General features: G+C 34.7%; 4 protein-coding genes, 1 long non-coding RNA gene and 1 pseudogene across 7 annotated transcripts; 3 read left to right on the top strand and 3 right to left on the bottom strand.

The window, feature by feature from the left end:
- Positions 1-2084: 2084 nt before the first annotated feature.
- On the bottom strand, positions 2085-3976 carry LOC144546609 (GDSL esterase/lipase At3g43570-like). The gene is made up of 4 exons (XM_078295150.1): positions 3856-3976; positions 2974-3104; positions 2645-2875; positions 2085-2213 (listed from the first exon to the last, which is right to left on the bottom strand). Exons 1-4 carry the CDS (start codon positions 3974-3976, stop codon positions 2085-2087), a joined length of 612 nt encoding a protein of 203 aa, XP_078151276.1.
- A 4073-nt stretch (positions 3977-8049) lies between these two features.
- On the top strand, positions 8050-10314 carry LOC144546871 (small ribosomal subunit protein RACK1-like). Its single transcript, XM_078295457.1, has 5 exons — positions 8050-8292; positions 8771-8995; positions 9354-9667; positions 9744-9849; positions 9989-10314. Exons 1-5 carry the CDS (start codon positions 8050-8052, stop codon positions 10139-10141), a joined length of 1041 nt encoding a protein of 346 aa, XP_078151583.1. The 3' UTR covers positions 10142-10314.
- A 12974-nt stretch (positions 10315-23288) lies between these two features.
- LOC144546560 (uncharacterized) lies at positions 23289-28003 on the top strand. Its single transcript, XM_078295093.1, has 11 exons — positions 23289-23439; positions 23533-23691; positions 24307-24362; positions 24813-24878; positions 24974-25081; positions 25279-25345; positions 25644-25728; positions 26230-26390; positions 26651-26752; positions 26966-27188; positions 27734-28003. The coding sequence occupies exons 1-11, from the start codon at positions 23401-23403 to the stop codon at positions 27868-27870; spliced, it is 1203 nt and encodes a 400-aa protein (XP_078151219.1). The 5' UTR covers positions 23289-23400; the 3' UTR covers positions 27871-28003.
- A 695-nt stretch (positions 28004-28698) lies between these two features.
- LOC144546558 (F-box/RNI-like superfamily protein) lies at positions 28699-32982 on the bottom strand. 2 transcript variants are annotated; one of them, XM_078295092.1, is made up of 4 exons: positions 32766-32940; positions 32568-32608; positions 30886-32230; positions 28699-28974 (listed from the first exon to the last, which is right to left on the bottom strand). In XM_078295092.1, exon 3 carries the CDS (start codon positions 32197-32199, stop codon positions 30946-30948), a length of 1254 nt encoding a protein of 417 aa, XP_078151218.1. In that variant the 5' UTR covers positions 32200-32230; positions 32568-32608; positions 32766-32940; the 3' UTR covers positions 28699-28974; positions 30886-30945. The 2 variants fall into 2 exon arrangements, with proteins under 2 accessions (XP_078151218.1, XP_078151217.1); XM_078295091.1 differs by having other exon boundaries at positions 32568-32982.
- Positions 32983-35444: 2462 nt separating this feature from the next.
- Positions 35445-40597, bottom strand: LOC144546608 (G-type lectin S-receptor-like serine/threonine-protein kinase At4g27290; annotated as a pseudogene). Its single transcript, XR_013508843.1, has 8 exons — positions 39819-40597; positions 39645-39762; positions 39282-39597; positions 38613-38771; positions 37470-37680; positions 37098-37335; positions 36849-36999; positions 35445-35990 (listed from the first exon to the last, which is right to left on the bottom strand). The product of XR_013508843.1 is annotated as a G-type lectin S-receptor-like serine/threonine-protein kinase At4g27290 (transcript).
- A 27433-nt stretch (positions 40598-68030) lies between these two features.
- On the top strand, positions 68031-70713 carry LOC144547007 (uncharacterized). Its single transcript, XR_013508950.1, has 3 exons — positions 68031-68873; positions 68966-69011; positions 69109-70713. It is a non-coding gene; the product is annotated as an uncharacterized LOC144547007 (long non-coding RNA).
- The last annotated feature ends 1376 nt before the right edge of the window (positions 70714-72089 follow it).

Raw genomic sequence — 72089 nt, 5'->3', positions numbered from 1 at the left:
AACTCTAATCAATCCAAATTTATTGTTGATATCTCAAGTTATCAATTTAATGAAACCCAACCCCATCTGATTATTACTTCATGTGCATGCTACTGTTTGGATTGTAACCACTTACAAACTATGCTACTTAAGAGGTGGTAATAATTATTATTTATTAAACTTTTGACTTTGGAGAGATGCAACTGGTTGCATATATATCTATGTCTTTCTCTGAAAGGACAAATGCTGAGAAGTTTCAACTATAGATGAAATTGTCATGATACAAGATTCATGCATGTTGTCTATTCCCCCAGTTGTCCAATAATCAAACTCACAAGTCACAACCTTTTCAAGTAATTAATAACCTAACATCCAAAATTGACACTTGGTTAGAGGTAAGATATGAACCACATATATATGACTTTTTAGCTTTTGAGTTTGTTTATAATTATACGACTCATTTTAGAGGAGCCTGGAGATTATCTTTAATGAAAGCTACTTCTATACCAGTAGAATCAAACTTAACTAACCAATATGTGAACAATATGCTTACCCTCTGTGTGCAATTATATACACGCATTAAAGCGAAGATCTCTTATGTGCGTAGCATCTTGCATCGTGTGTGCAATTATATAATATATTCACCAATTACCTATTGATGCTGATAATATATATGCTGACAAACCCTTTGTTAGTACCATAAGCAAATTCACACGGTTGCATCTATACACTAGTCATATGTAGGGCTGGCAACGAGCTGACTCGGTCCGAGCTAGACCAAGTTCATGGCTCGCTCGTTTTAGCAACGAGCGAGTCATGAGCGAGCCAACATTTGGATCCGAGCTGAAATAGTGGCTCATGGCTCGCTTGTTTTGACAACGAGCGAGCCGAGCCAGCTCGTGAAAGCTCGTGGGTCAAAAGCCCAAATGTTTTAGATAATATATTATAAAGTCAACTGTCATAAATTAAGTTTGTAACTAAATTCATACATATTAAATTACTAAATCTTCAGATTTATACAAACACAGTTCACAAAATAAATTCATGCATACTAAATTCACACAAATTTATACCAATGTACAAATTCATACTTGGACCGAGCTGGCTTGCCAGCTCGCGAGCGAGCTAGGCCTTAGCTCAAACTTGTTAATTTTGAGTCGAGCTAGTGATGAGGTGGCTCGTTAATAGCTTGGTCCACTAACGAACGGGTTGTTAGCGAGCAAGCCAGATGCGAGTCACGATCGATCCACGAGCTACGAGCTTTTTTGCCACCCCTAGTCATATGTATCACAAATTTTTTGATAAAAGTTCAGAGAGAATAAAGGACATCTATAATTAAACTGTCAGGATTGGTTTTGTCAAATCCTGGGATTGTAGATTCCTTGGTATGACATTTATGATGCATTGGATATAACCATAATTGCTGAATTCCATTTTGATTTACTTTATCTTAATACTCAGTTTAAAGCTGCCAAGGTAAAGGTAAAGAGAAAATTAAAAGGTAAAGAGAAAATTAAAGAAGCAATATTATTATATTGTTCTGCCTTTTGGATTTTTGTAGCATATAATTGGTTGTATTCAGCCTATTGTCTCTTACTGGGCTTATATAGGTTTTTGAGCTGTAGGATTTTCTGGTTTTAAGAGAACCCATGGCCTGTGAGGCTGTGATTCTCTCAACCCAGAAGCGTAGAAGTTTACAACTCTGGGCTTCTATAAATACTTCTTTTTGTAAAAGGGGCTGCTCCGAAGGAAAAGGGGCCTATCCCAATACTCTCTCATCTATGATTCTGTGCGATTTTTTTTGTTGAAACGCAGTAAGTTCCAGAGACCCAGAGCTCCATATTCCCATGAAATACTTCATTTTTATTGACATTTCATCGGTACATAATTGCCCTCAATAAATACTTCTATTCACGAGACAATTCACAAATATCTTCACTTTTTGAACTACAAAACACTGACATACAAACTTGATGGCAAGACGAAACAAAAAATCGTTGCAAAATTATATTTACCAAATTTGGTGGAATCAGAGTAAAATACGTAAATAATTATTGATAAGTGGAGTTACTAGGAGCTCATATGCTTTCTCTGTGAGATGATAATTAAGCGTCCCAAAATACATATTTTGATGCATCCTCGCATGTACAAGGGCTTAGTTCATTGCACGAAAGTGTGGCTTCTATCTCTCCAGTACTGCCACAACAGCCCCTGGTTGCTTCATCGATCAAACCCTAAAATAAATACCAAACCTCATTAATTACTTGAGAAATAACCTCAGAGAAATATTAAAATTTGAACTAATATAGTCTGTACCATAATGATCTGAGTTCTTGATTGAGATGAGTTCATGATAAGATAAAGCCGTATGTTTGTATACATCCATGTATATTAATTATCTTGCTACCAGGAAGCTCCGGTGCCAACCTAGTCACCTCGGTTAATAATTCTTTATTTAGCAGTAATGTTGCTTGGTTATAGATGCCAACACATTCTCTTGTTATGCCTCCTCTCAGAGTGCGCACCGCGGGTAGACAGCCTAGTGGAGGTACACCCGCTACAGCGATCTTTCAGGTCCCGAAACTGTACAAATTCTGAAATAGAGAAAGGGACTGGAAAAACAAAGAAGGGCTTATAGGTAAGATTGGTAAAGTTAATAGTGTACCTTTTTGAAACTAGAGGCAGCTTGAATTAAATAATTGACGTAAGAAGGTATATCATAATTTGATATAATATTGGTAGTGAAATATGAGGTCATTATGTCATTGCTCCGAGATAATCTAATGTAAATGCTATCGCTGACTATTTTAGCGGCTCTCTCAATTCCTGCCACCGTTTCTATTTTAATCTTGTACTCCTTGAACATTTGTAGTTGATCCCACATTGAGTAAGCAGACTAAAATGTATAAAACCAATATGTTAAAATGGTAAAGTAGAAATAAGAAATGTCTTTTTATACAATAATTAAAAACAATCAATATAATTAAACTGTACTGCTATTTGAGCTGATATATTGTCAAACCCGGCCCCAGCTGAAGCAAAGCTTACACCGGTTAGCAGTTCCTCGTCACTCAGTTTTGGATCCAGGTATGCTGGTAAGTATTCTTTTATCCCATGCTGAAAAGCTGCATTAAAATTTGACCACTTCATGTTCACATTTTGTTAAATTATAGAGTTAGTTTCAAATTTATATTTGTAACGTCTAGTTTGTAGGAAATAGTGTTGTAATTAATAGACTAGAAAATAGTACAATCGTTATTAAATTAGAAAATAGTGTGCTGTAAATAGTCTATGGAATAGTGTAACGGCTAGTTTTTTATTTCTTTCTAGTATAAATAGGGACACTTGTAATCAGAAAAGTAAGATTGCAATATAATTTGTTTTCTTAATCTCTCGTCTCTCTTCATCTTACTAATATAACAAATTTTTTGCTAGTAATTAAGAAAGAGAAAATTACCAAGTTGTTAATGTTATTTTAATTACCTAACTAACGCAATGAAATGATAAAATTCAAGTTAATCCAACAAAAATCCTAAATGCTGAAAAAAAAGTAGTTCTCTGCAGATGGGTCACGAAAGAGCCAGTAACTAAATATCAGTAAATGGCACAGGGAGCATAAATATAATTAACTAACTGTTATTCGCACGGTCTAACCCTCTGCATTCATACAACTAGATAAAATTAATGACATTTGTCAAAAGTTTTTTTTACTTTGGAAAATAATTACAAAATTATTGGTTTTGCTTTATCTAAGAAGCCTGGTGGGATCGATCTTTCCATTGCTAAATCTTCCTGTTGCTATCTGATCTTTGAAATCTCTTCCGTAAGGCGGAAAATTACACTTCGCTGTGCTATATTTCAACCCGTTATTATTACCTGGATCTGTTATTGAGTCACCAAGCACAATCAGGGCCGGCACCTGTGGTATCGCAGCATTTGACTGAAGCACTGATACATTGACAAGAAGTAAAAAGATGTATAGAAATTTAGTTTCCATTTGCATATTAGTATCTGTGTGTGTGTTGGGTTTCTTTCTCTAAGATAGAGATTGTGCAGTGAGTCCGAGCTACACGTCTAATGCTGTTTGGGACTACGTAGCCATTTATAAATTCATCATGTTCAATGCCCGTACCATGCAACTACACTTCATCATTGCATTTAAAGTTTTTTTAGTAAAAAGAGGGGTGAAGCCCCCTTGTATTGATGTCAGAACTGGTACAAGTGTCCAGGGACGAAATAGACTTTCAAGCTATATATAGGGTCAAACGTGAATAGAAGCCGATCATATAAAAATTTCAAACCAGACTTTTAAGCTATTGGATCAAACGTTAATGGAAGTCGATCATATAAAATTCTTATACTAGACTTTCAAAGAGTCAAACGTGAATAAAAATCCATCATATAAAATTTTCATACTGCAAATGAGAATCAATTTTACACTATTCATAACATTTTACACTAAATTATATAAAAATTAAAGCATAAATACAAAAATTTTGAAAATAAATGTCTGTCAATTGATCTCATTATTTGTACATAACTTTGCCATTGTAAGGGTTTGTGCCAGTTGTGGCCAAAAGTAATCATGGCTCAAGAGAATGCGATCATTAGGTTGAAATAGTTACAACAAAAAGATGAAGAGAAAAACTGTAGAAAAAAAGAAAAGAAAACATGATAGTAAAATGATAAGGATAATAAAAGAAAACACGATAGCAAGCGATCTGACTCAGCCCCTTCCCTTCTCTGTGATCTGTGATCGGCACATTTATGTTTTGCTAATGTGGAGGCAGATTCATAATTTCTACCAGGGTGGAGTATGAATCAGATTCAAATCCATTAACTAACTGAGTATTAAATTAAAAATAAGAAAATAATCTTTTACATAATAAAAACAACAAAATAACATTTTCTAATTAAATTAGTCAAAGCATACAAAATAAAGTACGAATTTACAACGCTTCTATAAATACTTGTTTTCATAAATTGGGCCGCCCCGAAGGAAAATGGGCCTAGCCCAATACTCTTTGTTATCTATGATTTTGTGCGTTTTTTTTTTCTTCAAATTATCCATGTATATAAATTCCGACTTTAAGCACCAATTAACACTCTGTCTTTTCGGCGATATTTGTGTGATTTTCTATACCGCAAACTGTATTGTCGACAATGAAAAGGATAAATAATTGGATTAATAATGACTTCTCTTATGCTTTGGAAAAAGAAAGAACCTTGGAAGATCATATATATGCCCTGTTTAAATTGCGTCAGTGGTGGTGCACCCCACAAAGAAAATATATCCTCTCCAATACCTGATAAGGGAATCTTTTACAATTACTAGATCTGAACCGTACTTTTTAACTTGGCACGAATCTCAAAGCCCAAAAATGGGGCCCCCTACAGTGACCCGAATCCCAAGCCGGTTGAGATTTAATCTCAAACCGTTAAGTAAGTCATCCTCTGCAATAATTGTGCAATACATACGGGTTCCCCCATAAACGGCGTGCATGTTGATAGCAAATCATGCGCATGCTTAATAAATAATAAGATGTCAATTGGAACTTTGGAAGTCACTATATCGTAGTTAGGATTTGAATCACGGAGGACAGAAATATTACTAACTTAAATTTTATCAAAATATTTAAATATAAATTTAAAACCTATAAATTGTAGGAGAAATTGGTTCTACGCCACTTCAAAATGGTGAATTTAGAAAAATGTCACTCCAAAATTTTTCTTTTGCTAAATGCCACTTCAAATCACATTTATTAAGAAAATTGTCACAAATAACAAATTATTATACATTTGTAATAAAAAATAAACATAATATATTATATTTTGAGTAGTATTTTTGTATATTTCAAAAGTACCCCACCCTTTCATTTCTACACCCTTAATGGATCCGATCTGATTTAAAATAAATCACTCGTCGTCTTTCTTCTCCAAAAATATATTGTAGAACTTTCAATAATTTTGGTTAAACTTTATGTCAATAAAATGTAGTCAAATACTAATGGTTTTACTGTTTTGTTAAGCCACCGTTGGATCAACAATTTTTAAAGTGACTTAATAAATAGTAAAAAAAATTCAGAAAAATGTAAAATTTGGTCTCCAAGCACATATTAATATGGAGAACAAGATGAACGGTTCAGATCGACTTTTTGAATTTTGAAATTTCAAATTTGAACCGTGTGTATTTCGGCCCATATACTACCGAAAGCATATTAGTCTATCTCTCTCTATGTATATACGTATGTACAAATATGTATATATTTGTTTATAACTATATGAGTCTAAATGTATACTACCAGTCTTAGAAATACCCTTAAGAATCAGAGAGATGATTTAAATGTCAATTAATTATTCTGAGGCTTAGGCATCCAAACAACATTCTTCATGTTATTTTTCCTTCTAAGTTTACATTCTCCTGAGATTTGTGTCCCTCATGACAACAAAAATAACACATGATGTTTGATTTCTGGATTATTGATTTTGGATTTAACTTTGATTTCGAAGATGATTTATAGTTGCGATTGGATGATCCTATGGAGTTATAAAAGTTACATCTAGTTTCGATTAGTCCATTTGTTGTATTATCTACTCTTCTTGTTATCTCCATATTTTTCCTGATGTTCTCTTTTTGTTTATCTTGATGAGTTGATGATGTACATAATTTTCTAGACTCAGGATGAGATCTTGCCTTTAGTCTATAATGCTTGTGACACTGTTTTTCTTTTATGTTTATAGCATATGTTTTCTTTGGTTCATTATGAAAGAATGTTTCCTTCTTGTATAATTTGGATTGTGTATGGTTTGACGATTTAAATTTTGATGTTTGAAATTTCATCTTATTGAGAGGTTGATTTTGATTTACCTTGAAATATAAGTAAGAGTTTGTCAGAACATTCAAATCGGGTGATATCCTAGTCTTGTTTTGTCTATTTCTAGGTTTTCTCTTATTCTTATTTCTAAACTGAAATTTCTATGGTTTTTATATGCTTGATTTATTTCGAATGGCTCTTGAATAAAACATTTGTGGAGCGAATACAAGTTTAAAAAAAATAAAAACAAATAACCCTATATATAGTATTGTTTGCAGTTTTAAAAGTCATGACCAATTTTCCTACTTAACCTCATTGCTTTTAAATAAATTTGTAAGTTTCTCAAGATGGATGGTTTGCATTTTACATCCAGTCCTAGAAATTCACTTGAGTTCAATTGCTTGAGAACAAGCAAAGTTGTAAGTGTGGGGGATTTTATAAGTACAAAAATAAATTTATATTTATTCTCTTATACTTATTCTATATATTTTGCATAATTTATGCCTAGTTTAGCTCACTAAATTGATATTTTGATTATAGGAGCAAATGAAGAAGTTCGGTGAAAAAGGAAAAAAAATCATGCAATTTGGACAACTGTGGCAACGTTTGGTATTTTAGCCAAATCTTTTTCATATCAACTCTGAATTGGCTGAAACAAAATTCTGTGAAAATCTAAGAATGATTTTGTTGTACCCTAAAATGGTGCAAATAATTATCTGGACAAAGATGCCAGTTAATTCAATCAAATTGACCAATTCACATGTGAATCATATGTTAATTGGTTCAAATCCACAAAATAAGAAATGAAATCCTCAAAATAAAATTCATGATTAAAATCTACACAAATAATATGAATTTTGATATATTATACATTTTCTAACTCAAAATGGTTGAAAAGTTATAGAATTTTGAAAATATGAGGACATGTCAACCTCTGACTGGTGCCACCTGGTCCTGAGTACCCCTAGCAATTAACCTAGTGATCCTGGGTGCAAATTGGGAGTTACAAAGAAAACCCTGGTCATAGGGCCCCAAGTCAGTGAAGGAAATATTATTTCGCTGGAAATCAGAGATGGATGAACATGGTTCATGAGGTTTGAACACTATGAACGATGCTATCAATGAAATGGTCTGCAAACAACCAAGTCTATCCGAATATTTTCCGTAATGTGGGTTCAAACCCGTTCCCGTTTTATGTATAAATGTTCCGCTCTAAACTCAAATCCTAGCCTCCGCCTCTCTTTTTCAGACAACAATGGCGGAAACCCTTATCTTGCGGGGCACGCTATGCCGCCACTCCAACACGGTGACGGCGATCACCATGCTGACTAACGGAAAAAGGAGGATCGTCTCCTCGTCGCGTGACAAGTCCGTGATTGTGTGGAAACTCAACCCTCTTGCCTTGTCAGCCAATGGATTGGTCGAAGAGGAAGACAGCTACTCGATGGCGCTCGGAAAGCCTTTCCGTCGCCTCACCGGCCACGGATATTTTGTCCAGGTATGTAGATGGTTTATCTTATTAGATCTAAGGGGAATTCATTGAAATAGATCGTTGAATTGTATGAATTTTATTCAATTTGCATCTGAGATTACTGTTGTACATGTAGATAATGCAACCTTATCGTATGGTTCAATATGCCTGTGCTGGAAATTATTTTAACATAAGTGGAAAGTTGTACCCGTTACACGCGTATGTAATGATTTCTTAGAAAATATGTTATTATTAAGAATATCACTCAAATTTATTAGCTGAAACCATTACATGCACTACTTCCTAAGGTACGTAATATTGGATCACAAATGAATAATCTAAGTGAATTATATTATCAAACGTTTGACTAATATGATATGAAGCTGTTCTTACTTGTCAATTATTAAACTGAATAACATAGATCAATACATAGTTGGTCCTAACTACGAATTGAAGTAAAAGAAATGCACTTTTAAATCCCTGATGAATTTTTTTACTTGTGCAGGACGTCGTGCTTTCATCAGACTCGAGGTTTGCATTGTCATGTGCCAGGGATGGGATGATGCTTTGGGACCTGTCGACTGGGGCCCTCAAACGGATTTTTGTGGGCCACCTCAAGGAGGTGCTTTCAGTAGCAATATCCTTTGATGATCGTTATATTGTCTCAGCCTCTAGAGACTGCACAATTAAGCTCTGGAACACCCTTGGCGAGTGCCAGTACACCATCATGGTATGAAACAACAGATTTCAATAGGTCTGCAGATTGAACAATAATCAAAATCATGCTTGTTGCTTCTCTGTTGTTTGGTAACAGAAACATCGAAATTTGGTTTATGCCCCTATAAATATGTTGAATATTGTTTCTTGTGGAAAACGTTGAATATTGTTTCTTGCTTATTTAGGGAAAGGATGATTTTGCTATTGGTGTTTGAGTTGATTAATAGAATTTTAGATCAGGATAGTCCTGCTTTTCTATTGTTGATTCACGTCTAATTGTGACCATTTTTAATATAAAAGTGGACATGGACATCTTTAGATACATCTCTCTAATATATAGCATATAAGACGGTTGGTATCTTCATTTGCAGCATGCGGATGCTCACAACGATTGCGTGAGCTGTGTGCGCTTCTCCCCCAGTGCCATTGGACGAGAGGCAGTGTTTGTCTCTGGTTCGTGGGATTGCACTGTCAAGGTGTGGAATTTGTCCAACTGCAAGCTTCGCTACAACCTGACAGGCCACAGAGGTTACGTCAATTCTGTTGCTGTCAGTCCTGATGGTTCGGTCTGTGCCAGCGGTGGCAAGGACGGTGTCACTATTCTGTGGGACCTTGCAGAGGGCAAGCGTCTCTACTCCCTTGATGCCGGTGCCATTATTCATTCTCTTTGTTTCAGCCCCAACAGGTATCATTCTGGTTTAAATACATGCTTGATTTAAATGAAATGTTGGTGGGTTTAAACTGAATTGTTGCTGTTTCAGGTCCTGGCTGTGTGCAGCGACCGAGAATAGTGTCAAGATTTGGGACCTTGAGAGCAAGTCCATTGTGCAGGACCTCAAGCCTGACCAGCCTCCTAGCAAGAACCAGGTAATTATTTTTATGAATAAATAGTTATATATCTAATGGTTATACACTTATACTTGGTCATGGTAGATTGTCTTTTGTTGAATCTATTGTATCCAAAGTTTAGTAATTTAACCTCTTTTTGTAATTTCATTAATTGTAGATGTATTGTGCAAGTTTGAACTGGAGTGTAGATGGAAACACCCTTTTCACTGGCTACTCAGATGGCACTATTAGGGTTTGGGGTGTGACAAATGGTGCAACTACGACAACCAATAGGGACTTAGTGTCTTTGTCAAGTGTTCTGAAATCTTAAATAACTATGGTGGATGTTGGCTCCTAATATTTTACATTTTATCAGCCCTCTTTGATGTTTACTATGTCTAAACAAAATATTGTAAAGGTACAATTTTAATTTTTCTTTTAAATGTTGAGATGTTAATGACTTGTTGATGTTTGTTATTTTTCTTCAATTTTAGAAAGTGTGGCTTCACGCCTTAACCTGATTATTATTTTGCGAATTGCGAATAGCGACTTTCGTATTTTTTTTTATTCTGGACATTCTCGAACTTGGGCTTTGCTACTACAACTTTTGGAATCTCTGTTTCTATTAGGTTTTTGTGTCTTTATTTGAATCTGATTTTGCCGAATTTTAAACGTTTATTTTTTTTGTAAATATTCTCCCCTTTTTTAATGCTGACCTCCTATATCTTCTGGGTAAAATTGTTCAAGGGACCCTCTAAACAAAGGACTTTACATACGGATACAAGACGAGCTTATTCATCTTCGAAAATTGTCATTTTTTTTTACTTTTCGTCAATAGACATGTGTCACATCGACCAATCTCGCGTGAATAAATGCTAATTCTAAGTGGCAAGTGTAAATCATTTTCTAAGCAGGGTTCCACTTCATAATATTTGTTGTGTTTTTATTGTAGGCATATCCAAAATGGAAGGTCTTGGTTGAGTGAATCGTCCGATTTATTTTTCAGATAAAAAAGGTTGATTATTTATTTATTTTGCTTTTTCTAAGAAAGTGATATTCTTAAGCTTGTTTAAAGGGAACAATCTCTTTTCAAATAGTTAAATTAAGGTTAAGAGAACTCAATTCATAGATAAAACTATCTCAAAGTCCCGAATAAGAATTTAGTAATTACTAAGATTTGAAAACACTATCATTTGGCTGATAGTTTAGGCACAGTCATCCAGAGATGATTAGAAATTCAGTTGGTGGATTTCTTATATGAATATTATAAAATTAAAAACTTCAGGGATGTAAATGCTAGCCAAACACAGGTTTGACTTCTTGCTGCTTCTTTTAATATTTTCTTTTTCTCTTGGGGGCATCCATGAAGTACTTGGCATCTCTGAATCCGATCTCATGAACCTCAAAGGGTTTCATTTCCCCATTAATCCTCTTCACTTTACCATCTCTCACATATTTCACGCATTGGTGGAGGTGGAAGGGACAACATTGTTCTTATGCAACCATGGCCGACCTATCAGCGCATTGTAGGTCGTATCGGCATCAATGATATAGAATTTCATCGCTTTATGGATTCCTCCAATATTGAAGTGTAACTTGACGGCTCCAACTGATTGCTCAGTCTTATGGTTGAAGCCATGGATCGTGATTTTATCTTTGGTATAATAATGGGAACTGAGGACCAGACGATCCAAAGTCTTTTGAGGTATAAGGTTTATGGAGGAACCCGGGTCAATAAGCATGCGGGTTACTCTCTAGCCTTCACATTCACCAGTTAGGAAGAGCGGTCGGTTGTGATCATTTATACCAACAAGCAGGTCCTCATCATTCAAGGCGATGGATGGTCCTTTATCATTTACCAAAGCAACTTCTTGTATTTTCTTTTTTGCGAAGTGCGCTTGGAATTCTTCGGGGTGTTGAAGTGCATATATGAGCACCTCCCTCAATTCCGCGGACATCATCAAAATGTCAAATACGCTGATTGCAGCTGGTATTTTCCTGAGCTGGGACAGGATATTGTAGTCATTGACTAGGTATTTTGAGTTACTTGGCTCAGCTTGGTCAAGGGGATCTTTTCCTTTAGCTTTGGCTCTTGGTCTCTCAGCTTCATCATTCTGAGGTAGTTGACACTCAGGGATATTTGTACCCGAGCGGAGCACCGCTTGGCATTCCAGCCTCTTGGTTCAAACATAAGTAACTTCTTCATCTGAGTCACTCGAGGAACTATCTCCATAGACAACCACATTGCATGTGTCGTGGTTGTCATCATCGTTTTCTTCATGAGGGGTTGAACTACTCTCCCCTTTTTCAAGCTTATGGGCCATCATGACGGCCAAAACATCTTCCGTGAGGAAATCCAAGAGTATTGGCGACAAAGAGAGACTTTGCATGTGTTCTTCAGTGTCTTGTGCCTGTTTTTGGGCTTCAAGAGGTTTAGATGTTTCAGCGGGTTTGGCTGGTTTCTTATTCTTCCCGCTCCTATTCTTGTTTGGTTTGCTATGGATGACCCGATCTTGGGGCCTTGGCACTATGGGGTTTAAATTTTGATCCTATTTTGCCTGAGGTGCTCTTATTAGATGCCTCAGTTGTTTCTTGGTCTCTTTTGAGAGATGAACTATCCATTTTTCCATCTGTGGGATAGTCTATTTCACTTCTTTTAATTGTCTCGACATGAGAAACAACATTCACCTGCTCATGAGCCGCAGGGTCTTGCATGGCACTTGGCACCAGGTGCATGCGACCATCATTGATTCTTTGTTCAATCAGGTCTTTGAAAGCCTAACAATCTTCTATTGGGTGAGTAAATGTTTTTTCAAAGTAGAACAATAATTCAATATATATGAGTTTATAAATAAAATTAAAAATTCAGGAGCAAAATTAGGGTGTGATGTGCTCATCAAGGGAGATTGGTGAGCACATCTCAAAAAAACTATCGTATTGACTTCGAACTGCAAATTCAAACCGTTGAAATCCATATACTTCGTGAGTGATGCATGTACATGCAAAAAATTTAAAGTATCGAATTCAATTAGCACATGGTCAAGCGGTCAAAACAATGAACATTTTATAAGTTATTTTTTAAATTGTTTTATGTATTCACTTTTCATTATTTTTTTGACCACTTGACCATGTACTAAATGAATTCAAAATTTTAAAAATTTTGCATGTATATGCACCACTCACGAAATACATGAATTTTAATAGTTTGAATTTGTGATTCGAAGTCAATTTGATAGTTTTTTGAAAGTGTACTCACCAAATCCTCTTGGTGAGCACATCACATATCTTAGTTTTGCTCCAAAATTGAGAGTAGGACAAATATCCAACTCTAAACAATAGTGACTCCGTCACTTGCTACGCATTAACTACTTGAGCATAGAGATTTTGTGCATAGCATTCAAGAAGGGAACTATAGAAAATTTAAATTAAAGGATAAAATGTAAAATGTATAAGGTGTAGCACTGTGGGCCTGTGGCTACTGAAACTTAAATTTAATTTTCGACAATCATAAAATAAATTTCAAATTATTATACAAGTACATATAAATTCTGGTATTGTTTAAAAACTTAAAAAGAAAAGAAAACTGAACTATATAAAAACTAATAATAATAATAATAATAATATACATAATTAAAAAAAATAAAGTCATGAAAAGCTAATTTGGCTATAGATCTGGTATTGTGTAAAAACCGTTAGTTGAGTGTCTTATCATTTTGTAGCATTCTGAATACTGAGTTGGTTGTTCGTAGTTTATTCACAAGATATAATCATTTCTATCCTTTTTTTTTTATATAATATGAATTTATTTACCATAGCGAAACAAGGCACGAGTGACAGCAGGGGTGAAAGCGGATCGGATAGTGGCAAATTATATCTATATATATATCAGTTTTTTTTGGGATACGAATATGAATTGAATAGATATTTATTAAAAATATATATAAATATTATTAAAAATATATCAAAGATATTTATTAAAAATATATATAAATATTATTAAAAAGATATCAAAGTTTATAATATTTATCGAATTATAATGAGAAATAACGTATTTTTTTTCCATAATATATATTAAACTATATGGTACATATATATACTATTTGGATATAAATAATTAAAATTTAAAGTCATATCCATATCTGTATATGTACAGTTATTTGGTTATCAAATATCTACATTTAATTTTTGAATATGAATCAGATGTTCTCCGATCGGATAGTGGTAAAATCATATCTATATTTATTTTCTTTTCACATACTAATAAATCGGATTAAAAAGTATATAAATATTATTGAAAAAAATATCAAAGTTTATAATATTTATCAAATTATAATGTTGAATAATGTAAACTTTTTCATAATATAAATTAAACTATATGGTACATATCTACTATTTAGATAATTAAAATTTAAAATCATATATCCGTATTCATATTTATATTTATGGCTATTTAAATATCAAATATTCATATTTAATATTTGAATATAAATTGAATACGAATCGGATATTATCAGATTGGGTGAAATCCGATTTGTTTTCACCCTAGAGTCACTGCACGTAGGAACTTCACACTCTTATTCATGATAGAACTTTTCATATCTAAATTTTTTATGTGATCTGTTTGTGAGTGGCCATACCGTGGTTGTTTCATCTAATTTATTGTAATAGCGTTTTGGTTACATCAAATAGTAAGATAGAGACATGGGCTATGATTAAACTATTTTATTGTAATAGTTGGGCAACATCACATACAGTAATTAAGATAGAGACACATGAAACGGATCTAAAGTTTAATCAGGGTCACCTCTATAAGTTAAAAAATTATAATATTTTCTCTTCTCTGCTCTGCTCTGCTTCCCGCACCAAACGGCAAAAAAATCCCAAACCTTTGGCTATTTCAGCAGCATAAGCCACGGGTCTACAGTGGATATGCCACGTGTCGACACCCCATCGCATGACCCCCACGGGTTAAAAAGAAAAAAAAAAAAGGCGGTCCGGTTAACGGTTCACCGAACCGTTCTCATCTGCCACATGTCGACACCCCATCGGCATGACCCCCACGTGTTTAAAAAAAAAAAAGGCGGTCCGGTTAACGGTTCACCGAACCGTTCTTTCCGCTACACAGTTAACCGAACCGAGGAATCCGGTTCACGGCTAACCGAACCTACTAAAATCGGTTAACCGTTAACCGGACCGAAACCAAATTTCCGGTTAACCGGACTATTTCAAAGGGTCCGGTTAACCGTTAATCGGAAATTTGGTCCGGTTAACGGTTAACCGGTTTGGATAGATTTAAAATTTCACAGCCGGTTCGGTTAATTTTTAAAATTCAATTTAATTTTTGGATATAAATAAAAAAATCGGTCGATCAGTGTAACACATCGATATTTTGGAGATCTGTTGTCTGGAGTTGGAATCAAAACTAAATTATTACTTTCTAAGTTCCAAACTCGTCACTGTAGCGAAAATTGTATATAATTGTAGAGCTACAATAATGGATGATTCTAAATTAATATCCAACGTCATCACATTAATGATAAACGCAACAATATTGTAGCGTAAAACTATTGTAGAGTTACAGTTTATTCGATGATCCAAATTAAATATTGTAATAAGGATCTGGTTCAAAAGATTCTTTCTACAGGCTACAGGCCTACAGCTGCCTAGACAATTGCTAACGGGTTACCCGTGACCCGTTCCGGGTAACCCGTTACGGGTAACGGGTAGGACGGGTAAAGGGGTACAACGGGTACGGGTAAAACCCGTAACGGGTAGACGGGTAAAACTCCCAAAACATATATCCGGTCCGTTTATTACCCGTACCCGTTGCGGGTTGACGGGTACGGGTACCGCGGGTACGGGTCCGGGTATCCGGGTACGGGTCCGGTCCGCCCGGTTTTTTTTTTTTTTTTTTTCTGTTTTTTCCTTTTTTTTTCTGTTTTTCTTTCCGTTTTTTTTTCCGTTTTTTTTTTCTGTTTTTCTTTCCGGTTTTTGTCTGTTTTTTTTGTCAGTTTTTTTTTTTTTTTTTTTTTTTTTTTTTTTTCTGTTTTGTTTTTCCGTTTTTTTTTTTTCTGTCTTTGTTTCTGTTTTTTTTTTCTGTTTTGTTTAAATATTTTTTTTCTGTTTTTTTTACAGTGTCGTATAAATATTATTACGTGTTTATAATTCAATTTTTATAATATGAATAGTTCGATATCAAATAGAGTATATATATACATGAAATTATCAACTCGCGTCTTTATAATTTATAAATGAATAAAATTTGTACCTTATATATAAAAATTATTCGTACGAAAATTTGTATATTTATACGGCTAAGTACAAATCTATTTATTTATTTCTTTAAGCAAGTCATTTTATTTTATTTTCAAATTCTCATTATAATTAAAACAATAAAATATAAATAATAATATCTTAAATTAATTTATTACATTAAAAATAATTATGAATAATTTGAAAACAATAGATTAAAAAATCAAAGTTACCCTCCTCCTTTATTCCGGGCTTGGGACCGGCTATGTAAAATAACATAGGCGGAGTTCTAACTTTTTTTTTTGTTAGTAATTGTTCTTTAAAATGAATAATTTAAAAACTAATTGAAATGTTTAGAAATTATAATTTTTAAAATAACCATAAATATTAAAAGAGGTTAGAAAATTATACCGACACTACCTATCTAGTAGTTTGGATTCATATACCATTGTTCGTTTTCTTCCGCACCGTCTGAATCTGAATTAGGTTGAGGCTGAGGCTCGGTAACGCTTTCTTCAGTATCAGCTGCAGAAGATGATTCTTGAGCTTGATGTTGGTTGCGCTCGTCAGCATTAATCCAATCTTTCAAGCACACAAGTCTTTCAAAAACATGTGGACCCAATTTACTACGTTTGTCGGAGAGGATCCTGTTCGCCGAACTAAAACAACTTTCTGAAGGGACGGTTGACACGGGTACGGCAAAGACGTCGCGGGCCATCATCGCCAGTGTTGGATAAGACCTTTGATTCCTCTTCCACCACGTCATGATGTCAACGTTTTCATTTTCGTTGCGCATATTCAAATAGCTCACTAACTCGTTTGTGGATGCGTGCGGTTCGCCATCTGATTGAAAATCTGCTAACAATCCACTACTGCTAGTGCTCCTGAAAGTGGAACTATTAAAAAATAAAAAAAAATTAGTGGACAAATAATGTAGATATTATAAATAATAAAGATTAAAAGCATAATGTATATTTATTCATACCTAGGACCAGCCCGGGACGAAGAGGGGTTCTGGTTGCCACTAATTCTTGAGTTGTATATGTTAAACATCTCAGCGAACTTCGCATCCACGTATGCCTCGACCCCGGTTGCGACTAAATGTAGATTATCTTTGTACGCTTCAACCATTTTTATCGTGTAATATTTCTTGTATGCCGGGTTGAGGCAACTTGCAATAATGGCCAAGAGGGGTACATCTTCCCAATATTTTAGAAATTTTAGTTTCATGGCCTCTACAATCGGTGTGAGAGATTTATCGTGAGTTTCTGCTTGTTCCAAATTACGATAAATCTTGGAAATTTGATAGATTTGCCCCAACAACTCAAATGCCGTCGGTGAATACGAGCAGGATAGTTTGACGGTTGCTTCAAAAAAGGTTCCTAGAAATGCTGAAAGCCTTTCTAGTTGGTCCCATTCCCTGCCGGTGGGTTCCAATTGCATTCCCTCAGGGGTGGATCCCCTCAAAAACTCCCCTATGACAGCTTTGTAAGGAAGGCATCGGTTCAACATCCTATAAGTTGAGTTCCAACGGGTATCTATATCCCAAGGTACTTTCAACTTGCTTACTCGATAGGTTACGCACAACTTCGCAAACTCTTGTCTTCTTTCATGGTTTGAAACAATGTGGTTGAGGGCATCCTTAAATTTAATTATCAATAATTTTATGGCTTCTGTTTTAAGTCCCGCCTTCACGACGAGGTTAAGTATATGACAAGCACACTTTTGGTGAAACATTTCACCATTCATAATCGGGTTTAGTGACCGTTTAAAAATTTCAATGGAAGCAATGTTGTTGCTAGCATTATCGAAAGATATAGAAAAAACCTTGTTAGCCATATCCCTCTTAAGGTTATACTCTTGTAAAACCTCAATAATAGATTTAAAAATTACATTTGCGGTGTGCGGAGAATCTAACACTCGAAAACTTAATATCCTCTTTTGTAATATCCACTGATCATCGATCCAATGCCCAGTAATACAAGAGTACCCAAGGCCATGTTTACCAGCAGTCCATATATCGGAGGTAATTGAGACCTTATTGGATTGATATGCAAATGTACCTTTGAGGTCATCTTTTATGGTTGTAAACTGTTTTTTTATTTCACCAACCAACTTTCTATGATGCATCCTCTTGTACATTGGTTGAGCACACCCCCGAATGACCAACCGGGCAAAGGCTGTGCAACCACCCATACTGATTGGTTGTTCTTTGTGGGTTATGTACCGTGCCAATTCACTAAGCATTCTTTTTTCATCAAATTTTGGGTTGGTTAAAGTACCATCCGGGGTGATTTCAGTTTGAATTTGCGCGGTAGTATTCGGGTTATAGTTTTCACCCTTTCTAATATGCACATCAACATGTCTTTTAAAGCTACTCATACCACTAGCTTGTTTATAAACAAAATAAGGTTTCTTGCAATGGTCTACCTTACAATAAAGAGTTTTCATGTAACCGTCGTCATCTTTGGTCACATCATACCATTCAAACCAATATTGGTTGTATTCGGGAGGTCTTCTAGCCTTCTTTGCTGCTGGTTGTTGTGGGGGGCGGGGGACAATTGGCGGAGGAGGAGCGAGAGTTTCTTCTTGAATTTCAGTGACACTTGTCGAAGGAGTACCTGAAATAGGGGGGTTGAGTTGACTCGACGATGCAACAGAAGAAGTGCCTCCATATGCATACGGTGGTGGTAGTTGATGTGATTCTTGTGGAATGAATATGTTTGGATCATTTGAAGTATAATACGGTGCACCCGTTTGGGGGTTGAGTTGATAATTTGTTTGTAGCATTTGGTCTCTTCTTTGATAATTTTGGGGAGGTTGTGGATAATTAGGTGGCGGCATTTGAGAGGAACTATCAAAATAAGGTTGTGGTCCTTGTGGATAATCTTGTGGATAATTTGTAGTTGGTATTTCGGGACCAAAAATATCGGCCGACATTCTCGCGATATCTTCTTGCACCGAATCACGATGAGATGACATTTTTAAAAAATGTAAACCTATTCACAAAAATAAGGTTTATTACTTACCATATTCAACAAATAAATCTAACCTAGTTATATAATGAATTTCAAATACAACTTATTTAAAAAAAAAAACAGAAAAAAAATATAATCTATTTAAAAATAAATATAACATATTCAAAAATAAATACAATTACTTACCATATTCAACAAATAAATCTAACCTAGTTATATAATGAATTTCAAATACAACTTCTTTTAAAAAAAACAGAAAAAAATAAAATTAAAAAAATCTGGAAAAAACAGAAAAAAATATACTATTTAAAAATAAATATAACATATTCAAAAATAAATACAATTACTTACCATATTCAACAAATAAATCTAACCTAGTTATATAATGAATTTCAAATACAACTTCTTTTAAAAAAAAACAGAAAAAAATAAAATTAAAAAAATCCGGAAAAAACAGAAAAAAATATAATCTATTTAAAAATAAATATAACATATTCAAAAATAAATACAATTACTTACCATATTCAACAAATAAATCTAACCTAGTTATAAAATGAATTTCAAATACAACTTATTTTAAAAAAAAACAGAAAAAAAAAAAATTAAAAAAATCTGGAAAAAACAGAAAAAAAAATATAATCTATTTAAAAATAAATATAACATATTCAAAAATAAATACAATTACTTACCATATTCAACAAATAAATCTAACCTAGTTATATAATGAATTTCAAATACAACTTCTTTTAAAAAAAAACAGAAAAAAATAAAATTAAAAAAATCCGGAAAAAACAGAAAAAAATATAATCTATTTAAAAATAAATATAACATATTCAAAAATAAATACAATTACTTACCATATTCAACAAATAAATCTAACCTAGTTATAAAATGAATTTCAAATACAACTTATTTTAAAAAAAAACAGAAAAAAATAAAATTAAAAAAATCTGGAAAAAACAGAAAAAAATAATAATCTATTTAAAAATAAATATAACATATTCAAAAATAAATACAATTACTTACCATATTCAACAAATAAATCTAACCTAGTTATATAATGAATTTCAAATACAACTTCTTTTAAAAAAAACAGAAAAAAATAAAATTAAAAAAATCCGGAAAAAACAAAAATAAAATCTAATCTATTTTAAAAAAAATCTAACATATTCAAAAATAAATACAATTACTTAACATATTCAAAAAATATAACTTATTCAAAATAAATCTATCATTTTCAAAAATAAATCTAACATATTCAAAATATTTCACATATTCACAAAAATGAATCTAACATATTTTTTTAACCTATAAAAAATAAATCCGAATTTCAAAAATAAAATCTAACATATTCAAAATAAATCTAATTATTTCACAAGTTCACATAATCACATCTAATAAATCTAACATAAATTAAATAAATGTAACAAATCTAACATAAAGTAAATCTAACATTCAATTTAAATTATACATTTATCTACAACAATAAATCTAATATGAAATTTTAAATTACTCTACAAAAATCAATTAATCTAACATAAAATAAATCTAACATATTCAAAATATTTCACATATTCACAAAAATGAATCTAACATATTTTTTTAACCTATTAAAAATAAATCCGAATTTCAAAAATAAAATCTAACATATTCAAAATAAATCTAATTATTTCACAAGTTCACATAATCACATCTAATAAATCTAACATAAATTAAATAAATGTAACATTCAATAAATCTAACAAATCTAACATAAATTAAATAAATGTAACAAATCTAACATAAACTAAATCTAACATTCAATTTAAATTATACATTTATCTACAACAATAAATTACTCTACAAAAATTAATTAATCTAATATGAAATTTTAAATTACTCTACATAAATAAATTAATCTAACATAAAATAAATCTAACCTTTAAATTTCGCGGAGAAATCTTGCGGGAGGTGCACAACTTTGTAATTTCGATACCTTCGTAATTTCGTCACGGGTTTAGCGAACCTCTAATTCCGTTTGCGTATTTGTAAAATGAATTAAATTACAACCATATGTTTTTCAAACAATAAATTTAAAAATTTAGAATAATGAAAAATGAGAATTTGAGATTGAGTTTGAGAGATTGAAAATTTGAGTGTGGAGAGGAAGAGGATTAGAGGGGTGTATTTAAAGAAAAAAATTGGAGAGGGAATAAAATTTGAAATTAAAAAAAAAAAAAAAAAAAAAAAAAAAAAACCACCGGTTGAGGTGACCCGGGTGGGTCCGGCCGGGTTTGATTTGACCTGGCCCGGGCCCCGTCTTGAACCGGCGGAAAATTCAAAAAAATTTGAATTTTGCGGTACGGATCGGGTACGGGTAACGGATAACGGGTACGGGTAACGGGTAACGGGTACGGGCAACCGGGTAAAGGGATACGGGTACGGGTAAAGGGGTACGGGTACGGGTAGGCGGGTATAGGGGTACGGGTAGGCGGGTACGGGTTGGCGGGTAGACGGGTACGGGTACAATGGGTTTATTTCAAAATAGGGGTGTCCGGTCCGTTTATTACCCGTACCCGTCTACCCGTCTACCCGTTTGTACCCGGGCAACGGGTACGGGTACCACGGGTAACGGGTACGGGCCGGGCAAAACGGGCTCCACCCGTTAGGGGTTTAGCAAACCTCTACAGCTGCCTAGGATCCAAGTTATGTATTACACTTTTTATGTATCCGTGTTACTGACGGGTTTATTTGCCAGATTCAAAGGAATAAAATTCAAAGCGGGCGGTTTGAATAACTAAAGCGCATGGGACCCATTGTCGGTTACTTGTTACAGAATTTATTGCTGTAATGTGTAACAAAGAACCTATACTCTCTCTGCGCTCACTTTCTTGAGTGCGTATCCTCTCAGCTATCTCAACTTTTGCGTGACCGACGTGTCCGGTACCTATTCGGGGTGATGTAGGGGTCAGTATTTTGTGTGCTTTGATATTCGTGCAGAGCGTCTTTAAACGGTTGGGATTTTCCATAAAATCACGCAAAGTTTAGATATCTCAGAGGATACGAATTCCACTTTCTTTCTTCCGGTGTTTTTTTTTTTTTTTTTAGGAAAAGCCCGTAGGCACTTTCTTCCGGTGTTATTTCTTTACTCGGCGCGCACAATTGGCTTCATTCTTTTGTCTCCATTTATGAATAAATGGATATCTCCATTTATTGTAATCACAAGATTCACAACACCTCTCCAGTGCAGGATATTTTGGAGTTCTGTTTCTACTCATGGAACATTCGATCATAATCAGATGGTCTCCTTCCAATTAATATCTGATTATAAAACATAGTTGTCATTTATTTTGTGAAGTAAAATAAGAAAATAATATTTCACAAAACAATATTGTTTGGCTAGATCGTTATAAGAGGTTAGTTTGTTAATCACTTTTAATCTTATAATGTTAATATATTGTTATTCTCTAAATTGGAGTATGACAAAAGAAAACTAGAGCAACTAAATAAGAGGTTGAGAAATACATTAGTCTCCATTCTATTTTCATTTCTTTACCTATTGTTTATAAAAAATTTAGCCTTCCAACTCATGCTAAGAATTTTTTTTTTTTTTTTATATTTTTTACTCTAATACATATTTGTTATTAAATTTTTGCCTTATATTTAGTAAATAATGGAACAATAATTTTTATACAAAAAAAATTAAGATTTATACCTTTTTGAATTCATGAAATGTTCAGCTCTAAGATCCTGTTCGGTTGTCAGGCGGGAACGAGAATGAATTTGAATGGCCGAAACATTGTACGCGTGTGAAAATAAAATCACTTTAAGTGAATTTTTTTCCCACAGACACAGCGGCAACTGAATAGGACCTAAAGAAATTCATATCACCCAAGGTATAAGGACATTTTTGTCTGGATCTCGACCATCCGATCAGAATCTGTACGAATATTAAAGAAATATAGTACATCCCATCTCTGATCGGACAGTCCATATCTAAACAGAAATGTTCTGCTAGCTCATAGGATGTGGACTCGCGCTCCACGGAGGACGTCTTGAAGAGCTACTGGTGATCTCCATTTCTAGTAGAAAAGGAGAGTTCAAATCAATATTCTGTGCTCAACTTCCCGTATTTTAGGGAGAGAGAAAGTAACTCAATTTTTGAGTTTAGATTGGGATCCTTCGATCAGAATTTGGGATAATTTCGCACGAAGTGAAACGCATGGATTTCTTTAATATTGTGCCAAAACAGATCAAACGGTTCGGATCCAAAATCAAAAGTTGAGCTACTTTAGGGATCTGAATTCATTCACATGACGGTACAAGTTTGTACTTTATAAACCACGGAAATCACACTCTGAGAGAGAGAAAGGGAGAAGCGATGAGGGAAGAACCATCGCCTACTCGCTGGTGCTTTGAGGTGAGTTGAGCAGCAGATCTTTTTGTTATTATAATCATTGTTCATTTCAGTTTGATTGTTCAATTCGATGTGCTTTTGTTCGCATTTTATCAGGATTTTTTGGCATTTTGGGATGATAGATTTGGTGGCAAGAAGAAGGATTCGAGTGAAGAAAATTCGAACCCTGGGTCAGCAGATCAGACGGCTGGTATGACTAATGGAAGTGTCAAGAGGTCTTCGGATTTAGCAATTTACGAGCAATATGAGACTCAGGTTGCTTTCTATTTTTCTTTTATTTTAGTTCATAAATTTATGAGCAATTTATTAGAAATATGAGCAATGTGCAATACATTCAATTTGATTCAGAAGAGGGTCAATTGTCTCCATTAATTTATTCAGTTCTGATAGCTATGCAAGTAGGATTTTACAAGTGGCATTTTATAGACAAAACTAGTGATTTTCTACCTATCTTAAATACAGTAAAAAAATTCTAAAACAAATGTAAAATTTAGTATGCAAGTACATTTTCATATCAAGATCACGTTGACAGTTCAGATCAACTGTTTGAACTTTAAAAATGGAGATATTGATCCATAGTACGGACCAATCCACGCTAAGAATAGTACCATAGCCTCACACCAATTATAAATGCTCTTGCTGCAAGTGTTGCTATTATTCTGATCCGTTTCGGGCATTTTGGCTGTAGCATTTCCCTTTGCATGCAAGCAGTAAAGCATGGGTCACTTTGCATGTGTTTAATTCTGGGCTTACTATCAGATCTTTATGCTGCCTCGCTGTCATATCGAGTAATGCTGGTTTCTTGGGAGATAATTTCAAGCATCAATGTTTTGATTTTATCAATTGTATGAAATTGTATTCTAATTGTAGGGAGCAAGAACAGAGGTTCGTCCAGGAGCTATCTCTGATAGGCCTGTGCCAACAATGTAAGTCTTCCCGATAACATCTTAGTAATTGTAATATATTTTTTGAAAACAAAATTGGATGTTGCTGCAATTTCGGTTTTTTTCTGGTGTGAATGAATTTTATAAGCCAAGTCTACTTAGGGTTAGTAGTAAGACTCAGATGCAATATATGAAAACAAACTATTCACGAATTATATCCAAATTATTTCCAAATCACAAATCTTAGACTTGCTAACTCATTCCTGAATCTTTAATTTGTCACTATGGTAGTATGGTAAGTATGGATGACAAATGAAGGCTGCTGGTTTTCACCATAGCCTTTAATTAAAATCTGAGTACTTCCTTTTTTCATAACTTCTGGTGTGGGACTACTTTGTTTTATTTTTGCTCCAGTTCACATATGCATAATTCTGTCATCTTTTCTTTTGTTGGGATGCTAAATGTGCCCCTTTTTTATTTTGAATTCTTTAGCCAGAAGCCACTGTTTCCTCCTTTTGAAACAGCTGAAATGCGTCACCTAGCTGAGGCATTGAGCAGGTAATGCATTTTCAGAATCAGAAATATTTTATTAGTTTGCTATTAAGATAATATTGATATAATTTTAAATCTTTTTTCGAAACATCTTTTGACAGAGATATAATTCGAGGTAGTCCAGATGTGAAATGGGAAAACATAAAGGGGCTAGAGAATGCAAAACGCCTCTTAAAGGAAGCTGTTGTGATGCCCATAAAATATCCCAAGTAAGCTCCGACTTTTGTTCTTCCTCACACGTCGGTATTGTTACCGGTCTATTCTCCATTGTCTCTCTAGTGTCATCTGTCCTTTTTTATTTGTATTCTTTGTATAAGTATCTATTTAAATATAAACAGGGTTCTCAAGGGTCTATGAAATATGAATATAAAAAGTGGTACCTTATGTATCTTTTTGTGTACTTTAGGTACTTTACAGGGCTTTTATCACCATGGAAGGGAATTTTGCTCTTTGGTCCCCCAGGAACAGGAAAGGTTTGTACTTGAGTCCTCTGGTTCATGTAGTTAGTATCTTTCATTCCACTTTATTTTTATTATCGCATAGAGTATCACTAATTGTTGGTATGTGACTTGGTCAGCTGAGTTTGTGACCTAATCATGGCTAAAAATTATAAATAAAGTTGCCCATTCTTTCATCTACTGCTCTTATAACAGTTCTCAAACCTTATTTTTAAAACCTGCTTGGGAAAAAGATGGTGTAAAATATCTAATATGAATTCACACTAAGGGCTTCGTGCAAAAAACCTAATTCTGGGCTCTTTTGTTTTTACAGACGATGCTTGCAAAAGCTGTGGCTACTGAGTGTAAAACCACGTTCTTCAATATCTCTGCATCATCCATTGTCAGCAAATGGCGCGGTATGGTCATGCAAATTTCTAGGAAGATTTTGCGTATATTACATGACAATATATAATATATGTCATATACCTATAAAATATGGAAAATAGGACCATTGCCTTTCTCCTTGTTTGTTCGAAGATGCATTCTTTATTTCATTTTCTATCTATTGAATGACAATGAAGGGTCATGTCAGCTTTGGGCAATATCAAATGTGATTATTGTAGAGAATAATTTCATCTGATAAATGGAAGTCTGGTCACCTTCTTTCTCATGTCTATAAAGAATACACGATTTCTTTATGTTTCAAGGGGTGTAAATGAAATGCATTCTTTTATCATTTAAATCTGCACTATAGTCACTTTATGCATATTATACAAAATTGCATTAGAGCTTTTTGTTAGGTGCACTAGATTATTTTATTAATAGATATGTGCATTTCATTTTCTATGTGCTGATACCTTATATCTGTAATTTATATTGCTACCATAATAACTCTACAAGTTTACCCCCCTATTCAGGTGATTCTGAGAAGCTAGTCAAAGTTTTGTTTGAGCTAGCAAGACATCATGCACCATCAACAATTTTTCTTGATGAGATTGATTCTATCATTAGTCAGCGTGGTGAAGCACGTAGCGAGCATGAAGCAAGTCGACGCTTGAAAACTGAGCTACTTATCCAGGTTTGTACAAACATATTGTAAATGATAAGTGATGTTTTGTTGTATTTGCAAACAACAACCAATGTATAAAGAAATGTCGGGTGAAATAATTAAGAGAATAATTGCTGGGAGTTATTACTATATCTTGCTTCTGGTTTTTTGGTGTCTCAGCTAGTATCTATTGCTTGATATACTGTCTGGACTGATGCCATTATGTACTGGTACAAACAACTTGTGTTAGTCTTGGTATTAATATATAGTTATTTAAATTTCTGATGCAGATGGATGGTTTAGCAAAAACAGATGACCTTGTGTTTGTTCTGGCTGCAACAAATTTGCCGTGGGAGTTAGATTCTGCCATGCTTCGCCGGCTAGAGAAAAGGGTAAACTTTGTAATATCACTTAAATAAAAGAACCAAAATTTATCAGCATCAATTTTTTTTTTACTTGATTAATGTTAAGATGCTAGCAAATATCAAGTATGTAATATTGGGCTTGAAGTTTATAAAATAAGTATGTAATAGAACAAGTCAAAACTTTCTCTGAATAAATAAGAAAGAATAAGCAATTCTACTAATCTGAATTTATTGGGGCAGATACTTGTACCGCTTCCTGAGCCAGAAGCGAGATGTGCAATGTTTGAGGAACTTTTGCCGATTACCGTTGAAAATCCTGAGATATCATATGAAACTCTGGTCGAGAAAACTGAGGGATATTCTGGCTCTGATATTCGGCTTGTGTGTAAGGAGGCAGCAATGCAACCTCTGAGAAGGTTAATGACAATTCTAGATGCTAGCCAAGATCAACTTCAAGAGGAAGGTATGAATCCATCGGATAGATAATTCACTAATTCACTATCCGATAGATAATTAATTAACTTGGGTTAGCAACTATTCTCAGTAACCTGCATTTTTCATCCAATCACACCCGTAATAATTTTTGAAGTTAGTACCTTTTACATAAATGTTGCTGGCAAAGTTTGGTCTCAATTAATTGGGGTCTGAATCATCTTATCAAATTCAGTTGTGGGTTCATTCATGACATAATTACATTTGTGTATGTCCTTCGGTCAGGCTTGGTTTTGATGTTGTCAACATGGCAGCATGTCAAATGAGTTTGGTCCAGGTCAGATTAATGCTACTGTTACATTAGTTTCCTGTCAGATTGTGTCTCTATCTCTATTATATATTTGATTCATGCTGTTATTTCCTGTCAGAATGTGTCACATATAATATGTTATACCATATTGGTATGAGCTTATACTAATACAACAAGAGAGGAACTGGTACTGGTAGTTTCTCATTTTCTATTGTGAAACATTGGCATATAAATTTTGATGAATTAATTTATGGTACAAACTGCAGAGCTGCCTGAAATCGGTCCAGTGAAACCAGAAGATGTCAATGTGGCATTGAGAAACACGAGACCTTCAGCGCATCTTCATGCACACCGCTACCAAAAGTTCAATGATGATTATGGAAGTCAACTCCTGGCCAATTAAGCTAAATATTTTATTCTTCTTTATTTCTTTTATTTGTTGTAGTATTAATTTGATGCACCTATCCTAAACTTTGTAATAAGCTCCAAATAAGTCGTTGATCTTATATATGAATGGAATTGAAAGCAAGTTATTTAACATGCTATTATCTGTCCATTAGGATGACAGTATCTATCCAAGGATTACTCGGTCAATGTCGTTGCCTAGTCATGCAACGTAAACTAAACAACATAAAAAGATTCTTTGATCAGAACCGAAGTTGGTTTCGAGCAAAATTTCGATATTTGGTGGTGGTACATTTTGTTAGTTCAACAAAGGACAGAAGACCTACTTTCATGCCTTATAGTCAACTCATTATTACTTGGTTCTAAGCTAAATAGAATGTATATTCTCAAACTAAAATCGGTTTTAATAAAATTCAAAGTTGGATGTGCGCCAGAAATAGTAAACCTGGTCTATAACCCAGAAAAAACGCCAGAACCGGATTGGATACAAAAAAAGGCGGCGGCAAAATTAGTTTTTTGCTTCAAGAAATAATTCTTCATGCTAACCTGCAGTCGTGCACTAGACCACTAGTGCATTATTGAAGAGATTCATCAAGCAAAAGTAAATTTTAATTGGTGGGTAAATGTCTAAACAACACAGGTGAAAATTCGCTTATCATGAAGGGACTATTGACACAAGTAAAAATTCATCAATCACTTTGAAACCCTGTAATTTCTTCCCAATCTGGTTGTACAATTTTTTTTTCTTTTAATAAAATATTAATAGGCGGTTTGCCTGCTACTTCAAAAGAAAAAAAAGAAGAAACCTCCACGTTGATCAGTCACCTTTACAAAAATCTACAAGAGAATTTTATCTTCAGTAAACTTGCACTGCACAATTACACTGAACAAGAAAGAAGAACATAATATTACAAAATAGCACCAATGCTTGCATATACAGGTTTTGATTGTGGTCACGGATCATCAAGAGTAATTAATGATAGGACGAGAAGAATTTCAAATTAAAATGGAAAATAAATGAAAAGAAAAGAATAACCAGAAAAAAAAAAAAGTCTCTGACAAGTTTCTAAGAAGTACAATTAACAATTCTTCATCAGTTTTTCTGCAAAGATTAAAAAAAAAAAAAAAAAACGAAGTTGCCGATTAAAAGCGGTCACATCAAATTCAGAACAATAACTGAGAAGAGCAAAGAATACTATTTTGAGTACCAGTTCAGAACTAATCAATTTTTAAAGAAACAGAGAAAAGATAAAAACACATGTTTTTACAATTACAGAATTAATAGATTTAATATTTATGCAAAAAAAAGTTTCAACAGTTGCCCATTGTTCACTGTACCAAGGTCAAGGCTTGCAATATTAAGAAAAGACACATGCTGGTAATAGAACTAACACAGAATAATAGTACCAGGACATTCAACCAGTAATTCAAGTTAGAAAGATAGTCAACACTACTATTTGCATGTAACTGGTCAACATAAAAAGATAGGGTTATTTGGACATATGATAGCTATTAAAACCAATAATATTATTGCAGTCAAGTTCCATGTGTAATTAAATTATACTACTTTTACAAACTTTAGGACTTGCCACAAACTCGAATATACTTTTTGAGTGAGGCTATGGTACTATGCATAACACATAATGGTCCATACTATGGATCAATATCTCCATTTTCAAAGTCGAAACAATCGATCTGACCATTCAACATGATCTCCCTATAAAAATGTACTTGTACATCAAATTTTATACTTTTTTAGAATTTTTTTACAATATTTTTAGATAGGTAGAAAATCAATTGATCTAAAAATTCTAGACCATTCAAAAGCAGTGATTTGCTACCTATCTAAAAAAAATGTAAAATTTAGTCAAGTACTTTTTCATATGAAGACCACGTTGAACAGTTCAGACTGACTATTTGGACTTTGGAAACAAAAATATTGTATGGACCAATCTGTGCTATGCAAGTACCATAGTCTCCCTCATACTTTTTCACAAATTAGTCTATTTTATTTCAAACTAATCAAGAAAATACTATATTTTGCTTGTAAATTTCATAAACATTATGCCTAATTCCAAATGTAATCCTGCCAAACCTTTTAATATCATATATACCCCTGCAAACCACCAAAATATCACAAAGCACTTTCTAGATTTTCCATAAAAAAATGATTGGCCTAATAATGTACCGTGGGTTATCAACCAAGGCATAGTATTTTACGAAATTTATTGAACTAACAGAATTATATGGTCAAAGTAATAAGACATTGATGGTACTTTACTAGCTTGACATGCTATGTAACCTTTGCAGTCGCAAACATGATAAATTTAAGGATTTACAGGGTAGACATGAAATTCGGCCTACAGATTAAATACCATAAATATTCCATGTTATAGCAAACAAAGAGGAAGTACTAGATGTAATTCGCAAACAAAGAACCATAAAGTACAATGTAAGGATCATTCTTGAGAACTATCCTTACAATATTTTACATGTAGAAAAGTAGAGCAGGGTTCAAGTGCTTCATGTCTTTCGTGCTTCAATAGTGCCTTACATCCTTATCTCAGTTTTCAAAGTGGAAATAGTCGATCTGAACCGCTCAATATGATCTACATATTAAAATGTGCTTGAAGACCAAAATTTTATTTATTTTTGGAAACCTTTTCCATCTTTTTATAGGTACAAAATCACTGTTTTTCAGAAGATTCTGGTCCATCCAAAAACAGTGATTTTGTACCTATCTAAAAAACTACTAAATATTCCAAAAAATATAAAGTTTGGTTTCCAAGAACATTTTAATATGGGATCATGTTGAGTAGTTCGGATAGACTGTTTATACTTTGAAAAAGGAGTTAATATGGGATCAAGTTTGGTTTCCAAGCACAATTGAGGCATGCAAGGCATGAGGCATTTAAACCCTACTCCGAAAAGTAATATACAAGGTAACCTTTTCAAGCAATTTAGGTGATTAGCACTCCATAAAAATAGAATGTGCAATGAGAAAGTAATATACCTCTAATCCAAATCCTGAAATGAGAAGCTTCTAGATAAATCTCAAAATCTACAAAAAAGGTCACTCGTACTCAAACTGCACATCAACATGCTCATATCTACGCATTAGACGTACAATAAATGAAGTAAAACTAGCAAGCATCTGCCTCTCTTCCTTAGTTTTTGCCTCCGAAAGAACACCATGTATGACCAATTTCTTCAAATTGGGGCACCTCTCCATCATCCCAAACACCCATGGACCAAAGTGCTCACTTATCACAGACCACCCCAATTCCAAAGTATTCACATTTTCCAAAAGTGAATTCCCTTGCAAGTTGTAATGCACTAAACCGTCCCTTAATTCATAACTAAGGGATAGGTGTCTCAGATTGGGAAACGACATGGCAATGGCCTCTGAATCAACAATTTCATCCTCTTCGTCAAAAATCACACCCCAAATTCGCAATTTTTTCAGCTTGGACGCACGATTGATCGTGTGGTAAAATTTCGGCCAGATTATGGTAAAATTACTAACATCCACCACCTCTAAATTCATTGTGCTGTCCCCCATTTCCAACTGGGTCACACTGACATCATCAATTTTAAGGTTCTTTAAGGTTGATTTCCCCACCAACTCAAAAAGATCGAGATTTAATGCATTTAAATGCAGGGTTTCAAGATTATCAGCTTCTAGAAAAATCTTATCCACTGCTAATGATTTGGCACAGAAAGTTTTTAGGGTTTGGCTGATGAGATCCATGGTTGATTGTGAATCGGCTGTCACAATTTCCAAGGCATCTAGTGTTAAAGATTCAATCTTTGGGCATGCCTTGACAAGCAAGTTGAGGTCCAATGCAGAAATGCTGACATGGCGCAGGGATAGAGATTTTAGACAAGTGAATCTCTGATAACTGGGTTCAACTCCAGTTATTGCACTGTGGTCTAGATCCAACACCTCCAGTCTCTGTCTCCCACACTTCTCCAGTATATTCACATTAGGGCTTGTTCTAACATTGCATGAAAGTCTACGCAATGTTTCTCGGGTGTACATTAACCATGCAATGACAGGTGCAGCCGAGAATTCATGTGAGTTATCTATGTGGATAGAGAGGCGTTGCAAACCTATGGTCTGAAAAATGGTCTGGGTTATAAGAATCTCTAGCTGACGTGTCGTCAGGTCGCGGGGCCAGTCCTCGGAATTGAAGGAGAGAGAATGGAGGTGATATCTGCATGCCTCTCTCCACTTCCGGCAAGTGGCAGAGGCAATTATCACATTTTTCGCACTACCAGCTTGAGAAAGGATATTACCGATTACTTCAACCGGCAGGTGTTCCATTCAAAAGGGATTCGAAGGGTTTACGATGATCCTGTTCGCATTTACATAAAAAAAATGTCATTGAAAAGGTTTAATTCGTCCCATTTGTACTATTGCAATGTTGGGTCAATGAAATTGCTGAGAGCTATTCAGAAAAGATCTATTGGCTGGATGAATGTCTGATTCAACAGACATATACTTCTCAGTTTTTCAGCAAAATTTTCAAGTTGTTACACATATAAATCAGAAATAAAGTAAATAAGGATTGGTATACAGAGACTAAAGTATTGGATTTGTCTTGAAGTCAAATATTTTGCCCCGGTATCTATTTAATAAAGACATAAAATGGAACCAAATAATAAAGAGAAAAATCTCAAAAGGACTATTACCTCATTCTGATCACAGGCGACATCTCTCACTAAACTTCTTCCTATAAACAAAATCAAACAGCTCGTCAGAGAGAGAGAGAGAGAGAGAGAGAGAGAGCGAGCGAAACAAATCAAGGGTATGGAATGAGTAATAGATTGATTTTCTCCAGGAAAGAGGTAGAGGGAGAGGGCAAAGGCGGCGGATGTAAAAACCCTAACTTGAGCGAGTTCGTAAAGACTGCCGGATATAGCAGAGCTTGATCTGAAGAACTCCGAATCCTATCCCAAGCCTTCGATTCAGGCCGGGTGTCAACGGTTTTGTCTCTCTCGATCTCTCTTATAATTTTATCTTTTTTCTGTTTTTTTGGTTCTCAATCGTGCCTGTGAGTCTGTGACGAAGGCAAAAAGTTGAAGAGAGAACTGACAAGTAGGACCCGCTAAAAGTGAGCCTCAATTCTCAAGGAAAAATGAAGATGTAGGAGATGGGCTTTTGTGGGCTTCAAAGTTTCTCGATATTTGTTATTTTAATTTGTTTGGTGTTTCATTTAGTTGGGCCTGGCCTAATAATGAACTTTAGAAAGATGAATACAATAAATGTTAATCTTCTAATTTTAATCGAGTAGAACTAGGGTGTTCTTAAGCTCACCAAAGTGTTTGGTGAGCTTGACTCAAAAACCCGTTAAATCGGTTTCAAATGACGAATCCAAACCGTTGGAACCCACCTATTTTACGTGTGATGCGTCTACATGTGAAATTTTTAAACTTTCGAATTAGTTTAGTATAAAGTCAAGCGGTCAAAACATGTTCAAAAAATGAATGCACTAAAATTAATTTATTAACCTTCTAATTTTGACCAATTGACTTTATACTAAACTAATTCGAAAGTTTAAAAATTTAATATGTAGACGCATCACATGTAAAATAGACGGGTTCCAACGGTTCGGATTCGTCATTTGAAACCGATTTGACGGGTTTTTGAGTCAAGCTCACCAAACACTTTGGTGAGCTTAAGAACACCCTAGTTCTACTCATTTTAATCTAGATCAACATTCCAGTTTTTTCATGATCTTGGTTATTTTTAGTAATATATTCATAAAAATCAATAAACTCGTATTTTTTTTCATGTAAACCTGTTTCCAATATTTTGGAACAAATGATTCTCTTGGAAGTCGAATAAACTAAATTTAATATGCGTTTTTCATAAAGTAGCGTTTATCGCGTCATAGCGGACTGATTAAAAAAACAGCGCTATTTCCAAATAACGCCACTATAGCGCAGAATAGCGCGCTATAGCATTGATAGCGCCATAACTTTTATGGTCTGAAAACGCTATAGCGGCGCTATAGCACGCTATTTAATTAGAACCTTGGTTTTTCATTTTATTTTCCTATTATCAATATTATGATTTATGGAGAAGTGGAAAAGTGTAATGATTAGTATCATTTTTTTTTTAAGAAATGAGAATTGAACTTCTCAGTCACCTAAAATAACACTACAAAAGATAAGTGTATGTGATAGTTAGAGAATATATACAATAACTCGTTCGTATTATAACCAAGTGATAAGAGAAGAAATATATACTACAACTTATCTTCAAAATATGGCTCAAGGTACATTTCTTTTGAGTTTCAGATTTATTAATGTTTGAAAATATTTTGTAAATTTGCTAATATTAAATGCATGCCTACACGCCTGTAGATTTTTATTTCCTGATTTCCTTAAAAATATAATTAGAACAGAAAATACTTGATCATGTACTAAAACATGCATTAGCCCCCGGCCGGGTTCATCAAATCTGGCCAGTCAATTTTTATTATTTAGTTTGCAATGACAATTCCAACCATTGAACAAGTATGATGAGACTGCTTAATCTTTTGGTATATATACAACTCACACGTAAAGTACAATAATCAACATATCTTTTAAGACCGGGGCTCAGGACTTGCCAGTCACTTTCTCATGTAAACCAAAATTTCTTAACATGCTAATTTATCACGCGGTTTTCATGCGGCATTACATTACATCAAAACAGCTTCTGCCAATTCAGTGTCACTACTACGCAAAATCAGGCTTCTAAATAGCTAGCTATAGCGGCGCTATAGCTACGCTATAGCTTTTCCGGACCATAAACGCTAAGCTATGAGATAAAATTGCGCTAACTCAGCTACGACCGCTATAGCTATAATAGCTGGCCGCTATTACCGCTATATGAGACCCGCTATAGCTACCGCTATGCTACATGGTTTTTTTTTGGAATTTATATGGACTTCTGTACTTCTATTCTTATTTCTAATGTTACATGGTCTTCTACGATAAGTATACTAAACCAAACTATATGCTTCTATTTTTATTTGTGATTTATTCTATCATTCTATATCGAGAAATATTCAAATATTAATTCTTCATTTTGATTACTCTTTTTATAGTATTCATTTGTAAAATTATTATCGTTCGTTTCAATTGAAAACTGATTTTGATTATTATTATAATTATAAAATGTTTAAATATGTATATTGACTTCATTTACCTTATAAAATTAATTGCTCTTGTCTATTATAATATGTAATACCATGAAGTATAAACTATTAAATAATGTTACTTTTTAGATTTTTTTTCCTTCTTATTTGCGTAATTGATAAAAAGTATAGACTTAGATTAGTTGTCATTTAGTTGTTACATCAATTCTCTAATATTGATTATGTTGATAATTAGTATAAATATAGAATATAAAGTTTGAAAAGGGAAATCGCTATGTGTGATAGCTTCCGCTATAGCTACGCTATTCGCAATAGCTTTTTTTTTTTGTCTCCCCGCTATGCCGCTATAATCGCTATTTATAACCTTGCGCAAAATACACAGCGAGTTCTGTAATTGTGATGTTATATATCAATGTGATTTATTCATTCTGCATTGTTAATAAAAAAATAAAAAAAATCTGGTATGACTTGATCGAATTATCTGAGTTTTTTCCATTAGACAAAAAATGAATTGTCTAAAAGTTAGTGACCATTAATTTGACCGAAAAAAGATCAATTACTATTCTAGGTAATCATTATATAATACCAATAATTTATGATATCCAGATTGGATTTGAAAAATAAATAAATAATGCACTCTGGCCCAGTAGTTCCATGACTAGCGACCATCTGGCATGCTGTTTGCCACAATATTAACAGAGCAGGATTTATTCAAGTCACGGCCAATGTCATCGCCAATTGCAACCCTAACTGTGAAGAAAGCTGGTTCCTTGGGTTCAGGTAAGTTCATACTGTCACTGCCAAGCATGGTAACAACCTCTGACATGGTGGGCCTATTTGTGGCATTATCTTGGACGCACATCAGTGCCACGTGAATGCACCTGCGCACCTCTTTCATCAGGCAATTGTTGACAAAAGATTGATCCACCAGCTGAAACCATCTTTCTTCTTTCCACAAATCCCAAGCCTATAAAAATCAAATTGAGAATTTGAGATTATCGTTTTGTGATTTCTTTTCCTTTTTTTTCCTTTAGTTTTCACATTTAGATAGTAATTCTGCAGTTTACTTTCACTGCTATTATTGAATATGTGGAACCATTGTGCATTAATGTATCTCAGCCGCCTATAATTAATTAAATACCAGACAATAAGACCTTCAAAATGAAAAATTATAGGAGAAAAAAAAAGACATTGGCACCAACTTTTAAATTGAGCAGCTTCAAATGGATAACATAACATCCCAAAACAGTATACAATGGCAGAGGATGTGAACTCCATTAGTCATTCTTCTTTCTTCTTTCTTGGTTTTTTACTATTCAATTTTTATTGAACTTGCTATGGCAGCACTACAAATGCAGATTTTGTTTAACTCCAACCTTGGAAGCTGATTTGAGGCTTAATAAGGTCCAAGGTTTGGCTGAACTTTACATTAATGAGTTATATATAGTACAAGGTGTGTTTAATACATGAATATTTATTAAAAAAGAAAAATATATTAAACAAATCATATAACATAAACATAGAGGGCATTAGAATAGTTAACTACAAGAATATGTTTTATCTGTGAGGGTGAAAGTGCTTGCATCCTTGCGGATACTATTGTCGGTAATAGTGATATCCTCGGGACATCTATTTCTGTTGGCTCACTATCAGATAATACATATTCTTGTAGAATTGCATATAGTATTATGTCACCAAGGAGAAAACTAAACCTGCTAATTGCAGTTATGTATTGCAAAAAACTATCCAGTGTACTGCAATTGAGCATGAGATTTCTTTTTTAACTTCTAAACTAGGATTTTATTTTTTGTTAATCATGACTTTTATAGCCAAGGAGGCTGAGAGAATTGCCACGTCGATGAAAACCCGAATTTCTTAGCCCACTAACAATTTCTAGAAGCAATACACCGAAGCTAAATACATCTGATTTAACTGAGAAGATGCCTTCATATGCATACTCTGGAGCCATATAACCACTGCAACAGAATATGGTGTTGTTTTAGATAGATTCCAATTATGGCGACACATTAATTATTCAAAATAAATAAAAAGAACATATGTGTGAAGATATTACTATGTTCTGAAAATCCTTCTTGTACTTCCTTGTGTTTCATTTGAACAAAACATCCGTGCTATTCCGAAATCAGATATTTTAGGGTTCATCTCTTCATCCAAGAGAATATTGCTAGCTTTCAGATCTCTGTCTATAATTCTGAGCCTAGAGTGTTTGTGAAGATAAAGAACACCTTGTGCTATCCCTTCTACTATATGAAAACGCTTGCCCCAATCTAACAACGCCCCTCTTATCTGATCTGAGGAAAGGCAAAATGGAACTATAAATCACATTTAATTCTCTTTCGAGAACCAGCCTCTGCACTAGTGGCTAAGGCAATGCCATTCTCTCTCATGTATACAAAATTTGAGAAGTTGAATTCAAAAGGTTTACCAAATATGAAGAAATCCAAGCTTTTGTTTGGCATGTACTCATAAATTAGCATCTTGTCTTCCTCTCTTATGCAACATCCTAAGAGCCTAACTAGATTTCTGTGCTGAAGACGGGCAATAAGAAGGATTTCATTTTTGAACTCAACCATCCCTTGCCCAGAAGTTGAAGCAAGCCTTTTAACTGCTATCTTCTGTCCCTCTCAAAAGCAGCCCTGCAAGTAGTAGATACATGATGCAATCTATACATGTATGGGAAGGATATATTGCCCAACAAAATCATTGCTGTACTACAATATGTGCTGCTTCAACTCTTGAACTCCAATAGTCATAAACTTTTTAGTGTTTTCACATTATATTTGCAGTTCTTGATCTTATATGAAATCAAATAAAAAAAAATCCAAAACATTAATGTGCATAAATTACTTGTAATTAAGTTGTAATTAAGATCAATCACGATGAACAGTTTGGATTTTGGATTTTGAAATACTACATGAGGCAAGTTGCAACAACCTGTGGCCACATATATATGACACTTAATTAAATCCTTGTCCATAGAGAGGAGAGAGACAAGTGATGGCCAATTGATCTTTTGAAAATTGGGTTGTTGATGTAAATTCGTTTTCTATTCCAATATAAACGATTAATAATCCACACCTATCAAACACGTTAACCTAATCTAACCCATTAATTGGAAGGCTGACGCAACTATTGGACCTCCTCTGTTTGTCATAATATTGTTTTATCGTAAATAAAAAAAGGATACTGATACAAGATGCAATTAATTAATATACATGGCCAAATGAAAGAGAGAGCGAACATCTAGGCTTTGATTTTTGGATGGACCAATTTTGTGAATATATGTTTGGAGATTAAATTTGTACTATTGAGATATTGGGAGGATATATAAATAGGAAATTCAGCCTGTACATAGAAACAAATCTATGCATAACCATTAGACTTTTGAAGAGTCCAACTTACGATGATTTATTCGTATTATTTTTTTTTAGACTAGATCAATAACTCAGTAAATGCAACACTCAAATACAGAAATTTGTTATTCAAATGATTTTCAGAAACTGATTTCAAGTTCAGAAATAACAGAATTACTATTTATTTACTGAGAGTTTCTAAAAAAAAGCAGTACCTTGTAGACAGGTCCAAATCCACCTTCCCCCAGTTTGTTTTCTTCTGAAAAGTTACTTGTAGCCTCTGCTATGTATGAGAAATCGTACAATGACACTCGTACATCTTTGTCATCACTCTTCCATAGTGTTATTTCTCCGTCGATGCCACGCTCAACATTCTAGTTGGTTATTATTGCGGTACTTCATATTCCCTGCATAGTCACCAACTTGCAATGAATGACTGATCTGATCAGATAATTAAATTAAATAAATATATATAATAATTGATGCCTACCTTGACGTCTCCTCCATTTCATAATAAGAAACAATCCAATGCATAAAAGGAGAAAAATCGTACTCGAGACTGGTACAATAATATAGGTTTTAATCTTGTCGCCTGTAAATAAAAATTCTCAAATCCTTCAAAGATCTCCCATAAATAGACTATAATTTTTTATATTTAAAAACAATAATAATCTTATAATTCATATGCTAGTGCATGACATAAAATATTATATCTGCGCCTCGCATTAATCTTCATAGCACAAAGTATATTGATAAAAATCTGAACTTCAAAAGTACCTTGAGAGTGCTTGCCGGAGCTCACTAAGGTTGATGCATTTTCACGAACATAGAGAACACTCTCTGTAATATTAGAACCGCTTGTCCATGCACGCAAGTTAATAATATCTCCATACCATAAATAGCACACTTTGGAGAAGGCATATATAGCCGGTACAATTGCACTCACCCAAGCAAATAGCTTTGCATTGTTCAGCATTTACTGCTTTATGATTATAACTTTGGAGCACATAATACGCTTCTATGGGAATGGCAAGAAATGTTATATTTACTGGGCTAGTTGAACACTGCAAGTTGCTTTGGCGAATGCATCCGCCACTTGTGTCTCCATTGTTCCAATCACTCTGCGATGCTGGTGCAAAACCCTGCACACATGTGCAAGAATGCAGAGCCGACTCATTGCACAAACCGAACGGTCCACAAACGTACACGTATCACATTTTGCACATGGCAGACCCCAGATAAAAAACCATTCCCCAGGCGAATCTACCAAAAATAGCTCTTGAATTTGTCCAGTGATACCAACAACAAATCTACTATAACCAGCAATGATGGAGTACGTATAATACATCTCTTCAGAATTCGAAACTAAATTAGGATGAATATCCCAATATGGGAATTCAGGAATAAGTGTGAAATCTCACCATTCCACTTGCCAAAGGTCAAGTAAGCCTGATCCTTCTTCCAGATAAAAAGGTCGCCTGTCTTGTTTGGATCAAGACCAAATGAATAATCTCCAGCTGCTGGATCACTAGAACTTCTCCAAGAAGTGATCAACCGGTTTTGCCCCTCTATTACTCCAAGCTTCATGCCTGGAAGCCATGTATCTGTCGGATAGTCGAAGCTCTGCCAAATAGTACTAGATAAGTTGCTTATTTCTCTCAGCACCAAATTCCCGGAATCCAATATTGTTGCCTCAACATCCTTTCCGCCCAAGCCATAAGCAACTGTAAAAGAGCTCCCTCTAGCATCAGTTATTACTAGTTCTCCATTATTGTTGAAAAAAAGAACACCAGATTTGTCTACCAATGGGTTATTTCGATTTGCAATCCAAACTGTGGTTTGGCCTGGAACTTTGTGGTACCATATCCCAACATAGCGATAACTTGACCCATTGGGACTGAAGAAGCCGTGTCTTGTTTAAGGAAATCAATGTTTGCCCATCTGAGAGTGATCCTGTTTGTGACAGCGTGCCCGTTGTTGTTTTAGATGATTCTCCAGCTACCCAAAGAGCTAGAAATAGAGAAATAAATAGCAGATGGTAACTGAAGCATAATAGTTGGCCCCTCATGATATGTGAGCTCAAACAGTGGTTTAGTTGAGGATGAATAAAAGATGGAAATGCTATCTCTTACCATCAATTTCTAAGCACAAGTATTGCAGAGGTGGAGGCGATGATATTTGTGATTAGCCTGGAGTTATTCCAAAGACACTTTTCTAAGTCATCTTGACTGTGGAGTTGCCAAAATTGAACACTACTATCAACAAGAATACCAATTGATTAACATCTCTTGAGTAAATTAGTTTGAAAATTTCCTACAAAAAAATAAATTAAACTTACCAAAAGTCATAGTCTTAGCCACAGAAACAGCCAATTATTGGATATGAAGCCCCCCAAGTCCCCACTATTGATGAAAAAACCTTTTCAACTTTTCAATGTTTTAATTATCAAAGGTCATAGTCTTACCAAAGGTTAGCTACAAATGCCAGCAATCCCGGATATGAGGTTCCCCCTATCCCACACTTATGAATTGACCCTCCTTTTTTTCTTTACTACTTTCATACGTTGAATATTACATGAACCTTAATTAATGACTTCTACATACTTATGAAATGATCCTCCTTTTTTGTTAGAATCAGGACAAGCCTTGTCGGATAGTTGAATATTTATTACATGAACAAACCATTAACCATGTATCTGTCGGATAGTTGAATATGTTGAATATTACATGAACCTTAATAAAATGACTAGATCGAGTCACTAAATTAACTGAATTAATTCAGTATTGTTTGTTGTTAAATGTACAATTATTATTGTTGATTGGAAAATTGCTCAAGTAAAATTCTATTTTTTACTTTTTACCTTATTTTTAATTACATGCATGTATATATTTGAAGCTTATTTTTTTTTATGAAGCAGGTAGTAGGAGTAAAAAAAAAATATCAACTTTTATCAATGAAAACAAAAATAACATAAACCAAAAATATTTATTACAAAATAAAATATTTATCAATGAAACCAAAAATACATGAACAAACCATGTATCTGTCGGATAGTTGAATATTTATCAATGAAAACAAAACAAAATAATTAACAACTTGCTATCATTGAGGCAATCAACAATATGTATTCCAGCTTAATATTTATTATACCATTTGAACACACTTAATGTCACACATGCGATCTAACGGATACAAGACATTTTATATTTTAGAGTTTGAAAACGCATGATCCAACACGACAATTTGTGAATGTGCGAGTTCCTTTCTCCTTGTTCAAACGGGCTTAAAATTAATGCATGATTACAAGATCGCCTAATAAGAAAATCAGGAGACCTACCAGTTTCAGGCCCAATGAAGCCCAAATTTAGTCGTAATTGAAGAACAGACTCTGATTATATATATTGGATCATTGGGAATATGAACACAGGATTGATAGATCCAAATATGTCTTCCTACGTAAAATAAAATATAATATCGAGATAATCGCTAGCCCAATTCTTTCAAATGCAAATCATGGACTGTTGGCTGGTTGTCAGCGACAAATTGGCGTGCGCCACGTGCCTTGAGTGTACTATTCTTAGTTAAACAGGTATATTAAATGATAGATTATGGATTCATAAATTGGTCTGTGGTATTCTTAGGTAAACAGGTACGTTGATCTGATAAAGTTTCGGATTAACAATTTACTAATTTACTGATTAGATCATCGGATCAAATATATTTATATAAATTAACCTTCGGTCATTTATGTACTATGTGTGAAAATTGTGAAACATCAATTTACAAACAATATGCGCAAAAAAATAAATATATTTGTCAATATTGTGGATATCATTTACGTATGGAGAGTTTCGATCGAATCAAATCTTTTATTTATGCAGGTACTTGGGATCCTATAGATGAGAATATGATTTCTACTTATCCCTATGAGATTCTTAGAAAAAACCTTGCATATATCCTGAGTGGATAGGGAGTCGCTCTTTCGCTGGAAAGTCAAATAAGGTGAATTTTGGCGATCTAGAGTTTGAAGACTGCCGCCTCATTCCAATTTCTCCTCTCTCTCTCTCTTCAACTCCACTATTCATTGTAGTCTTCATTCTTGACACAACTTCTCTCTTCTTTCTTGGTTCTACCTTCTCGAGTGGAGAGAAGAATGAGAGGAGAGGAATCGGAGCTGAGAGTGCAGTATCGTCGGAGCTCGGAACATACATAGAGTTATATCTCCATAGAAACACGACAGTGAGTAGATTCGGTTGTTGTCGGAGAGCAGCGGTGGTCGAAGAAGTGGATCTGGTTATGAAGCAAGATAGTGTTTGGGTGATCAACATCTTGATTGAAGCGCGACGGTAAGTAGATCCGGTCGTTGTCGGAGAGTGGTGACGGTCGAAGAAGCGGATCCGGTCGTGGAGCGAGATGAAGATTATAACACTAAATTAGATTTTATGAGAATAAAAGAGTAAATTTAGAAATTACGGTCATTTAACCCATTGTAATTATGTTTCTTATCAATGAAATTGTTAATTGGTATTTAAAACTACTAATCTTAAAAAAAAAATGTACAAATATTTATTATGATCTGCATGTGTGCTTTTCACAGTTCTCCATAAGTTATTAGAGGACTAACATAGTTCTCTAGAAAATATATTTATATAAATTAACACGAAATTTATTATGATTTGTTTGTGCACTTTTCGTACATTCTAATAACATCTATTAAAAATATTAAGACTAATATCTCCTTTTCTAATTAAGGGAAGGAGCAAGTTTCAAGCTGACTATACGTTATATATTTCAGCTGGTAATAAAATTAACCCAAAAGGCATAAATTCCCTTGTTCACTAAAAAGAGAAAAACTATCTCCTTTCAATAATCTTCGGACAATTTTTCACCTATCAAATATTTTGGCAACATAAGCATGCACACTGATAGTTCAAATAACATACATGTCTACGAAGTAGATAATATGAACTAACATATTAGTTAATTACCCTCGCTTAATATGATAATTGAACATGAACTAACATATTCATCACATTTTTCAATAATAAAAATCTGAGGATTAAATTTAAAAAGTACAGTTCTTTCTTTCTCTGTTTGTTTGTTTTTTTTTTTTTTTTTTGGAAATCTTGCTCGTGAGCTTTCCATTACCATCAGGTGGAAATATTACAATATGAAGTGTCGTGCATGAATATAGAGGCATAGGAGAGCATTATACATACTAGTAGGGAAGCAATTTGGTCCCATGCTTATCGAACTCAAATATATATTAAACAGTTCTCTCTCTCCCTCTCTGTTTTTTTTTTTTTTAAATAATCATGCTCGTGGTCGTGTATGAATATAGAGGCACATGAGAGCATTAGTAGGGAAACAATTTGGTCCCAAGCTCATCAAACTCAAATTATATATTAATTCTTAATTGTTAATAGTAAATTAATAAAGAAACATAATTAAGGGAATATATATTTGATAATATATTGACCCCCATCCCCCATCCCTCTAAATTTTTCTCTTTTCATATTCTTCTAGATCTTAATCCAACACACGGGTATACTTATCTCTCCTGTCTCTATCTCTATCTCTATCTCTATCTCTTTGAGTAGAGAAGAGAATGAGAGAGGGGAGAGAGCCGAGCCGAGCCGAGTCAAAAATGCGGTATCGTTGGAGCTTGGAGCGTATAATCTCTACCCTTCTCGATTGGAGTGAGGTAGTGAGTTGATCCGGTTATTGAAACGCTGTGATGAGTAGATCCGGCCGTTGGAGCGCGGCGGTGAGAAAATCCGACTATTGGAGCGCCGATTGAGTAGATCCGGTCATCAGAGCGCCGCGGCGAGTAGATAGGACTTTCAGAGTGCGGTACGTGTTGAGTAGATAGGACCGTCGAAGTGTAGCGACTATCGGACGAAAATAAATTCAATCGTGGAGAGAGTTAGAGAATGATGTATTAGGGTGTTAAGAGAGTAAATAAGTAGGATGAGATAGTGAGATTAATGAGAATAAACAAGTTTAGATTTAGGAATTAGAGTTATTTGACTCGTTGTAAATATGTTGTTTATCAATGAATTTGCAAAAACGAATTTGTTAATTGACATTTAAAGCCACTAACTTTAAAAAAAAAAATTGATAATATATTTTTAATATAGGAATATTTGTAATTACAATTTGTCTTTTATTACATGATTCTTGTATAAATAATACATTGCAGTTTGTACGGTTGCACCTATATGGCTATATTACATGATTCCAAATCTAAGCCTCTAACCCAACTGCTTTCTATTTCATTAATAAAAACAATTTCTTCTTTTATATCCACTATTTCTTCATAATTATTTCTAAGGGGATTTATGTTCTCAGGATGCCACTTTCTGATTCATGAGGTTCTCGTGGCTGACTTGTGGGACCGCATTGACCATATTGTTCAAAAGAGCCTACTACCAGCGAAGATAATATCAACAACGTAAAGAAGTAAAATATGTGAGTGTCAATAACCCAATTCGATTACGGTTACGGTGAAGTAGGATTTGAATTTGACTTGGTCAAAGAAGCAAAACAGGAAGAAGGGACAAGGGAGAACGGTTCAGACGGGCAGCGAAGTTTAAATGATCACCCTCTGCCAGGCAGGCCCCATCTCAAATTACTGACCGAAGGTGTAATTAATTACTTCTCTCAATTGAGGAACGGACTGGAGATAATTGAAGCAATCATTAAAGGGGATGAGGTGGCGTCTGAGGTGTCAACACTAGATTTAACTGAGCGATAGACATTAGTGGGAATCTGTATTAGAGGAAAATATGTCAATAAACTAATTTCTGAGTTTGTACTCTCTTTCCCATGTCACCTCCATTATCGCTCTTTGCAAAATTAACCTTCGTTTCTCATTTGTTCCTTATTTACGGATTAATTCACACTCTCAAGCTGAGGAGTGTGACAATCAAACTTATTAGAGGAAATGAAGCCAAGCTTTTCAAGATATGTCTTTGAGACAAGAAAAGAAGAATCAATGAAACTCGGAGGTTATCTCATGTACACATTTTCTTTTAATTTGCCATGTAAGAAGGGCGTTATTCACATTAATTTGCCATGTAAGATGGACAAATTGAAAGCACTAATGTTTATTAGAGGCGCAGTAAAGGAGGATGGTGGTAAAACTGTGAGTGTTGACGAACTGTTTGTAGAAATGTCAGTGTTTGAGAAGGAGGATCAAACTGAGTTAAAGGGGAAAATTTGTTCGTTAAACTTGACATGACGAGAATTATAAAAACACTGATTGTCTGTGATTACTTACAAAACACTGTTTTTTTTTTTTTTTGAGTAAAAAGGCACTAGGCCTGTTTCATTCAGAGGCCTATAATGCCTGAAATGAAACATTCTCCTAGTAGTACCATAGACTTCTAAAACAAAAGAGATAAGAAATCCAAACAGCACATGCAAGTAGTGATATGACACAGAGTCTTCTCTAGAAATGCTTTTAGTCTCCAGCAGCAGGATCCCAAGTCTGGAGTAGTCTGCGAGAGGTGTCTTGAGGCACCGACCTAGCTATGTCAGAATCCTCAGCACCCAGTCCTGACAAATATAAAATTGTAGTTATTATGGATAAGCTAATTGATTTTACAGAAGCATATGTACTTTGATCAAAACATATTTTATTTCTGTCTCCAAATTCTCCAAGCAAAGGCACTAACTTACAAAACACTGATCAGGTTCTTAGTAAATTAATGCGATAAAGAGATTTAAGAGGAGTGTTAATAATCAAAGAGCTCGAGTAGTAAATGAACAGACCTGCACAATTTTCCACGTGAGTTTGATCAATGCCTGGGATGGGGCAGTCGGAAACCAAATCATGCAGATCCTCGGCCGCAATAGGCGAGAACAATGGTAGAGGAAGCACCTGTTGAGAGGAAGAAGGCTCCTCTTGGTATGAGACATCAAATATTTGATCCAAATTAAGTGATGTGTGACCTGCACAATTTTCCACGTGAGTTTGATCAGTGTCTGTGTTGGGGAAGAAGGAAAAGTTATCATTCAGAACCGAGGTGAGATTTGTAGGGGGCGTGGAATCCGACAACTCTTTCTCAGTAGTCGAGGGCCAAAGAAGCTTCTTAAGTTTGGCCATAGTGAGATGTGGTAAGGTCTTTTGGGCAGTTTGAACAGAGACAAAAGTCTCAAACTCCTGACCAAGACCTAGAAGAGTGTAGACCACCAGATCTTGTTCTGATAAGTCATCTCCGAGAGATCGAAGGCGATCAACAATTTGTTGAATCTGATCTAGATATTCAGCACAGGTACTGGCATTGTCTTTCTTGATTGTTTGAAGCTGAAGCTTCAATTGGATGACACTGGAGAAGGCATTGGTGTTGTACATGCTGGTAAGACAATTCCACAGCTGATGAGATGATTCATTAGCCACAATTTCCGGATTAGACCGAATGACTAGAGGAAGAGAGGAGTACAACCAATCCCGTATAATCTGATCTTGTTTCTGCCAGTACTCAATCTCAACATTAATGAAGCCGTTGACAAGAACACATGAAGGAGGGGTGCCATCAAGAAAACCGAGAAGACCACAATCATCAAGAACTTCAGAGACTTCTTTCTCCCAGCGAGGATAATTCTCTTTAAAATTCTCAAGATTTAAAGTAGTGTGGATGCAACGGGTGATTTGAATGGGATCTGTAGATATGGAGGAAGTGTGAGTTTGATCAGTGTCTGTGTCGGGGAGGAAGGAAGAGTCATTATTCAGAACCATGGTAGAATTAGTAGGTGCCGTGGAATCCAACAACTCTTTCTCAGTAGTCGAGGCACAAAGAAGGCTCTTAAGTTTCGCCATAGTGAGATGTGGTAAGGTCTTTAGGGAGGTGTGAACAGAGACAAAATTCTCAAACCCTTGACCAAGACCTAGAAGAGTGTAGAGCACCAGATCTTGTTCTGATAATTCATCTCCAATAGATCGAAGGCAATCAGCAATCTGTTGAATCTGATCCAGATATTCAGCACAGGTACTGGCATTGTCTTTCTTCATTGTTTGAAGCTGAAGCTTCAATTGGATGACACTGGAGAAGGCATCAGTGTTGTGCATTCTGGTAAGACAATTCCACAGCTTATGAGATGATTCATGCGCCACCCTTCCCAGATTAGACCGAATGACTGTAGGCAGAGAGGAGTACAACCAATCCCGTATAATCTGATCTAGTTTCTGCCAGTACTCAAACTCAACATTAATGAAGCCGTTGGCAAGAACAGATTGGATGCGGAATTATGATGATTTTGTAATTTTCTGGTTTGAAGAACTGGAAAAATCAGGTTGGGTACTGATTCTTGAAATCAGAGGCAAGCAAATCAGAGTAAAGGAAAAGAATTGGGTGATAATGTTTTTTTATCATATGTACACTACAACAATGTAGATACTTTTTGCGAGAGAAAAAACAAATTTATGACGGTACTTCCTCGCGAAAAGTACCGTCGCAAAAAGAAAAAGCTAAAGAATGAGAGTAGTCCGTCGCAAAAAGTCATTTTTTTATCCTCGCGAAAGGTGTCTCATTCTTGTTGTGGTACATTATATAGAAACACGAGTGAGTAGAGAGACCAGTTGCTGAGTTAGTTACAAGAACGAGCATTCTAGAATCAATTGTCTTCTTTTTCAAACTATAAATCTCTCCAGATATTTATACTGGACGTCTCCAGTGCGTTTGTTCTGATCATTCTCAACACAGGTAAGTAACATAACCGTACTAACTAACTGTTATAATTGCAAAATTTTGAGCTAGTACAGAGATCGGGGAGGTCGAAATCAAGGACTCTAAGGACTATATATATTTTAATGTAATTTTCATTCACAAGTTCATTTATTGCACAACTTCTGCTTCTTTTTGTTTATCTTTTGAGTATCGCACAAGATAAAGTTTTATTCACAATATATTACAATGGAACCGATATTGTATTTGTCTTATTACAGATTTTGTATAATACCTGTTTTTGTAGGAAGTATATTCTATTTACATTTTAGACTGCAGTCGCTTCTGCAATTTGCACAACACAGACTACGAACTAGGAACAATTTATTGGTGCCGTTATATACTTTTATACTAGTATTATGCCCGTGCGTTGCAACGGGACACACTATTAGAGAAATTTTGTATTTAAAAAAATTATTCAATAAAATTAATAATTATTCAAAAATTGAGGGACATGATCTCTGAATAGAATTATATGATTTTGTATTTTTTTGTGATCTCTTATAATAATTTGATGATGTGATGATTCTATATTTTAAGTACCAATGATTTGAAATAATATGTTTCCAATTTTAAATTAATTTGTACAAAATAGAATACCTGATAGGCTGATATAGCTAATTAGATATAATACCCATGCCATAAGCAAACTGAACGAAAAAAACCTGAAATTAAAAATACATTGATATTTTAAGTACCAATGATTTCAAATTTTTGGCGACTTTTTCAATTTTGTTTTCTTTCCCTTCTTCCTATCCCGCTGATTTGTGCTTCTAAGATTTTCAATTGAAATTCATTATGATATGTGTAGATCTGTATAAAAACAAAATTGATAATATTTCTAGAATTTTTATGGCAATAACTATAGCAATATAGAAGAGAAATAATGAATGAAAGAAATAAGGAAATATTATTATAACATTAAATTGGAGAGGGAGAAATAAGGAATGAATGAAATAAGGAAACATAATATATAGCTCAATTTTAGAATTTATTTAATTTTAATTGTAATGCATTGTGTGGCAATGTGTGTGGTGAGTATGTTTTTAGTTGAATTTATACTTCTACACATAATTCAGATGCATTTAATCAAAAGAAGACAAATTATGTAATTAGAGGGCTAAGATTAAATCTTAAATTTCATCTTTCAATCGCAGCCGTTGGCGGATCGGACACCCTACGTGCATAATAATGGAATGGAGATTACTAATCTGTGTTGAGAATGCTGAGAACGCCAGCACTGGAGACGTCCAGCAGTAAAATACTGGAGAGATTTATTGTTTGAATTGAGTGATTGTAATACCAAAATGGGACTTATATCATTTGTACCTAGGTTAAAGTCAACTTCCACTAAAAAAAAATTCATCATCCTTTTGAGAAGAGAATAGCAAAATTTTGTGAATTTAAAAGCAATTAATAACACGTATTTGCAAATAACAAATCATTAGAAAAGCTAATTTATGAGCAAAAACAAACCAGTATACATTAATTTCAATGTAACACAAGATCAGAAATATATATATTTAACTATTATTCAGAATTTTTTGTGGCAACTTCCATTTATAACCCTATTGTTTACCTTGTGGTTATATTGAAAATACTAAACTTTCCAGAATCAATGAAAAATTATTATGAAGCTTTATACAAAACGTTTCTGCTTGGCAAACAAAATTGACCTAAAAAAATGAAAAAGACTTCCACTCCAAAAAAAAAATTCAAAATCAAGTTGTCCAGTTTGTCTGCTGATCAGTATATGCTGGTAATAACTATTAGATGCAAAATAACATGTTCCCAATATACCTCAACCCTCCCCCCCTCCCCCGTACTTGACACAACAGAGAACATACTGGTGCCAGTATATACATGGACCAAAAATCTTTACAAATAAGGCATGCAGGGACAAGAATAGTTTGTTTATTGAAAAATTATTATTAGAAAATCAATTATTTTTTATTAATGGATGTTATTAGACAAGATTCCGTTTCTTGGTCAAATAAAGAAAGTTAATCCAGCATGCCATCCATGTTTTCTACAAGTAAAGCTGGATAATTCAACTACTTGCCATCTATGTTTTCTTACTAATTCACCATTAATTCATTAATTTTGAGTTTGCTTTTCTGTTAGTAAAATTATTTTTTCTTCCTTTTATATGATTCAGGTAGAAGATTGACATTGTCGTATTAAGAAGAGAGATTGGAATCCGTTTCACACAAAATGGAATTTCAAATTGTGAATTTCTAGTTACAATTACAAAAATAGGAACTTGTCAAATATGGTTGTTTTTAATAAACAATAGTTGTAAAATTTAGTAATGTAAATTGATTTCAAACAATTATTAGAGAAAAGGTAACGTCTCCCGGGCTACAGTCCCCCGAAAATCTCCGTGTATAAAAGCCTTCTCTTTTTAGCTTAGTTCTGACGCGCTTTCAACTGCCACAACTGCCATAATTTCAAGTACAATATGTATGTTTACAGGATAATATGTGTATGTTCACATGATACTATATGTATGTTCACAGAAGGTGGTCCTCAACAGCTGTCACGCGTTTTCAACAGCTTTCACGCGTTTTCATCTGGGACCACACGGTTTCATCTGCAGAACATCCATTGAACTTGTTTATAAGATTGTTTTCATAGTATTACAGGATCTAATGAACTTGTTTATAGAATTAGTGTAAAAAGTCCGGAGATTTTCGGAGGACTGAGGGCTAGGGATTGCTTCCCAATTATTAATAGTCATGCACAAAACTCAGTTTTAAAGTTCAAATTATACAAAGGTAATCCGAAATTATACAAATATATCTAGCCTAATATTATCTCAAAGAAAATATATAGCCATAAATAACAAATTATGGCCCAAAATTAGAGTGCTTGAAATAAATGTGTGTCTGGCTCGGCCCTGTAAAATAGGTTTTGTTCGATTTTTTCTTTTCTTATTCTCTTTTTGAATTAGACAATCTTAATTGAATAATGACTTTGTATGCATAGTGACAATATCAAAAGGGGATATAAATAATTTGTTTTCTTATAAACTGATTGTCTGCGGGTATTATAACTGATTTTTTTTTTTCATTTTTACATTGTTTTGTGCATAGGTATTAACTTCAAGGCATGACCAATGAATAACACAAACAAGTGTACACACATGTTGAATGACAAGTATGACAGGATAAGTAATTTGCCCGATGAAATGATCCAACATATTTTGTCCTTCTTAGGGATACGACAGGCGGTTCGAATGAGCATAGTGTCAAAGAGATGGGTAAACCTTTGGACCTCCTTGTCTCATCTCAATTTTGATCCACATGAGTTTGTTTTAGAGGATGAATATCGTCTCAGTACCGAAGAGAGGAAAAGAGCAATTGATGCAAAGTATAAAGAATTTGTTGAGACGTTGTTATCCCGCGTGTCATGAGACATCCTTCTTGGACACTTTCCGGATTAAAATCTTAGACCAGGATGGTTGCTCTGACCTTGTCGACACATGTGTCAGCTATGCCATGAAGGTCAATCCTCGAGTTTTTTCTGTGGAGGCTCCATTTTTCCATGAAGATATATCTGGACCCATTTTCTCTTGTGAATCAATAGAGGAACTCTTCTTGAGAAAAACTAGGAATTATCCTGAAAGAATACCATCCTTTATAAATCTTCCCCAAATCAGAAGGTTACAACTTACAAACACTGTCCTTCAGGATAGATGCATCACCAGACTTTTCTCAGGGTGTCCAGTTCTTGAAGACGTGTCATTGGAAAAATGTGGTAATGAATTTTTATGCATTTTCAACCAGAAGCTAAAGTACTTATCTCTCCGTGATTGCATTTTTGTGCACAATTATAGAGTAATATGTGTAGACTCTTGCCTCCTTGGGGATGCAGTGAACTCAGTGATTATCAGTGTACCTTTTCATGTAGAGTTCATGTGGAGAAGTGCAGGTACAGCTGCAGTGGTTAACACTTTTTCTTTCATGCGAAATATTTTCCGTTATTTTGATTTCGGTGACAATATAGGTGGCCTTTCGGATGTTACAGTTCTCGAATTACATATCAAAGAAATGAAGGTAAGTATGCAACTTTAATATAAACTTTTTGTCATTTTGTAACTTAATACTGTTGATCTTGACATCAGAGAAGCATTAGTATGAAAAACTCATTTTAATTATCGAAACACTAATGTATGATACAACTAACACTTTAACATTATAAAATTAATCAAACAACATGATTCATCTTTCTATACGCATGGAAAGAATCACCTCACACACTTATTTCCGCAATCTCGGAGTTCCCCCACTCATTTGTGCATTCTTAGTTGAGAAGTTAGTCCCAATATTTGTAGGTGGTTATAGAGGTGGAGTGATTTCTCTAGAATATTAGATAGATCACGATTTAAAAAATAAATTAAACTTTTGATGATATTTTAATTTAGGTAAAATATATAGCAATTTAGAAAATGTCTATTTTTCAAGAACATGGACCAATGATATGGATATCTGACTTTGTGTATTATAAATGTCAGAGATGAATCTCAATATGTACCTTGAATCTTCTGAACATATTCTCCTCTGATCTGTGCAGCATATCTCAGGAGCAGCAATACAAAAGCTCGGAGAGTTCCATAACCTAATAGATTTGTGTCTTGGTAGTTGGTGCATGGCTTGTAATTTCAGTCCAGTTGCATTGTTCCTTCAGCGAACACCTAATATACAGAAGATCACTTTATACATGTGTACAAGACATTGTCGTGTGGAGGTAACTGGCATCCACCAAACATTGGATATAATGTGGGTGTACTTATTTCCATGCAAGAATCTTAAGCAGGTTGAAATCAAACTTTTGAATGATTATATTAGAGCCCATAAAATCAACAAGGCTGTGCTCCCAAGGAGGACACAAAAAAGGGGAATAGAGATTATTGTATCAGAGCACATTTGATTTTTGTTCTTTTTATGTTTTTTGTGATAAATCGAGCATGGCTAGTCTTTTAGTTTTTATGAGTTATGACACGAGTAGCATATGCCGTTGTCAATTCAATTCATCTAGAACTGAATTATTTCTAATGACACAATTTTTTTTACTGATATGTGCTCAGTTTTTGGTTTTGTATCATTATATTTAAATGGCAGTGCTATCTGATTGATAGTCGTAAGGAGCTCTAAACATGCAGAATTATATGACTGATACAGCGCAAGAGATATATAATTTCAAACGAGCGATGACTCAGTCCAGTTGTAGTCTTGTAGACTAGCTATATGTAGTGAAGGTCATCAATTTAGTAGTACAAAAAAAAAAAGCTGATGGAGAAAATAGATGGAATCTCTATCTTCACTTGGGACACATTCATGGTTCGTAGTCATTAGAGGTAGAGGTGCTATCGGGTCGGGTCGGGTCTGGATACTATTATATTTGGTCATGTACTCTAAAAGTGTTCGGGTCTGAATTTCGATCCATATACTTATTTGTTTCAATATTTTGGGTCCAGTTTTTCAGTTCCGGGTAGATAGATACTCATAACTTATTTGTAGATTATCGGGTCCGGTTCAGATACGGGGCGGTTCCGGATCACAAAAAAATCAGGAGGATAGAAAGAAAATAACTTTTGAAAATACAAATATTGAAGAAGATATATAATTTTTAGAAAGTAAAATATTGGAGATAATGATTTCCTTTTCTATGGTTTAAAAAATCTATAAATGGAATACTAATAATTTATAGAAAGGACATATTAATGAGAGCAATAAATTTTCATTATTATGCAGAGGATATCAAGGCAAATATTGAAGAATGTATTCATAGTAATAAATTTTATTTTAAAAATTAATACGATTGTTATGAAAGAAATAAATTTGATATCTATCTATGTGTATAAACATAGCGAATATGTGACTGCATTCTATTTTCTCACATTAAAAAAAGTACTAGGCTCACCACGGCTTATGCAAAATTGTATTTTTATATATTAATAGTTATTAATATATGTTTTATTGGGTATTTATATGGGTATCGGGTCGGGTTCGGTTATGAGTCAAATAATTAAATGAAACTCATATCCTACCCATTACAGTATCGGTTCTGGTTCGGATTCGGGTCGGATATTAAATTATTAATTTTGTAACCGTACCCATAATTTAATCGGTTATATTTTTTAAACCTTACCCTATCCAAATTAATCGGATCCGGTTCGGTTCCAGATCGGATCCAGGTAATCGGGTAAAAGTAGCAACTCTAATTAGAGGATTATGTAATCTTTGTCCGAATTAATAAAATAAAAAAGTGTGACAAACACGAAGGATAAATAGCTTCATTTGGTGATTTTGTAATTTGTTGAACGAATTACTAAAATATAAAATATACGACGAACAGGAAGTAGAAAATATTAGCACTACGAATAGCTTAAATAACAGTCTTACAGATGTAACAAAGATTTTGTTCAAAAATCAATACAGGATCTGGCTTTGCAACTTTAGAAATGTTAAATAGCAAAATTAAAAAAAATTATTTGTGGCCTAGCAGTATAAATGCATGAAAATTCACAAGATTGAAGAGACAGTTTCAGGCCCAATGAAGCCCAAATTTAGTCGTAATTGAAAAACGGACTCTGATTGGGATTATGAACACAGGATTGATATATCCAAATATGCCTTCAATCGCTAGCCCAATTCTTTCAAATACAAATCATGAACTGTTGGCTGGTAGTCAGCGACAAAGCGTGCACCCTGTCTCTTGAATGATAGATCATGGGTGCTATTTCTCTGATAAAGCTTCGGATTAACACTTAACAGTAAACTGGTTAGATCGTCTGGTCAAATACAGTTATATAAATTAACATGCATAAATATTTATTATGATCTGCATATGTGCTTTTCATAGTTCTCCATAAAAGTTAGGGGGATTTTCATGTATACCCTTCAAAAACATTGAAATTACGTATTCTCCCTCTAAAATTCATAATATCATATTTATCCTTCTAAACATGAAAAAATCACAAATTTACCCATTTTAATATATTTTATATTGAAATTCATTTTAAATTTAGAAAATACCTATTTTATCCTTGAATCCTCTCCCTCCCTTCCCGTTGGTTTCTCTTTGTGAATTCCTCATTGACAATCTCTTTTCCTTCCCTTGACTCTTTTTCTGTGCCTCTCATTTGCCCCTGGCCTCAAATCAATTTTTATATCGTTTCATCCCTCCAATTTGTTGCTTCTCTCCCTAAACCCTTCACTGCCACTTTTCTCTTTGTTAATTACAAACTGGCTACCTCCATTAGAGCATCAAACAGATAGCACATCATCTCTCCAAAGTCCAAACTGCTCTCTAACGTCTCCTGCAAAGAATGATTCTTCTTTTCTAATACCCAAACAAAGCAATCTAGTAACTCAGAGATGAAATTGATTATTGTCTCTCACTCAATTGATGAGAATGGTAGAAAAAAGGAGGAAAAAATCAAGCGAAATAACAATTAAGATACCACTTTTATCAGTCGTAAACTGATTCGTGCTGCAAGCATTTTCATAAACATGCCAAGGAGAGGAGCCGGGGAGGAGTATGAGGCAATTCTGATCCTGACTGGATGTCGTAAGACACCGTATTGTTTCTCCATATTAATATGTGAATGGAAATCAAATTTTACATTTTTTAAAAAAAAAATTACTATTTTTTTCAGATAGATAGAAAATCAGTTGATCTAAAAAATTCTGCACCATTGAGATATTTGATTTTCTACCTATCTAAAAAAATAGTAAAAAAATTCTAAAAAATGTAAAATTTGGTCTCCAAACACATATTAATATGGAGAACAAGATGACCAGTTTGGATTGACCGTTAAGTTTTTGAAAACTCGAATATTGAGCCGTAGCACCGTAGCCCTCTATGCAACCCACAGCACCGTTAGAGGTGCTACTTTTACCCGATTACCCGGATCCAATCCAGAACTGAACTGGACCCGACCCGGAATTGACCTGGAATTGACCCGGATCCGATTAATTTGGATAGGGTATGGTTTAAAAAATATAACCGATTAAATTATGGGTATGGTTACAAAATTAATAATTTAATATCCGACCCTGATCCGAACCGGATCCAAACCTGAACCGATACTGTAATAGGTAGGATATGGGTTTCATTTAATTATCCGACCCATAACCGAACACGACCCGATACTCGTATAAATACCCGATAAAATATATATTAATAACTATTAATATATGAAAATACAACTTTACATATTAAATTTTGCATAAGCCATGGTGAGCCCAGTACTTTTTTTAATATGAGAAAATATAATGCAATATTGCAGTGACCTGAACCGATACTGTAATGGGTAGGATATGAGTTTCATTTAATTATCCGACTCATAACCGAACTCGACCCGATACTCGTATAAATACCTGATAAAATATATATTAATAACTATTAATATATGAAAATACAACTTTACATATTAATTTTTGCATAAGCCATGGTGAGCCCAGTACTTTTTTGAATATGAGAAAATATAATGCAATATTGCAGTGACATATTCGCTATGTTTATATACATAGATGGATGCTAAATTTATTCCTTCTATAATAGCCGCATTAATTTTTTTAAATAAAATTTATTACTATGGATACATCCTTCAATATTTGCCTTGATATCCTCTGCATAATAATGGAAATTTATTGCTCTTATTGATATGTCATTTCTACAAATTATTAGTATTCCATTCATAGATTTTTTGAACCATAGAAAATAAAATCGTCATCTCTAATATTTTACTTTTTAAAAATTATATCTCTTCTTCAATATTTTTTTTTCAAAAGTTATTTTCTCTCCATCCTCTTGATTTTTTTGTGACATATACCCGCTCCGAATCCGGAACCGCCCCGTATCCGAACCGGACCCGATAATCTACAAACAAGTTATGGGTATATATTTACCCGGAACTGAAAGACTGGACCCGAAATATCTACGGGTAGATAGGTATCCGGATCCGGACCCGACCCGAATTGAAACAGATAAGTGTATGGATCGAAATTTGGACCCGAACACTTTTAGGGTATGGGTCCAAATATAATAGTATCCGGACCCGATCCGAGCCGATAGCGCCTCTAAGCACCGTAGCCTTACCCAAAATGTAAAGTTGGTAGAGAATCGATTTGTAACATGTCTCTTAGAAGTTACCATTTAATAATAGATAAAGTACCAACTGTAAAATAGACTTAGAAAAATATAAATAATTTTCAACTCTTGTAACAGGTATAGATAGAGAGATCAATAATAAAAAAAAAAGAATTTAAAAAACCTTTTCTCCTCAGCTTTGCATCTATATACAGAAAATTAACTAACAGGACGCCACTTTCTGATCCAAGAGTTCTCGTGGCTGACTAGTGGGACCGTATTGACCATATTGTTCAAAAGAGCCTACTAGGCTACTACCAGCGAAGATTATATATATCAACAACGTAAAGAAATAAAATATGTGAGTGTCAATAACCCAATTCGATTTCGGTGAAGTAGGATTTGAATTTGACTTGGTCAAAGAAGCAAAGCAGGACGACGGGACAAAGGATAACAGTTCAGACGGGCAGCGAAGTTTAAATGATCACCCTCTGCCAGGCAGGCCCAATATCAAATTACTGACTGAAGGTGTAATTAATTACTTCTCTCAATTGAGGAACGGACTGGAGATAATTGAAGCAGTCATTAAAGGGGATGAGGTGGCTTCTGAGGTGTCAACACTAGATTAAACTGAGCGATAGACATTAGTATGAATCTTTATTAGAGGAAAATATGTCAATAAATTAATTGTTTTACTCTCTTTGCCATGTCACCTCCATTATCGCTCTTTGCAAAATTAAGTTTCTCATTTGTTCCTTGATTGATGAAATAATTCACACTCTCAAGCTGAGTGTGACAAATTGACAATCAGACTTATTAGAGGAAATGAAGCCAAGCTTTTCAAGATTTGTCTTTGAGACGAGAAAGAAGAATCAATGAAACTCGGAGGTTAGCTCATGTGCATATTTTCATTTAATTTGTCGTGTAAGAAGAGCGTTATTCACATTAATTTTCCATGTAAGAAGGGCAATCGAAAGCACTAATGTTTATTAGGAGGGCAGTAAATGAGGATGGTGGTAACACTGTGAGTGTTGACGAACTGTTTGTAGAAATGTCAGTGTTTGAGAAGGAGGATCAAACTTAGTTAAAGGGGAAAATTTGTTCATTAAACTTGACATGACGAGAATTATAAAAACACTGATTATCTCTGATTACTTACGAAATAATGATTTTTTTTTTTTTTTGAGTAAACAGGCACTAGGCCATTTCATTTCGAAACCGAGTTAAGTTACAAACCACAGTTGTCAGAGACCTATAATGCCTGAAATGAAACAATTCTCCAATTAGAACCATAGAATTCTAAAACAAAAGAGATAAGAAATCCAAACAGAACATGCAAGCAACAAACCACACGCAGGTGGTACAAAATAGTGATATGACACAGTCTTCTCCAGAAATGCTTTTAGTCTCCATCTTCTTCATCATCTGAGATGATCACCACTTCACCTCCAGCAGCAGGATCCCAAGTCTGGAGTGGTATGCGAGAGGTGTCTTGAGGCAGCGACCTAGCTATGTCAGAATCCTCAGCACCCATTCCTGACCAATATAAAATTGTAGTTATTATGGATAAGCTAATTGATTTGTTTAAAATCATATGTACTTTGATCAAAACAGATTTTATTTCTCTGTCTCCATATTCTCCAAGCAAAGCCACTAACTTACAAACCACTGATCAGGTTCTTAGTAATTAATGCAATAAAGAGTTTTACGAGGAGTGTAAATAATTGAAGAGCCCAAGTTGTAAATGAACAGACCTGCACCATTTTCCACTTCAGTTTGCTCAATGCCTGGGATGTCGTAGTCGCAAACAAAATTATGCAAATCCTCGGCCGCAATAGGCGAGAACAATGGTAGAGGATACACCTGTTCAGAGGAAGAAGGCGCCTCTAGGCTTGAGACATCAAATATTTGATCCAAATTAAGTGGTGTGTGATCTGCACAATTTTCCACATGAGTTTGATCAGTGTCTGTGTCGGGGAAGAAAGAAAAGTCTTCTTTCAGAACCGAGGTGAGACTTGCAGGGGCCGCGGAATCCAGAAACTCTTTCTCAGAAGTCGAGAAACAAAGAAGGCTCTTAAGTTTGGCCATGGTGAGATGTTCTAAGGTCTCTTGGGCGGCGTTAACAGAGACAGAATTTGTATACTCCTCACCAAGACCTAGAAGAGTGTAGGACACCAGCTCTTGTTCGGATATTTCATCTCCGAGAGATCGAAGGCGATCAGCAATCTGTTGAATCAGATCCAGATATTCAGCACTGGTACTGGCATTGTCTTTCTTGGTTCTTTGAAGCTGAAGCTTCAATTTGATGACACTGGAGAAGGCATTGGTGCTGTACATGCTGGTAAGACAATTCCACAGCTGATGAGATGATTCATTAGCCACCATTTCTGGATTAGACCGAATAACTAGAGGCAGAGAGGAGTACAACCAATCCCGTATAATCTGATCTTGTTTCTGCCAGTACTCAAACTCAACATTAATGAAGCCGTTGGCAAGAACACATGAAGGAGGGGTGCCATTAAGAAAACTGAGAAGACCACAATCATTAAGAACTTCAGAGACTTCTTTCTCCCAGTGAGGATAATTCTCTTTAAAATTCTCAAGATTTAAAGTAGTGTGGATGTGATGGGTGATTTGAATGGGATCTGTAGATTTGGAGGAAGTGTGAGTTTGATCAGTGTCTGTGTCGGGGAAGAAGGAAAACTCATCTTTCAGAACCGAGGTGAGATTTGTAGGGGCTGCAGAATCCAGAAACTCTTTCTCAGAAGTTGAGAAACAAAGAAGGCTCTTAAGTTTGGCCATGGTGAGAGGTTGTAAGGTGTCTTGGGCGGCACGAACAGAGGCAGATTTCGTATACTCCTCACCAAGACCAAAAAGAGTGCAGGACACCAGCTCTTTTTCTGATATTTCATCTCCGAGAAATCGAAGGCGATAAGCAATCTGTTGAATCTGATCCAGATATTCAGCATAGGTACTGGCATTGTCTTTCTTGATTGTTTGAAGCTGAAGCTTCAATTTGGTGACACTGGAGAAGGCATTGGTGTTGTACATGCTGGTAAGACAATTCCACAGCTGATGAGATGATTCATTAGCCACCATTTCTGGATTAGACCGAATAACTGGAGGCAGAGAGGAGTACAACCAATCCCGTATAATCTGATCTTGTTTCTGCCAGTACTCAAACTCAACATTAATGAAGCCGTTGGCAAGAACACATGAAGGAGGAGTGCCATCAAGAAAACCGAGAAGACCACAATCATCAAGAACTTCAGAGATTTCTTTCTCCCAATGAGGATAATTCTCTTCATAATTCTCAAGATTTAAAATAGTGTGGATGTCACGGGTGATTTGAATGGGATCTGGAGATATGGAGGAAGTGTGAGGAATGGTAGGCTCTTCAGGTGTTTCAGATGTCATTTTTAGTGTTCTTGAGGATCTGGTACTAATCTTTGAGATTAGATGTTGATCTTCAAGATTTTGTAATTTGCTGGTATTGAAGAACTGGAAAAATAAGGTTGGGTACTGATTCTTGAAATCAGAGGCAAGCAAATCAGAGTGAAGGAAAAGAATTCGGTGATTATGTTGTTTGTTATCTGTTACATTGTGCAGAATCCTTTATATAGAAATTAACAAGAGTAGTGACCAGTTGCTGTGTTAGTTACAAGAACGAGCATTCTAGAATCAATTGTCTTCTTTTTGAAATTTTAAATCTCTCCAGATATGCATACTGGACATCTCCAGTGCGTGTGTCCTGAGTATTCTTAACACAGGTAAGTAACATCACCGTACCAATTAACTGTTATAATTGCAAAATTTTGAGCTAGTAAAGAGATCGGGGAGGTGAAAATCAAGGACTCAAGGAGTATATTGTTATGTAATTTTCATTCACAAGTTCAATCTATTGCACAACTGCTGCTTCTTTTTGTTTATCTTTGAGTATCACTACAAGGACGTCTCCAGTGGTTGTTCTTTATTAACAATTTATTACTATATGGAACCGATATTGTATTACTCTCATTACAGATTTCGTATAATACCTGTTTTTAGACTGCAGTCGCTTCTGCAATTTGCATACCTGAGATACAAAACACAGACTACGAACTAGGAACAGTTGATTGGTGCCGTTATACTTATATTACTAATCTGTGTTGAGAATGCTGAGAACACCAGCACTGGAGACGTCCAGCAGTAAAATACTGGAGAGATTTATTGTTTGAATTGAGTGATTGTAATACTAGAAATCTAGAATAGTGCCCGTTTAGCAGGCTAAGACCAAAATGGGACTTATATTATTTGTACTTGGGTTAAAGTCAACTTCCACTTGAAAAAAATCTCTGCGTCTATTCCAGAAGAGAAAAGCAAAATTTATGTGAATTTAATAGAAAATTATAGCAAGTATTAACAAATAACAAATCATTATAACAGCAACAAGCACAAGATAAAAGCTAATTTATGTGCAAAAGCAAACCAGTAAATTAACTCAATATATCCCCTGTATCACCAGATCAGAAAAGTAGTGTAAAACTATTATTCAGAATTTTTTGAATTTCCAGTTAACTTTAATAGATCCCCTGTGAATTTCCAGTTACAATTACAAAAGTATGAAATTGTCAAATATGACTATTTTTAATAAACAATAGGTGTAACATTTAGTTCTGCGATGGAAATAGTATCATGTAAATTGATTTCAAACAATTATTAATAGTCATGCATAAAACTCAGTTTCTCAGTGAAAATTCAAATTTTGCCACGTGTCATCAGGAATTCACCACTTATTCTCTAAAAAGAAGACTCGGATTTTTATAGGCGGTTTGTTCTCCAAATCCAAAATTATACAATTATATATAACCAAATATAACAAAATTTTGTTCTAAATTAGAGTACTTGAAATAAATGCGCGTGGGGCTCGTCCCTTTGTACTAGGTTCTGTTCGAGTTTTTATTTTCTTCCTCTTCTAACCCTCTTCCTCTGGATCTACTCTGCTTGTCCGACATCCTCTAGTACTCTTTTCAATTTTCAAGGTAATTCATCTCAGAACTCATATTAGTGATGTATATGTTGTACATTTTATATCATTAATTTGTCTCATTATTTGAATAAGTTATGTGGATGCCTGGTGGTAATATAAAATCAACACACACGAAGTGAACGACTATGGATCTCAATAGTAAGAACGACATATCATGTTTTGGAAAATTGTTAAATGTTGCTGTTATATATGGGTTATGGCATGGTGCCGCTGTTGCAAAAGCCGGTCATGTGCTTCAGATCTATTAAATTCTCAATCATCTATTATTGATGGGTAATTTAAGTAATATTCTCTTTTTATATATGGGTTATGGCATGGTGCCGCTGTTGCAAAAGCCGGTCACTTGCTTCAGATCTATTGAATAATGACTTTGTATGCTCAATTATTAATATCAAAAGGAGATATGAATCATCCTTAGAAGTTGTTTTCTAATAAACAGATTTTCTGCTGGTATTATAACTTATTTGTTTTCTTTTTTTTACATTGTTTTGTGCCTAGGTGATAATTTCAAAGCATGATCAATGAATAACACAAACAAGTGTACATGCATGTCGAATGACATGTATGACAGGATAAGTAATTTGCCCGATGAAATGCTCCAACATATTTTGTCCTTCTTAGGAATACGACAGGCGGTTCAAACGAGTGTACTGTCAAAGAGATGGGTGAACCTTTGGACCTCCTTGTCTCATCTCAATTTTGATCCACATGAGTTTGTTTTAGAGGATGAATATCGTCTCAGCACCAAGGACATGAAAAGAACACTTGATGCAAAGTTTAAAGAATTTGTTGAGATGTTTTTATCTCGTCACGAGACATCCTTCTTGGACACTTTCCTGATTAAAATCTTAGACCAAAATGGTTGCTCTGACCTTATTCACACATGTGTCAGCTATGCCATGAAGGTCAATCCTCGAGTTTTTTCTATGGAGGCTCCATTCTTCCTCCAAGATATAACTGGACCCATTTTCTCTTGTGAATCAATAGAGGAACTTTTCTTGCGAAAAAGTACTATTTATCCTCATTATTTACCAAACTTTGTAAATCTTCCCCACATCAGAAGGTTACAGCTTACAAAAACTAGACTTGATAATGGATGCATCACCAGACTTTTCTCAGGGTGTCCAGTTCTTGAAGACGTGTCATTGGAAAATTGCGGTAATGAATTTTCATGCATATTCAACCAGAAGCTAAAGTACTTATCTCTCCGTGATTGCATTTTTGTGCACAATCATAGAATAGTATGTGTAGACTCTTGCCTCCTTGGGGATGCAGTCAACTCAGTGATTATCAGTTATCCTTTTCATGTGGAGTTCATGTGGAAGAGTGTAGGTACAGCTGCAGTGGGTAACACTTTTTCTTTCATGCGAAATATTTTCCGTTATTTTGATTGTGGTGACAATATAGGTGGTCTTTCAGATGTTACAGTTCTCAAGTTACATACCAAAGAAATGAAGGTAAGTATGCAATTTTAGTATAAACTTTTTATCATTATTTAACTTGGTACTCTTGATCTTGACATCAAATAAGCTTTAGTATGACAACATTTTTATTATCAATGATACAAATAACACTCTAACATTATAAAATTACTCCAACAACATAATTCATCTATCCATACACATGGAAAGAATCACCACACACACGTACTCATTTCCAACACTCACGGAGATCATCCACTAATTTGTTCATTCTTGCTTGAGATGTTAGTCTCAATTGTTGAATGGAAACTCTATTTGTAGATTGTTATGGACATGTGGAGTGAATTCTCTAGAATATTAGATAGATCATAATTTAAAAAAAAAAAAACTTTCGATTATATTTTAACTTTTTAAGTTAGGTAAAATATTTAGCAATTAATTTGGAAAATATCTATGTTTGAAGAACATGGGCCAAATAAATGGATCTCTCACTTGTGTATTATAAATGTCGGAGATGAATCTCAACATGTACCTTGAATCTTCTGAACATATTCTCATCTGATCTTTGCAGCGTATCTCAGGAGCAGCAGTATCAAAGCTCGGAGTGTTACATAACCTAATAGATTTGAGTCTTGGTAGTTGGTGCATGACTTGTAATTTTATTCCTGTTCTATTTTTCCTTCAACAAACACCTAATCTACAGAAGATCACCTTATACATGTGTGCAAGACATTGTCATGTGAAGGAAACTGGCATCCGCAATAAAGATGTGGATCATTCAATGTGGATGTACTTATATCGTTACTTATTTGGATGCAAAAATCTTAAGCAGATTGAAATCAAACTTTTCAGAGATTATATTAAAGCCCATAAATTCAACGATGCTTTGCTCCCAAAGAGGAAACAAATAAAGAATATAGAGATTATTATGTCAGAGCACATTTAATTTTTATTCTTTTTATGATTTACTGTGATAAATCGAGCATGGCTAGTGTTTTAGTTTTTATGACAGTAGTAGCACATGTAGTCATCAGTTCAATTCAGCTAGTACTGCACTTAATAAATGAGATGTTTTTTTACTGATATGTGCTCAACTTTTGGTTTTGTATCGTGATATTTAAATGACAATGCTTTCTGATTGGCAGATGTAAAGAGCTGTAAACATGCAGAATATGACTGATACAATGCAAGACCATTTTCGAATGAGTGATGACTCAGTCCAGTTGTAGACTAGCTAAATGTAATGAGGGTCACCAATTTAGTTAAACAAAATGAGGCAAAATACTGATATTTTTTGTTCGTATTACTAAAATAAAAATTGTGACAAACAGGAAGGAGAAAGAGCTTCATTGAGTGATTTTCCAATTTGCTGTCAGAATTACTAAAATTAAAAAGTGCAATGAACAGGAAGGAGCTAGAAGAGCTTCATCCCAATTGTTTAATAGAATTTGATAGAGATTAGAGATAAGCTGGTTCCTACCCTTTACATATATGTAGTCCCAAATGTTTTCACTTGATTGCCTAATCATTTTCTTTGTTTGAGCATGTTTATTGTTTTTATTTTTAACAATAGAGGCACATACCTCTTGCCGTCGAAATAATGTACATATGGTGAGTAAATCATGGTTGGTTTATTCAGACAAGCTGCCATCAACAAATTAAGTTGCAAAAGGTGATACAACAAAACTTAAGACGATGATATTAGCACTATGAATTGCTAAAATAAAACACTCCTACAGATGTAACAAAGATTTTTCTCAAAAATCAATAATACCACGTGTAGAGTGCACATGTTGCAATACAGGATCTGGCTTGGCAACTTTAGAAATGTTTAAGAGCAAAATCATAAAAAATTATTTGTGGCCTAATAGTTTAAATGCATGTGGATTCCTGTCAATGACTCTTTCAGCTTTGCCCCAAGTCTCCCAGCACAGTGTTGAACAGAGGTAACAGTTTAAAACAAGTCTGGAAGATTCTTCAAAGTAACAACACTTCTTTTCTCCTAATTTCAGTTCTATTAAAAAGGCTTTGATATATACTAGCCATTTCAACCACAAGTCTGGAATATCGCTCTAATGTTATATTGAAAATATTGTCCCATATCTTACAACTCAGCTAAGTAAAGAATAAGCCCCCAGATAAAAAGTTAAAAACCTCAAATTGAATAAAATACCTGGGTTTCTCCTATAAAAATCAAATATGATAGAAGGCTATGACTATCTTTGAATACAATTAAAGGACAATCACATGATTATCTTTGAGTAGTTACAATTACATGATTTTTTTTTTTTTTTTTTTTTAGTAAAAAGGCACTAGACCCGTTTCATTTGAAACCAAGTTACAAAACCACAGTTGTCAGAGGCCTATAACGCCTGAAATGAAACATTCTCCTAGTTGAACCATATACTTCTAAAACAAAAGAGATAAGCAATCCAAACAGAACAAGCAAGCAACAAACCACACGCAGGTGGTACAAAATAGTGATTAGGTTTAGTCTATTAGGAAACTAAGATATAACAAAGTCTTGTCCAGAAATGCTTTTAGTCTTCATCTTCTTCATCATCTGAGATGATCACCACTTGACCTCCAGCAGCAGGATCTCTAGTCTGGACTGGTATGAGAGTAGTAGGTGGCTGATTTGGGTCAGGTTGAGCTCGGCCAGCAAGCAGGCTGGAATATTGGCCTGAATGGCGAACCATCGGTGTCTGAGAGAGTGGTGTGTATTGAGCTCGGCCAGCAAATAGGCTGGCATTTTGGCCTGGATTGTGAACAATCCATGGCTGAGAGAGGAGTGGTGCATATTGAGCTCGGCCAGTAAACAGGCTGGAATATTGGCCTAGATTATGAACAATCCGTGGCTGAGAGACTGGTGCATATTGAGCTCGACCAGCAAACAGGTTGGAATATTGGCTTGGATGGTGAACAATGTGTGGCTGAGAGAGTGGCGCGTATTGAGCTCGGCCAGCAAAAAGGTTGGAATTTTGGCCTGGATTATGAACAATCCGTGGCTGAGAGACTGGTGCGTATTGAGCTCGACCAGCAAAATGGTTGGAATATTGGCTTGGATGGTGAACAATATGTGGCTGAGAGAGTGGTGCGTATTGAGCTTGGCCAGCAAACAGGTTGGAATTTTGGCCTGGATTATGAACAATCTGTGGCTGAGAGAGTGGTGCAAACCCGCTGGAATTTTGGCCTGGATTGTGAACAATCGGTGGTTGAAAAGGTACAGGAAACTCTCCTAGTCCTTTGTCTTCTGTGGGATCGTAAGGGTTTGCGAGGAATTCAGCTATCTCTTGTCTCTCTGACTTTTGGTGTGGATTGTGAACGATTGGTGTGTATTTTTTGTTGAGATGTTCCCATAGGGAACTTGAATATTTTCCGTGGCGCAATCTTTCCTCTTCAGACATAATTGCTGGATCCAGCAAGGTGAGTATCCAATCCCGTATATGGTTATCTTGTTTAATCCATATCTGCTCTGCCGTGAGTACATCGTCGCAACGAAGAGAATGAATATCAAAACTGGCCAAGCCATCCAGATAACTCAGAAGACCAAGTTCTGTTAGAACTGTCAAGACTTCTGTTTTCCAGTGAGGAAACCTCTGTTGGTAATTCTCTTCATTTAAAGGAATGCTGATTTGATGGGTGATTTGAATGGGATTTCCAGATGTCATTTGTGGTGTTCTTGAGGATCTGGTACTTTCTTTGAGATTGTATGCAGAATCTTGATGATTTTGTAATTTTCTGGTATTGAAGAACTGGAAAAATCAGGTTGGGTACTGATTCTTGTCTTCTTGAAATCAGAGGCAAGCAAAGAATGAAGGAAAAGAATTCAGTGATTATGTTTTTTGTTATCTGTTACATTGTGCAGCGTGCCTTTATATAGAAATTAACAAGAGTAGAGACCAGTTTCTGAGTTAGTTACAAGAACGAGCATTCTAGAATCAATTGTCTTCTAATTTATTCTAACTATAAATCTCTCCAGGAGTATTTTTCAGCTGGACGTCTCCAGTGCTTGTGCTCTCAGCATTCGTTAGCAATGGCGGAGGGGGATTTCATTTGGGAGTAGCCGTGTTTGTTTAAAAGATGGGCTCGTGATGGGAGAAGAGGAGTCGACCTTGTTGAAGAAGTGATATGGGCCCATTGGGCCGAAATCTTATAAGCACTCAGAGCCTCAGAAGGGATTCAGGCACTGAATAGTGGGACCGCTCACGTCAGTAGTAAATAAAGGAGTAGAAAGGCTGATGGCTGGGACCCAGAATGTCAGAAGGAGCCTCAAGAAACGAGTGGAATCAGTTTAGTCACATAACTGGATACCACGCGACCACACATAGCATCCTCACCATTGAGGCAGTAATGGAGGCGAAGGAAGAGAAGAAGAGAGTAATTGAGAGAAGAACCGGAGATGAAGCTGTCAGAGTAAAGAGGCCTGTGAGCCTGTCGTTGGCAGTTTTCTTAATTTTTATATTATAGATTGTATTCAGAAAATTAGTCTTTCAATAGGGAGGCCTTCGCACTTTCTCTTTATAAATGAAAAATCCTTATTTCTGTTATTTTGCAATTTTAACCCCAAAACTTCCTTTATTTGAGAAATTAATCAAAACTATCTAAATCTTCATTTTAAACTGTTCTTAGTGCGTTACAAACTATATTCTATTTACAGTTAACACTGCAATTGCTTCTGCAATTTGCATATATACCTGAGAAACACAAGACTACCAACTATCTGTACCAAATACTACCAAATCATTTCTGGCAAGAGTATGAGGTGCGCAAGATGAAACAGGCAAGTGTTTCCTTTTCTGGCCTGCGGTAAATGTACCCGCTATTTTGTCGAGAGGACTGATATATCAGAGAATACATTTTACTCGAACACTTAATTTCAAGATAGGCTGAGTAGGACCCTAAGAATTATATTATTTGAATGCCGATATCATACCAGCTAGCCTCAATACCCTTTTATACTCGAGAGTCAAGAACACTCAAACAATTACAGTACCATAGTGTTATTAATTCCCCGGTATGTACCATTTTGGTATGCAAGCACTCTTATGTATTCTAAATGACTTTTTAACACCCATTATGTAAATATGGCTCCTTAAAAAATTGTTGTCTTTGTGGTTTTTCCAGGACCAAGGAGACATTATTTTTAAGGCTTGATAAAATGATACTCCCAAAAATATGGCTTCCGATATGAATGAGGTCAACTAAATATTACTATATTTTATTTTAATCATAATTTGTTTAGAAGTTTATTTAACACTAATGCAAATTGTGTGATAACTGATAACCAGGAACAGGGATAGACAAGCGCCCCTGATGGATGAGATGGACACTAAGGTATACTTTTCTTGCCCCTAGATTACTTATCTTGGGAGCAATCTCGATCATATATTGCGACATGGTTTATTATAATTTATTTACATATTTTTCATAGGGTGTAGGTGGACAAAGCAACCTGCAACCTTTTGACTTGAAAAATACAAATGTCAGACTGAAGGAGAACTAATTGGTAACATTAGTTAACATCACACGGTTTAAGTTAATATTGTTGAGAAATAAAATCAAGATCTCAGATTCATATTTCATCATTGATCAAGGAACCAAAGGCTAGGATTTAATCAAGGGGCAAAAAGGGAAATTTGTGTGTATGCTTAGAAATAGAAATAAAGCAACAATGCTTTGTTACCATTATCAAATAAGGGAATAATACCCTTTGATATTCTAACGGCTAGTTGGGCCATGAAAAATATAAATAGGGACTAATGTATTGAATAGATCAATATTAATATATAGAAATCAATCAATATTGTTATGCATAAATTTATCTTCTCTTGGTATCAGAACGGGTTTCCAAACCCTAGAATCAAGCACTACAAGCACACAAAGCAAAAATGGCTCAAGCTACCTCAAAGCTGATAAATACCGTGCTTCATGGCAGCAATTACTTCTCAGGGGCAAGGATTCAGCTAGAGGTCATCACAGGAGAAAAAGTGAAAAAGTTTGGAGGTAACCTCATGGTTCTCACAAACAAGCAATAAAAAAGAAAATCCAAAAACTGGTACAAAACAAATTCCAGCTAAGAAAACCACAATACTAGAAAAACCAATACCAACATCTGTTCTTATCCATACCAGAAAAAAAATATACCAGAAAATTACTAGAAAAACGAGAGCATTTTCTCTTATTAGAAACCAGCAAAGACTGAGCAGTAGTATCTGTTCTTATTTCTCACAAATACCAGAAAAGGCTAGTACCAGCAAACAGGCCAAGAGTACAAAGCAGACCAAAAGGGCAGAAAAGAAAAAATTCGAACCAAACAATGAAGCAAATAAAACCAGATCCAACAAACAAATACTAGGAAAAATTGAAAAAATAAATAAGAAACTCTCAACGATCTATTTCGATCAGATTCATATCAGAAAAAAAAAAAATCCACTGTCCCTGTGTAACTCAACCTCCAACCAAACCTCAAATCCTATCCAAGGACAAATGGAGAAACAATCATGAGCAATTGATCAAGCAAATACCTTCAACCGCCAAAAACCTAGAACCAATGAAAGGGGAAGAATCAGGAAATCCAGGCGCCCACTCGGTGTGACCGCTACCAGTGAGTCGGACACGCGAGGGAAGACTGCTGAACCTCCATTAGAAATCTCCCATCACCGGAAAGCAGATAAGAAATATGAAAGAAAAATGGCGGAGAAAAAATAAAAGGGGCAGCCCAGGCGGCGCTGGAAGAAACGAGAAAACTCATTTCAACTTTTGAGAAAAAAAATCAAAGAAATCAAAGAATGCAAAGTCAGGGAGAAATTCTCTCCATTTCCGAAAGGGCCGGATCTGATGTGGGAGTGTTTCCAACTACTTATTATAGTGCTATATCAAGAAAGAACTTCAAAAACAAGTGGTATCGTTTTAAATTCAATTAAGATTTCTTTATATGAAAAATTGATAATTAATTGTGGTGCTATACAGATCATATTCTTAGAAACAGAAACATGTCTGATAACGTAAATATAGATGATAATTATCAAATATGTTAGTAGCCAAATGAAAAAAAATAACCAATGAATGATATATATGTATATATAATTATCGAATATCTTCTAGAAATATTAAAAAAAAAAAAAAAAAATCTATGTAGAACCTTTTACAAATGTGCAAACAATTTTTTTCTCAAGTAGAGTTCCTCTATTGATTCACAAGTGAAAATGAGTCCAGATAGATCTTTGTCGAAGAATGGAGACTCCACAGAAAAAACTCGAGGATTGACTTTCATGGCATAGCTGACACATGTGCAAACAAGGTCAGAGCAACTACCAAGAAGGATGTGTCATGATGGGATAACAAGGAGATCTCAACAAATTTTTTAAACTTTACATCAAGTGCTCTTTTCCTGTCCTCGGTACTGAGACGATATTCATTCTCTAAAATAAACTCATGTGGATCAAAGTTGAGATGAGACAAGGAGGTCCAAAGGTTCACCCATCTCTTTGACACAACGCTCGTTTGAACCACCTATCGTATCCCTAAGAATGACAAAAAATGTTGAAGCATTTCATCTGACAAACTACTTATCCTGTCATACTTGTCATTCGGCAGCATGTATATTTGTTGGTGTTGTTCATTGCTCATACCTTGAAGTTAACACCTATGCACAAAATAATGTAAAAGAAGAAAAACATCATTTATAATACCAGCAGTAAATCAGTTTATAAGAAAACTTCTAAGGATGATTTATATCCACTTTTGATATTTCCATTGTGCATGCAAAGTCATTATTCAATTGAGATTGCTAATTCAATAAGAGAATATGACTTAAATTAATCAATACCAATCAATAATAGAAGATTGAAAATTTAATAGATCTGAAACACTGACTGGCTTTTGCAACAGAAGCACCGTGCCATAAACCATCTATGACAACAACATGTAACAATTTTCCAAAACATGTAACACCATGCACAAACACCATCTCTTTTAATCGATAATTACTTGGTTTTATATTACCATCAAGCATCCACACAACTTATTTAAATAATGAGAGAAATTAGTGATATAAAAAGTGTAAGATATACATCATTAACATAGGAGTACCGAGAAGAATATTACCTGAAAATTGAAAAAGTACTAGAGGATGTCAGACAAGCAGAGCATGTCCAAAGGAGGAGGGGAGAAAAAAAATCTAGGGTTTGAAGAGGAAGAATTGAAATGAAAAACTTGAACAAAACCTTAATTAACAGGGACGAGCCCCAAGCACATTTATTTCAATCACTCTAATTTGGGGCAAAATTTTGTTATATTTGGCTATATATTTGTATAATTTTGATTCTGAGAACACGCAGCCTAGAAATTTCCCTATAACAAAATTTTACTAAATTATTTAAAAAATTTATTATTTAACATTTTACTGAATTA

This window comes from Carex rostrata, chromosome 30, assembly GCF_964058835.1.
Source record: "Carex rostrata chromosome 30, lpCarRost1.2, whole genome shotgun sequence".
Lineage (NCBI taxonomy): Eukaryota > Viridiplantae > Streptophyta > Magnoliopsida > Poales > Cyperaceae > Carex > Carex rostrata.
Note: the sequence above shows the minus strand (reverse complement) of the source record. Positions and strands in the feature narration are given on the sequence as shown.

Excerpts from the sequence above, each read along its gene's own strand:
- LOC144546560 (XM_078295093.1), top strand. The coding sequence starts at position 23,401 with ATGAGGGAAGAACCATCGCCTACTCGCTGGTGCTTTGAG. Across the intron at positions 23,440-23,532 it reads CTACTCGCTGGTGCTTTGAG|GATTTTTTGGCATTTTGGGA; the intron begins GTGAGTTGAGCA and ends GCATTTTATCAG. Across the intron at positions 24,363-24,812 it reads GATAGGCCTGTGCCAACAAT|CCAGAAGCCACTGTTTCCTC; the intron begins GTAAGTCTTCCC and ends TGAATTCTTTAG.
- LOC144546558 (XM_078295091.1), bottom strand. The coding sequence starts at position 32,199 with ATGGAACACCTGCCGGTTGAAGTAATCGGTAATATCCTTTCTCAAGCT.
- LOC144546871 (XM_078295457.1), top strand. The coding sequence starts at position 8,050 with ATGGCGGAAACCCTTATCTTGCGGGGCACGCTATGCCGCCACTCCAAC. Across the intron at positions 8,996-9,353 it reads AGTGCCAGTACACCATCATG|CATGCGGATGCTCACAACGA; the intron begins GTATGAAACAAC and ends CTTCATTTGCAG. Across the intron at positions 9,850-9,988 it reads AGCCTCCTAGCAAGAACCAG|ATGTATTGTGCAAGTTTGAA; the intron begins GTAATTATTTTT and ends CATTAATTGTAG.
- LOC144546609 (XM_078295150.1), bottom strand. The coding sequence starts at position 3,976 with ATGGAAACTAAATTTCTATACATCTTTTTACTTCTTGTCAATGTATCA. Across the intron at positions 3,105-3,855 it reads TGACTCAATAACAGATCCAG|CTTTTCAGCATGGGATAAAA; the intron begins GTAATAATAACG and ends ATTTTAATGCAG. Across the intron at positions 2,876-2,973 it reads ATATATCAGCTCAAATAGCA|TCTGCTTACTCAATGTGGGA; the intron begins GTACAGTTTAAT and ends TATACATTTTAG.